The 72,089-nt window shown below is 40.1% G+C and overlaps 2 pseudogenes; both read left to right on the forward strand.

Annotated features, from left to right (window-relative positions):
• Positions 1 to 15,140: 15,140 nt before the first annotated feature.
• LOC109072625 lies at positions 15,141 to 16,043 on the forward strand (annotated as a pseudogene).
• Positions 16,044 to 21,421: 5,378 nt separating this feature from the next.
• LOC122139739 lies at positions 21,422 to 22,222 on the forward strand (annotated as a pseudogene).
• Positions 22,223 to 72,089: the final 49,867 nt, after the last annotated feature.

The following is a 72,089-nucleotide window of genomic DNA, read 5'->3' on the forward strand; positions in this document are numbered from 1 at the left end:
CCTTTCTTTTCTGATTTTTTAATTGGTCTATCACGCAAAATTCCTATTCTTCTTATTAATCAATCTCAAAAGTCTCTGGCATTCCTCTATGTGCATAAAATGCGTACTATGGGTGTCATGGCGGTGTTTATACTTGATAATGCCCTGGTTTGCTTGTCTCAACATGCTTCTTGGCCTCTTATTCAATTTGGAGTTGGAATATTCCCTAACAGGCTGTTTGATACAAATGTTTGACGGCAGCCTATTGATGATTCCAATCTACTTTGGCTTTCTGGATGGCACTTGGATCTTACTTTGCAATTGCAGACCCCTTTATTATCATAATGCAATGGAAATCCCAAATTTTCAAGTTTTTTGTTGTGCCAGTAATCCATGAAATGGGGACTTCTGATGTCACCATATGTTTCGCGGCTGGAAAGATTGTCATTTTGTGAAACAAACGTTATTGATCACGTCTTTTTTGTGAGCACATGGCATTAGTTTCAGATTAGGCATGTGGTGACATATCAATTATAAACCATTTGTAAGGAGACTTTTGGCTGGCTGGTTCGACTTCTACTCATACAAAAACAATGATTTCATTCTCATTTAGCCGAGATTCTTTATGTTGTGATTTTTTTCTTATGTGTTATCAGATTTATGGTAAGTGACCTCCATTAATTTAATAGCCATTCAATACCTGCATTACTCACATAATTATTATGACACTTTCTTTGATTTCTGCTTTGATGGCATTTTTGTCGTACATTTCAGTACAGGAATAACATTTCTTCTAGTGATTAAACCGATATATTATATATGGCATCTGTATACTTACTTTTTCCAAAGGTTTTGGTCTACAAACCCACTACCATCTATGGACTGGAGAACAAAAAGAAATACGACATACATTTCTGAAATTTAAAACAATTTATAACCACATGCGCAAAGGTCTTTCCTATTAAAAAACTGACATGGTTTTTACAAAAAATGAAGGAAAATACAACGTGGATAACACTTCAAACAAATAAGCTGTGTGGTCCTTGTCTGTCTTGATGAAAGCCTCTATGATAACTGTGTAGATAAATGCATAATAATATGAATTTTACTAATGTCTAAACATCAGTTAAAATCATCTAAGAGAAAACAGGTTAACAACTATCCACAAATGTAAAAGTGTAAATCTGGACATTGACATCAGGCTAGTACCTATGTCATCAAACAACACAGAATCAAAAACAGAAGGTATGCTTTGTATCTGTGATGCATATAAGTGTGATGGTCACATATTTGTGGTACAGTAAGCATTTTAATTGCAATTTAATAGCATGTAGAAAAACATCCTGTTGCGTGAATTGTGTCTTGAATCTGTCTGCTTTTGTAAACAATGCAGAGCAATCAAACTGCATTTGATACATGTGTTTATGAGAGAAGGGGTGGTAATTTTGTAGACACTGAAAGCTTCGTCAGCATCGAAACAGCATTGTAAGACTTTCTGACTTTTTCTGACTTTCTGACTGAATTGGGGGAACAATTCAGTAGTCCCCGTGGAATTAGATAAGTTTTATAAGTTAGAATAAATTTGTCAATGGGGTCCAATATTATGTAGAATCCCTGGGAGACCACAGAAAATGTTCTTAATTTGCTTGATGCCATTTGCATAGGTAGTATTGGTAAAGGCAGGGGGACGTAAAACTGGGTGTTTGGTCACACTGGTCCTTAGGGCTTAGTTAAAACTGGACAGTCAACCACCATGAGAGGTGGTAATCACAATGCCATAAGCAACTTTTGAGTTTACTGTTTTCTCCCTGTTGTGCCCTTATTTTATTATATTTTATATATATTTTGCCATATGTAAAAAGCAACATGCCCACCTAACAAGCAATGTTGCTCTTAACCATGTTTTCACAGAAACATTTCATTTAACAAATAGTGTTAATTAATTATGTGATTTTCCCTATACATACAGTATATCACTTGTAATAATTTGTTAGTCACAAAAAGTCAAAATAACTTATTGGGCCCAACATTTTCTCAGTCCACTCCATTCTTATTTCTACACTGCTCGAAGTACTATCTGGCACATTAGAAAAAAAGTCTGACCCTTGTTGTAATAGATAAAGAAATAGACAGTTATGAGCACTTGGGAGGGGTTTGTTTTATAAATAAAACCCAGTTCCAAGTTACAGTAAAGCCTGGTAAACTGTAGTTGCAACAAACAATTTGTTGTGTGATGACACAAAACGCTTTTTTTATTCCAACCTTCAGTCAAACAAGCAAACAAACAATAAATAACAAATAAATAAAAATAAACAATAGTAACAATACTACTACATATAATTACATGTATAATTGTATAATTAATAAACTATTTTTACTGAAAACTTGATTCAATTAGGACATGGATTTCAATGATGGAAAATCCTGTAAGTAAATGACATGTCTAAACTTTAGACATATTGAAAATAATTTGAATAGTGTGGTAAATTAATTGACTCAAACAATTTATAGAAAATGTCTTATAGCTATATTTCTCCCTGTAGCCAGTGGCACCCCAGTGGCAACAGGTGCTTTTTTTTCCTTTAATTAAATAGTGTTTTTGTCAAAAGGTCATCGAATAAGCCACGCATTTCCACTTCTTCATCCTAAATAATAAATTAATGACTTATTTACATGCCAGCATAATGGAGCATTAAATATTAACAAATCTCCACATTGTCTCATCTTGCCTAAAATGCAAAGCATTTGGGAAAATGGAAATATTTTAGTGATTGTGCGCGTGCAATTTAAAACAAATAAATAATCATTATTGTTTTCTCAACATAAATGTAATTACTTAAGCAGATTGATATTTTAAATTTGTTGGATTATTTTTAAAGTAAATTTATTCAACTGCAAAATTCATTTTTAATATCGTCTTTGGTCAAGCTCATTCGAAATAGGTGACTGCCTACTGCACAACTGCAAAAAATGTACCTATGCAGATGCATATTGTCCTAAATTTGCTTCTGTGATAGATTAAATTAGTTTAACTCCAGAGTTTTGTTTCTTAAATTATTTTACAACAGTAAAAATCTAGCCCTTGGCAAGGCAAAGGCAAAGTGTTGCTGTGAACCGCCCTTTGGCATTACATTTGTCTCAAAGGAGGTAGAAACAACTTTTTTTTTTTTTTTTTTTTTTTTTTTCACCAAACATTATAATTATAGGGGTAGATTATTTATTTGATAAAGACTTATTTTTTGTGCAGTGTTCCGCTTGCACAATACTGTTGTAACATCAAAACAGTTTCATAAATAGTACATTGTTACGTTTGCATCACATAACCAGCTCAATATGTAGTGTCTTTTTTGTCTACAGTAAGATGCTTCAAGTAGCTGACTGTCACTCCCCTGGACTGTTTTTTGTTGGTTTTCATCCCTTATGTTCTCCGTGACCTAGTTTTCCCTCTTGTTTGATTGTGTCATTTGGTTTCAGGTGTGTCCTTGGGGGGTAATTGTTCTCGTCATCCCATGTATTTAAGCCCTAGTCTGTGCAGTCTATGTTTGTCCAGTCTACTACGTCTCTATGTGTATCTCCTATCTGTTTCTCTCATGGATTTACCCTTGTTGTAGATTAATTAAAAACTGCATTAAAAAACTTTGTATTAATCTTCATCTTCTTTGTGCGTTTATCTCACCTAAGCGTGACAGAAGACCACAAAAATAGGAAAAAAGAAAGCTGCGCCTTTTCCCCTGTGTTTTGTTTGTTGTTTTTTGAAAGTGTTTCTTCTTTTTCTCTCTCCCACCATGGATACTGCCGCCAAAATCATCACCCCAGCCAGTAAAAACCTTCCCTTATTGGAGTATGCTGTGAAGTTTTTAGCTAGCTCACCATTCTGACAACATTGGATGATGCGATGCTGTTTTCCATCCTCAAATTCCCATCGCCCCCATCGACCTCCCAAGACACCACTGGACTTTATTGGAGGGATCGTAATCATTCGGTGTCTGGAAAGTGCTATCCTCAATCCAGAACACAGTCAGACCCAGAGCCCAGCCCACCATCCTGCACCCCCGCTGCATGGAGCCAAAGCAGCCCGAGCCCAGCGCTGACGGAGACCCAAAACCTGCCTCCACCGAAACAAGCCATCGCATAATGGAGCAACAGAGCTGAGGATCGCCGCCCCGGTAGCCAGAGCCCCTTGAGATCAGACCATGTGCGAGAGCCAGCTACAGTGCTCACCATGGGGGAGAGTGCCATGGCACATCGAGAGCGAAGAGGAAGCTCCTCCCACTGCACTATGGCTGAGGGTGAGCCGAGCTCAGTGGAATCTAATTTTATTATATAGGCAGAAATACCCTCCTCTTCTCTTGCCTTTGGCTGAACTCTCTGCCTGCCCTGAAATGTCTGTCTGCTCTGAACACACTGTCAGTCCTGTTTTGGTCATGGAGGCTGTTTGTGAATCATCTGCATGCCCTGAACTATCTGCCCAATCCTGAAACGACCATGGAGGTCATTCCCTACTGCTGTGAACTCCCAGTGCTGGGAGTGGCCTTGTGGTGTGTGTCGGCACACACACACCTTTCCTAAACTTCCTTATCATTCTGAACTCCCGCCTAGCCTCCCTCTCCCACCTTCTCTGTATCAGTCTTCACCATCGCCACCGCTTCGTCTCATGATAGCCCCTCAGCTCACCATCTGTGTGGTGGGATCACCACGGGTCTGCCAATCTCCATCAGCGTCGTAGCTGGAGGATCCCTTGTCTCTGCCTCCAGCCTCTGAGTCCAGGACTCCGCCTTGGCCCCTCGACCAAGCGGCTCTACCATGGCTCCTAGCTCCTCCTCTCCTCAATCATCCACTGTGGCCCGTCAGTCCCACCAGCTCTGCCCGGACCCCCACCCCTTGTCCCTCGGGTCTGCCTTGGTCTGTCATCGACCATCCACCGCCTCGGGACTCCACTCCTCCGGCTAGACCATCATGGCTGTGGCCTGGGTCCTCTGACTGCTCCTGCCTGTCTCCTCTCTCTGGCTCCTTTTTCCAATTGATCTGCCCTGGTCCCTTTCTGCCTCCAAGATGGCGTTCTCCGTCTGTCTGACCCACCGTGGATCCTCCCTCCATCATCAACCATCCTGGACTCCGTTCATCATCCTCCACCTGGGGGTCGGTCCTCCCATCCAAACCTCCTCCAGTATTCGTCTGCCTGCCTTCCTGCCAGCCCTCTGCCCCCCCCTGTAAACATCCCACATCCAATCCTTTGTCCTCCTCCCTAAGTCCCCCCCTCCGTCCCTTCCTCTAATCCTTTGTTTGTCTTCGGTCTGCGGTGTGAGGTCGCGGCCTTCTGGGGCAGGAGGGCGAATCTGTCACACGTCTGTAATGTTTTGTTTTGTTTTCATCCCTCATGTGCTTCATGACCTAGTTTTTCTCCTCTCTTGTTTGATTGTGTCATTTGGTTCAGGTGTGTAATGTTAATTGTCCTCGGTTATTCCATGTATTTCAGCCCTAGTCCTGTGCAGTCTGTTGTTGTGTCCAGTCTACTATGATCCTATGAGTGTCTTCTGCCTGTTCTGGTCCTGGATTTACCCTTGTGTGGATTATTAGGACAGTTTGCATTAATCTTCATCTTCTTTGTGCGTTTATCTCACCATAGCGTGACACTCACCTGGTACAACACAAACAAGAGTCATTCTATGAAAGAGGTCTAAACCATGTAGACCCATATGATATTCGTTTCCCTCTGAGATTATGAAAGCTACTTTTGCCACAATTGTCTGTAGTCTCCAAAACGTTTAGAAATTTGTCCCAAGAGGCCTTTAAACCGGCTGTTCTATCCAATTGCTTGCTCCCATTTTTTTTAACTTTTTAATCAGATTTTACAGCCTACAGCACTGGATCTGCTCCACTAAATGAGACCAATGATCGATTATACCGGCAGTCGACCCAGGAAATAATGCTGTATTGATTATGTTAGACCTTTGCTTTTCTGTTTGACGGAGTATATCCACAGTATCCTTCTGTCATGCATAGAACACTAGGTACAGCTTTACAGTGTTTTAATCCCTATATCTCAAAGACAGGACTTCTTCTCTGTAGCTAATGCTAAGTTCATGTGTAATGTAAGTTCTCATGTAGATGAGAGAGAGAGAGAGAGAGAGAGGGAGAGAGAGATGTTAAACACACACTTTATTTTACAATCATATCATGCGAACATTTTGTAATTGATAATTCTCAACAAATTCAAATAAATTAAATGTTTGACTCTACTTAAAGTGTTAAAGTGAGTGTTTCACCCCAAAATGAAAATTATGTCATTAATGACTCACCCTCATCGTGGTTCGTTCCAACCCGTAAGACCTCCGTTCATCTTCGGAATACAGTTTAAAATATTTTTAGATTTAGTCAGTGAGCTTTCTGATCCTCCATTGAAAATGTATGTTCGGTAGACTGTCCATGTCCAGAAAGGTAATAAAAACATCATCAAAGTATCCCCATGTGACATCAGAGGGTCAGTTTTAGAATTTGTTGAAGCATCGAATATATACATTTTGCTCCAAAAATTACGACTTTATTCAGCATTTTCTTCTCTCTCTCTTCCGGGTCTGTTGTGAATGCGTTCATGATGCTGCAGTGACGCCGCTGACGTACAACGCTGCTGATGTGTTTTCTGGGTGTGCCCAATAACAAAGATAACAAAATGTATATTCGATGCTTGAGCAAATTCTAACGAACCCTCTGATGTCACATGGACTACTTTGATGATGTTTTTATTACCTTTCTCGGACATGGACAGTATACTGTACATACATTTTTCAATGGAGGGTCAGAAAGCTCTCGGACTAAATTTAAAATATCTTAAAACTGTGGTTCTGAAGATGAACGGACGGTCTTACGGGGGTTTGGAACAACATGAGGGTCATTAATGACATAATTTCATTTTTTGCCTGAACTAACCCTTTAAAACTCAAAAAATACCAATTTATCAATTACAATTCATCATCATTGTCATTCACAAAATAAAATTTGTATTTAGTACACCACTTTCTTTTAAATATTTAATATATCGTTATTCCTTTTATAAAATTCATACTCGCTATTTTTAACTATTAAAACTATTTTCCACTAAGGTTTTAAACCATTTTACTATATTAATTATTTTTCCCTTCATTTTCAACTTTATATGCTTTCCAAATCGTTAACTTTGCTTGACCAATAAAAAAATTTGGAAAAAGTACAAATGCTCATTTTGAGAGAGATATTTCACACTGTCTTCCAAAAAAAAAAACCCACCCACCTTATTACGACCTATATTTACGTTTAAAAGTTAGTGCCCTCTAGTGAGTGTAAAAATAATGACAGTGATGTGTTGCATGGCTATGATAAGGGGCATGACATTTCTCGACCAGGCGCCAAGTGCTATCAGTCACAACACACACTGGCCCAGCTAACCAATCACAACACAGACTGGCACAGCTTGTCAATCACAGCGCATTTCGTATTTCAGAAGACAGGCTTCATTTGATGCAGGAACTATTCCAGCCGTTCTTGCCAGACTGGGGAGAGAGGTGTTGTAATAATGTAAAATATGCGAAAAATATATGTTTTTCGAACAACCTAGCATGAGAGCCTGTTCTAGTACAACCCCAAAACAAACTCAAGACATTGTAAAAGAGCATAATAGGACCACTTTAAGGTTCCATTTATCTTCAGGGTACTACAAACATCTGTATAAAGTATCTGAATCCATGAAAAGAATGTTTCTCCAAATCCAAAGGCTCGACAAAGTATTAAAAGATATCCGTAATTGACTCTGTCACATTCCTTTTCCTGGTCAAGAGACCAAATGCCCTATATAAAGTTTATATATCTCATTAAGATGTAATAGGTCACACACCAGAAAAAGGTTATCAAAGATGTTCATCAATTATAACCTTCTTCAAAAGATTTGTTAAAGTTTTTAAAAAGGATCTAGTTATCTATTACCAATAAGGAGATAGGGCACCAGTTTTTTCAAGAATCCTAAATCTTCCTTTCTCTTCAAGCAATAACGTTTATACAGCTCTTCTACAACTGAGAGGAAGAATTTTAGATTTTTCACATTCAGAAAAAACAGTATGCAAATCTGGTCCAATCAATGACCAAAAAAGTTTTATAAAACTCAGAGGTCAGTCCATCTAACCCAGAGATCTTCCAGAAGATTGCTGTTTAGCAGCTGTAAAATAAACACAAAATAGCACAACAGTTCCTCGCGGATGACTGTCGAACACAAAACAGAACCCAAAACACAAAATGAAGTCCAGGGGCCTCATGTATCCACCTTGCGTACGCACAAAAAAACTTTGCGTACGCCAGCTTTCACGCTCACGGTCTGATGTACAAACAGTGAAATTAACGTGAGAATGTGCGTTCATCCATGACAATTTCATGTCTGGTGTACGTACATTTCTCATTGTTTTTGTCCGTTGGCGACTCTTACAGGGAATGAAGTGAAGTTGCAAACATTACACAATGAATTGTTCTACAAGTCTATTGCACCACCACCTGTGGGAAGCATTGTTATTAATTTGCAATTTATAAAATAATTGACATATATTGTCACACACGAGCCTTATGGGAATATTCTATCAATTATGCAATTAAGTAAGAACATATAAAAGCATATGCAAATTGATACAACCCTTAGTCTATGGCAATGGCAGCTTTGGCCTTATTAGAGGACATTGCTAATGGCAGAATCCGAAGAGAACGAGTTTTTAGGGACCACAATGATTTTCTGGCCCAGGATGATGACTGGCTTATCAGCCGTTTCAGATTTCCAAGGGCTATCCTCTTGGAGCTCTGTGCTGAGTTGGGTCCGAATCTAGAGAGAAGCCACGCAATACCCGTTCCCTTGCAGGTGCTGACAAATCTTGGTTTCCTGGCAACTGGTTCTTTCCAAAGGGAACTGACAGACCGCTCAGGAATAAGCCAGTCGTCTTTGAGCCGCGCAATGCCAGTGGTATGGGACGGGATCATCCGCATGTCCAGCAGGTATATATAAGGTTCCCATATGATTGCAGTTGACCAGCCAAACATTAAAACGCAATTTGCAGCGATAGCCGGTTTTCCTAATGTAATCGGAGCGATCGACTGCACACACATTGCTATAAAGGCGCCATCTGAAGAAGAATTTGCATATGTGAATTGGAAACATTTCCAATCAATAAATGTGCAGATAATATGTGATGCACAAATGCGCCTAACAAATATTGTGGCAAGGTGGCCTGGGTCAACCCATGATTCATACATCCTTACAAACAGCATGGTTGGGATGAGGCTCCAAGCTGGCAGGGTGCGTGATGGGTGGCTTCTTGGTAAGTGATGCATTTAAAGTTATGATTCTGTTGGCCTGTGGTGTGCTGCACAATGTCGCGCACAGGCATGGAAAACCACTTGGTGAGGTGGCAGCACCGCCAGATGACCCTGACCCAGGACCAATGTATGTGCAGCCCAACCAACAAGCCATTCAGGCCCGTCAACATGTGATTGCAACAATATAAATGGTAATCGGAGACAAAGTAAATTTTTTGACCAATTCCTTTAATGAGTGGCTTATGTCTGTGAGTGCGTCAGTGATATTTTTCAGGTGACTGTTAATTTCTCCGATGGCCATAACGATTGATGTTGTGACTCCAAAACAGCATGCGTTAAGACACGGCCAGACGGACGGGCCTCAGCACTGGGGGGAGCACTGGAAACGCTGGGCACAGTGGGTGCTGGCTGCTCAGGAGGGGCGGATTCTGAGTGCGTGCCAGTGGATGTTTCGGCTGTTGCACCATATGAGTCTAAATAAACACAGGCACATGTTAACTGTGATTTGAGTCTGTTCCTTATTAATGGGTTCACGCATTTGCCACAAATGCAATGGATACGTAAAATCTCTGGTGTACTTTTGGTCAGCTACATTGCATGCATTTGACAATTAAATAGGTACGCTATGTGTACCAACGTAAAAACAAATGAGAAATTGGTTACCTTCATGGCATTGGTATTTACTCCACCGGCCTCGCTCCGTTCCCACGGCTCTCGGCCCCGCCTCTCTCATCACATACCCCCTTCACCCCTCACAGGCCGGGGCGTACCCACAATACTGCGCTCTACTCCTCCCTCCCCCCTCCGGGGGAACTGATCACAGTGGCCGCGGTGTACCTGGGGGTAATGACAGACAAACAGGCGAGAGAAAATGAGATGAAAGGATGTGGAGAGTCAGAGAGGGCAGCCAGCAGCGAGTCCCCTGTTCCCTGCTCCTCCCCAATCATGGCAGATGGCAGCAGGATCCGGCCTCCTGGCGAACCGCACAGACTCCTCCGCTCCCTCTTGGACAGCAGCCACCGCGCCTCAACCCAGGAGCACGGCAGCGAGCCCTCTGTACCACCTTGTCTTCCATCGTTCCAGCACCACCGCCTCGGGCAGCCACCGGCAGTCTCTCCGCTTCTTCTCCTGCTGCCCGATCTCCTCAGCACCACGACACCCCTCAGCAGTGAGGGCTCTCTGGCAGCATCCCCCTCTTTCCTCCCGGGTTTCCGGCACCAATGTAACGTAATAATGTTTGTTGCTCGGGAAGAAGGAGACGGGAAACGGCAAACATTCAAATAAAACTTTAATAATAAAATAAAAATAGCAAACAGAACCAAAACACAAAATAAAGTCCAGGCCTGGTCCTCTCTCGTTCAACACGATCATCACTCCTCCCTTTATCCTTCCAGAGCTCCTCTGTGGGACTCGAGACCTGTGAGTGACGCAGGTGTTTGTGCATTTTGGCCCCGCCCCTCTCGCCACACTTTTGTTCCTTGATCTCTTTCTTCATGCAAAAAAAAAGGTTATATTGTTCAAAGCAAATCTCCACTTGTCCCATCTCTCTCCCTTATGGAGCTATTCAATCTCATCACTCTTTCCAGCTGTTTCAGTTTTTCTTCTGGATTTATTTTGCATTGTTTTTTTTTACATACTGTTGACAAAACAACTGCATCTGAATTTTTCCAATGTCCCACCATTGACTTATGGACTTAAACTCTGTCTTTCTCTCTCTCTCTCCATGCTCTCCAACAGAAAATAAATGTACAAATGTACGATCTTGCAGCAAGTTTTTATTAAAGTGCCAAGAGTTGTAAATAGTATTTTATGTTGTAACCATAACAGAAACATAATAATGACCAGAAATTGATGTAGGATTAATTCTACTATCAAAAAATCTTCCTCTTTTACCCTTCTGAACATATATTCTGTCTAATCTAGCCCCTGATATTATATTGGAATTCACTTTTAGCCATGTATATTAAAGGATTCTCTCCACACATCTACAAGCAAATGAAAAGATGAGGTTCATTATGAATCCTGTCGACTGTATGATCAAGAATGCAATTAAAATCCCCAGCCACAATAATAAAATTATTATAAAACAATATAAAACAATAATATCTGTGTGTGTTTCTTGCAAGAATATCACACTAACATTTTTAAAAAGCAAAAAAATTGATGAGAACACTTCTTTCTTTATTACAACATTAATTTAAATTTAATGATCCAGTTTGTAAGGATGTCATAAAAAGTAGTTGCTCTAATGCATCAATCAAAACAAAACTGTCCCTCTACCAAATCAATAATAATTTAGTCTTTTCCTTGATGAATCATCTTCTTTACTTTGGTGATTATTTTTTTTTTAGATGGTATTGTTTTTGTTTGCTAAGCTCCTCAGCTGTGGTATTTATCATTACATCTCTACAGAAAGCTAAAAATTTCCTCAAATATGAGAAAAAAAAGATCAATTTAGGCATTCCGCACACCTTTCATTTCATCAAGAAAGGTGCTAATCTGTCTCGCAGAGTAGAATTTCACTTCACATCTACTCAGTTCTGATGTCCCTGTTTGAGAATCATTGTCGCGGACTTCAAAGAAACTCTCTATACTTTCACATTCATTGTCTGAATCACTGTCAGACCTCGCAACACCAGAGCTAACTGTGAACTGACTACAATTTTCATTCACCTCGTCATCTAATTTGTTCTCACTTTTATCATTTGTCTCTACACACTCCATCAATGGAAATTCATCCTCTCTACTTTTAGACTGTAAATGTGTTTCTTGTACTTCTGTTCTTACATTTTGCATTTGTGCATTGGCACGCTGACATTTAATGGCATCTGCTGGCTGATCAACATCAACATTTGAGTTGTTTGTTTCACTACTACACTGTAAAAACCTGACAAGTCACAGTAACTCAAACCGTTTGAGTATACAGAGTATACAGATTGCCTTTACTTAAACCATGTAATGTTTTAAAACTTTGCAATTATGGAATCAAGTGATTAATTAAGTGCTGATTGAGCATTAGTGATGAACAGCTGCTGTTAACAAAAGCAGCATCACCAGCTCCACTTATTAGTAACCAGACTGACTTTATTTCTGTCAGACGTCTACAGAAGATCTTATTGAGAATTAACTAAGGTTTAGATGTTGATTTATTGCTTCATTTGAAGTAACCATGTTAGAGATCAGTGTTTGCTTTAGTTGGGCTCTTGACCCTTGACTTTTGTCTTAGATTATTTTTTTTTTTTGGACGTTGTAACCATGTGTTTTTGAAACATGTTTGTTATAACTCAAAAAGCCCAGAGAAAATATTATCAGGTATTGGTTGTTATACAGCATATTGGTGATGATAATCATCAATTACAGAGCTGTTCAGAGTTCAAAATCTGACTAAATAGGTGTTCTATAGTTAGTTCAGTTGATTACAATGAAAGCCATTCAAAAAGTCAGTGGTTATTTTTTTAATCAGTTAATATAAAGAACTTTCCAAACAGTTTGGTCTTCTATGGTATCAACTAGTCACACACAGACATCAACAATCAGAATATGAACCTCAACAATAATGGAGAAAAAAAAAAAAAAAAACATGCTGCAATGCATGCTGGGTACTATTGTAGTACAAAAACTCATCCATGGCTCCCAGCATGCTCTGCTGGAATGTTTTTTTTTTTTTATGGTCACCATTGTTGAGGTTCATATACTGATTATTGATGTCTGTGTGTGACTAAATGACACCACAGAAAACCAAACTGTTTGGAAAGTTCTTTATATTAACTGATTATCACAGAACCACTGGCTCCTAGAATCACTTTAACTGTAATCAATCCAACTAATTACACAACACCAATTTCATCATAGATTAGACTCCAAACAGTTCAATAATCAATGATTGTCATCACCAATATACAGTATAACAACCAACATCTAGGTACAGGCTAGATGAAAAAAATGCTAACCTGAATGCACTGTAAGTTGCTTTGGATAAAAGCAGCTTCTAAGAGTGTGAGTGTGTGTATAACACCTGATGATATTTTCTCTGGGCTTTTGAGTTACAACAAATGGTTACAACAGCCAAAGAAAAAACTAAGACAGAAATCAAGGGTCAAGAGCCCAACTAAAGCAAACACTGATCTCTAACATGGTTGCTTTAAATGAAAACATAAATCAACATCTAAACCTGAGTTAATTCTCAATCAGATCTTCTGTAGGACGTCTGACAGAAATAAAGTCAGTCTGGTTATTAATAAGTGGAGCTGGTGATGCTGTTTGTGGGGTTGATTTAATGTATTTTATTTCAGTTTATTTCATCTAAGGCTGTGTCTGAAGTCAGTTGTAGTTATTGTGTTTGTCTTTTCTTCAGTAATTCTGTTTGTTAACAGCAGGTGTTCATCACTAATGCTCAATCATCACTCAATTAATCACTTAATTATTTAATTGCAATGTATATCTTCTTTCAGTGAACTCAACTGAATTAAGTTCAGAGTACTCATAACTGTTAGTTTAAAAACTTAAATGGTTTAAGGCAATCGTGTTTCCTCAAAACGGTTTGAGTAAACCCAACTTGTCATGTTTTTAAGGATATTTGTGTTACACAAAAGGTTTTGAGTTACGTTACTTGTCGGGTTTTTGACAGTGTGTTTAGTTTTAAAACTTAAAACTGGTTTAAGGCAATCGGTTTCCTCAAACGGTTAGAGTAAACCCAACTTGTCAGGTTTTTAAGGATATCTGTTTACTCAAACGGTTTGAGTTACTGTGACTTGTCAGGTTTTACAGTGTACTCTCATTTTCCCCTATATTATTTTCAGTCTCTTCAGCAATTACTTCATGAATGACCGTATTGTTCTCTTGAACAGTGTTTTTTTTTAATAGTTTGTGAACCTGTCAAATCAGCTACATCATTTTGTTTACCAGGACATATTTGTCTAACATGTCCATGTTCACCACACAAAAAGCACCAGATTTGACCTGAACTGACAAAGGTCATATAATCTTTACCCTCCACTGCTACTTTTAACACCAGATTAAGCGGGTCGTGTTGTAAATTCGGTATCATGTAGGTAAATAACCTAAACCTTCTTAGAAGTATTCGACAAAGGCAATATCAAAAAGATGATATTTACAACTAGACCTTTCTCTAACAGTTCATCAACCACTGAAACTCCAAAGCTTGCTCCAAACCAAGCACTCTCACTACAACTACCCACAATCCTCAGAGAAAGAGAGAGGGAGAGAGAGAGAGATTATTTTAACTAAGTGGAGATATGCATTGCAATAAGTGATATTAAGTGATGTGATGAATTTTGAATGTTATGCATAAAATTCTACAACATTTTGAAGAAAACAAGTACGCTAACACAGAAACTGCAGTCCTAGCATACAGGAAATAGAAGATGAGGTCCATTTCTCTATGGGAGCTGCATACAGACTCATGGGAAAGCAACAAAGAACAGAGATTTGTATTTATAGACCATGATATGTGTCAAGCTTTCATTTCCTCTGGAAAGAAAATATGAAAGATCTCCATTCATCAATGTAATGAGGAGAGCACTGATTAATGAATGATGTTTGTAGATAGGAAAGGAAGATACATGGATAATAATTGAATTTTCCTAATTTCCAATTTCTGCCTCATAAATGTATTTTTTTTTATTTTAATGGCATTAGCAGTATAATTTTTGCCTCACACTGCAGAGATATATTTGTTTGCGATGGTATAAAACATATGTGATATAGTGTGGTTAAAAGGAAAATTGATCAAGTCTGTTATTTTTCTTCTTAGTTTTATCAACTTCAGTAGTTTTTAAACAGCACACACTGTGTGTGCAAAGGGGGTTTTCGGCATGATGGATTTTCATGCACAAAATGTCTCATTTACTGAGTTCAGATTAAATGGTTTCTACAGCCTAGGGCAATGGAGGCCTTTTTTATTTATCCCTTTCTTTCTGATGTTTTTATTAGCTATCACAGCAAATTGTATTGTCATATATTTAATCATATATCAAAAGTCTCTGCATTCCCCTATGTATGTACTAATAGGTGTTATGGCTGTGTTAGACTTGATCATGCCTGTATTTTTTGTACCTAGCATGCTTATTAGTTTTTTATATTCAGTTGGAGTGGGATATCTCTAACAGGTTTGTTTTGATACAAATGTTTGGCATTCATTTTGTTGGAACATTTCAAATTACACTGCTTTTTTGGATGGCACTGGATCGTTACTTTGCAATATGCAAACCTCTTTACTATCATAAATACATGGAAATCCCTAACTTTCTAAAGTTTGTTTTTGGCACCAGCAATAAGAAATGGACTCTTGATGGTCACCATGGTTTCTCTAGCTGGAAGACTATCATTTTTGTGCAACAAATGTTATTGATCACTGTTTTTGTGAGCACATGGCATTGGTTCAGTTAGCATGTGGAGATATATCTATTAATAATATTGTAGGACTTTTGTCTGCTTTCCTTATACCAGCAGCAGATTTTATTCTTATCACTGTTTCTTACACTGTGATTTTTACCACTGTGTTGAAATCTGGAAAAGCTCACATGAAGGCCTTAAACACCTGCATTACTCACTTAATTATCCTGTCAATGAGTTTGTTTTCTGCTTTGAATTTGTCATACAGAATAAGAAATAACATTTCTTCCAACAACCGTATATTCATAAGTATCATTTACTTATTTTTTCCAAGTTGTTTTAACCCAATAATCTATGGTTGGAGAACAAAAGAAATAAGAACGTAAGACAATCATTTCTAAAGTTTATAAACAATCCAAAGGTCTTTGCTTTAAAAAAAATGAATGTTTTTTATTAAAGAATTGATACTACATCTAACCCTGACATGATAATACAGTACATTGAAAACAAGTCCTTAATAAACGAAACTATTGCTTTGAGGGAAGAAAACTATGTGATATATTGCAGATAAATGCATACTAAATGTAAAGATTAAAAATAGTACAAACAGAACAAAAAAGTATAAAACATCAAAATACAAATATGCAGATGCATAAATATTGAGATTAATAAAGCACAGTATATAATCACTTAATTCAGTGATAGAAATTAGGTAATTCTGAGTACTTTTCTATTAAAATAAATAACTTTAAAGATTAAACGTATGTGCACTTATGTGTATCATAGATGCAAAGCATGCCTACTATTATATTGCTGTTATTATGTTCTTAATGTCCTTTTTTCATGGAATGGTGCATGAAATATCGTACCTGCCCTAGGCTCTGTAAACAAAGCAAAAACAAAATAGCTACTGCATTTAATACATGTGTTATGAGCACAATATGTTGTCAAAACTGTATGTTCTTAATGTCCTAAAGACTTTCTGACTGTTGTAACAAGCTTTATCAAAGCTAATAAACCATTCAGAAGCCATCTCAAATAATTCATTCGTCCAAGTGAATGATTCTTCAGTACATGTAATAATACCTATATATACCATTCTGAGGGCTTTTTGCTTTGTTCATCCTTAAGGCTTTTCCGCACTGAGCGCGATGCGAAAAAGAGGGGCGAGGCACAGATGAACAGTGCTTTCACACTGAGTGCGAAACAATTGTTCGCCTTCTGCTAATTCACACCTGCAAACTAGGTGGCGCTGACCAACAATGTATTTCTCCTTAGATATGTATCTCATATATGGGTTACTGCCAGTTATATACAGCACAATATACAGCATTAAATTAAGTAAATAAAGTTTGGTTCTACACCAGAAACACAAATATCTTTAATGCTTATACGAATATCCCATAATATAATCAGAAGTACAATTAGCATCAAGCTACACTTGAAAATGTATGTAATTATTAATGTATTTGTTTAAAAGTCACTTTAAACCATCATCGAGTGCTTGTAATAATTTCCAATTGTTATCTATATTTGATACTTTGTATGTTGGTTGAAGTCCTCTACTTCTGTATTTTTACACTCTTGTTCAATACAGAGTACTTCTGAACTTTTAGCGCCACCGCGTCAACCTTTTGGGTAACAGCAGTTGCTCTGGCCACGTGATGTAATGCTCATATCTTATCGGGCAGCCCATGTTTTCGATTTGTGAAAGATTTGTCGGACTGGTTTGGAAAAAAACATTTGCATTTTTGGTGGGTGAATGTTCGCGGCCTATGTGGAAGCATTAATAGGAATCTCTCATTTTATTCCGATGTGTCATTGTGTCCGATATTCGTTTCGCTTTTTTGCACTCTATATTACCCCGTATTATTACATATTTTTGTTTGTTTGTTTGTTTGTTTGTTTTTTTTTTTTTTTTTCCTAAGGGGACTTATAAGAATAAAACACTTATAAGTGGATTATAAGAAATAAAACAGTAAGAATATTAAGTCTTTTCTTCATTCGCAGTTCACGTTTCCTGTCATTGTTACACATTAAAATAAATAAACTGTTTATGGATCTAGCTGTAACAATCTAACACTGCACTGTTCCACACTGTATGAGTATGGCACATCAATGAAGGGTTAACCTTGCTAATCTTGCTGCAGTGCAGGATTTCATAACCTTGGGTAAAATTGGTGCGAACCCTATTTCTAAATTCCAGGTGTAAAATGTTCCTTTAATTGGGGTTTAAATGAGGGGGTTAGAACAATGAGGGTTTAGTACAAGCCCTTTGGTGTTAGAAGTGACATAGGAGTCCATGATTTAGACAGAATTCTTCTTCCCTTCAGAGCTACAGCAAGATCTCCAATGCCAAAATCAAAAAGCAGCTGTTTGCTAGTCTCTGCAAGACAACAACACCCCATGAAAGTGAAGTGCACACTCCAATGAAGAAAGGCCACATTTCTGGGCCATTTGATGAGGGATGGGGTGGCCTCTGACTCAACTAAAGTGGCCACAGGGAAGAACTTGTCCACACCACAGAATGTTGCTATGACAATGCTTCTTGGGACTGGCCTCCTAATACTGAAGGTTCATCAACAATAAAAACTTGGGTGTCTGAAGTACATGGTTTAACAGATTGGTTTACCATACACAGTAGTGAGCACTATGGGGAATGCCTTTGGTATGACCGGTGTATGAAGAATGTATCCAAATGCTACAGTGACAATGACATTTGCTGGCAACAGCTAGTGACATAATACTGGTGCAAACTGAAGGTTGTAAAAGGGCACATGTACAATGTCATCCTCCTTTTTTTTTTGTCATCAGGAAGCCATTTGTTTTGGAAATTATACTGTGCCACTCTTGTGCTGGAACAAGTTTGATGTAAACAGATTTCATGTTTAGTGTTTAATTTGATAAGAGATTTAAAATCTTTATATAACTTGGCTTTCTATTCATGCAAAACAATGAATCACAGAAGTTTACAGTCTCCTATAGTGGCTTATGATTGGTAGTTTAGTGTTGAGTGATTCACACCAAAACAAAAGATAACATCTACTGTATGCTTTAATGCCCGAAAACATTATTTTTGTCTTACATTTCATAATAAATTCAAACAAGCTCAGTAATGATTAATTTTTTTGTCATGTATTGGAATGTGGATGATTGAAGATCGCAAAGGATACATCCCATGTATCCTTTAAATTCAGCTAAATGAAGGATGAGACACGGCTGTATTCCAAGGATCCTTCTGATTGAGACAGCCTTCAGCAACATTTGATGACGTAGCAGCCTTTCCGTTTGAAAAGCACGCATAGTCATTGTAGCGTTTGGATACCTGATTTAGATACTGGTCATGCCGATGGCATTCCCCATACAGTCCACTAAGAGGACACAGTGTCTTGTTCCCCTTCTTAAGCCTTCTACAGACTGTACAATTTCAACAATCTTATAAGATCCTTACAAATCACACCGTGTGACATGGATCTAATAAAACTAGTATGACATGTATGCAGACTTGTACGATGATGACACCTAGTGTCAATGCTCACAATGAATAAAAGAATAAAAGATCATCAGCATGTGCTAGTGGTAAACAAAAGTGCAAGACAAATCAGTTTGGCAAAAAAAGAGGAAAGCTGTGAAAGAGGAAAGGAAACTAGTTTGAGTTAGCAGTTTAAATTTTAGCGTCATGTTTCGTTGATCAACATGCTTTTTCATGTTGCATTTTTTATTGGCAGGTCAGTAGACATACAGTTAGGGTTCTATATATATTTGGACACTGACACAATTTTCATAATTTTCAACTCTGTATGGCGCCAGAAACAGAATAAAAATAAAACAAGTCAAGATGACATTGAGGTGCAAAATTTAAGCTTTAATTCAAATGGATTGAACAAAAATATAAAATGCATAGGAATTACAACCATTTTATACACAGTCCCCCCATTTTTCAGGGGCTCAAATGTAATTGGACAAATAAATACACTCATAAATAAAATGTTCATTTTTAAGTTTTGTTTAGAATCCTTTGAATGCAATGACTGCCTTAAGTCTTGAACTCATGGACATCACCAGAGACTGGGTTTCCTCCTTTGTGATGATCTTTTCCTTTGGAATAATTTTTTCCTACATGTTTCACAGAGGATGTTGTTTGCTTTGGCTCATGAGCTATTCCAAGCCTTTCTCCATACTTTTTTTCTAGGACAACCGAAAACCATGCAGTGTGCCCCCAGGCTTTAGGGAACCTTGGTTACATGCATAACCTGATATGTTCTCTCATATTTTTACCTGTTCTCACAGATCAAATTATTTTTCACATAAGTCTCTCTCACAGAGTAAATGCCTTAAGTTACACACTTGAAAAACAATTACCACTGGTACAAAAACTGTAGTCCTATGTTACAGCACAAAGGACCATGAGTTCTAAATCATCTATGGGAGTAGCACACAGACTCATGGGAACAACGGACCACTGTGTATTTAGAGGCTAGGATTTTTGTGTGAAGCTTTCATTACACTTTCACAAGTAATACGACATCTTAGCTTGAAAATTACACAAGGTTTCAGCAATGTAATGGGGGAGCACCGATTAATGAGTAAATGTAGGTAGATTTATTATCATAAGTTACCTGCAGCTATATATGAATGATATATTTGACTTGAAGTGTGCACTGACTCTAGGACTGTTGTATAAAAAGGAAAAAAAACTAAAAAAAACTACGACCCAAACTCACCCCCAGTAAACTATAAAAAAAAAAAAAAATCAAAACAGTTTAAAAACTTCAGAAATACAGTAAAATCCGCTAGTCGACTGAGCAACTCCTCGTGGTGCCATCAGAAAGAGGCACAAAATCACTTGCCAGAACATTTTTGTTTACAGTTCCTGGCTGGTGGAATGATTTTCCAACCCATATGCTGATATTCCCTGACATTTTTCAAGCGACTGCTAAATACTCTAACCTCTTTCGTCACTATCTGACTTCATTCTAATATATATATATATATTTTTTTTTTTCTCTTTTTTTTTCATCTTTCTCTGTCTAGCTTGCACCTTATTAGAACAATGCTTGAAACTTGGCATGGCGAGCACTTCCTGTGTCTATTTGCCTCTTTAAGATGAATCGCTTAAGGGACAGGTATTCCTTAATTTGTTAGTCGCTTGGATAAAAGTGTTCTGCTAAAATGAATAAATGTAAAATGTAAAAACACTGTATGCTGCAAGTAAGCCAGATGTTGTTGTTGTTTTTTTTCTTCTAATATTCTGCTTGTTGTCTGAATTAGTTGCTTTTATTTTTTTATTTTATTATTATTGTTGTTATTATTATTATTATTATTATTTACTTTTTATTTATTTGCATTAGCAATAGAAACAAAGATCTATATATTTGTTGGCATAATACAGCATTTATGACTATAGTGTATTGTAGTGTTGATAAAAGGAAAACATGATCAGATATTACTTCGCTCTTCTCAATTCATCAACTTCAATTGAACTTAAACGGAATAATGTATGCATAAAAGGCTGTTTCAACATGAATGATCTTCCTGCACAAAATAACTCATTCATCCACTTCAAGTGAAACGGTTTTCTACAACCTAGGAGAACTGAGGCCTTTTTTTATTTATACCTTTCTCTCTGATGTTTTTAATTGTCTATCACAGCAAATTCACCGACCCTAATATATTTAAATTAAATCTCAAATTCTCTGCATTCCCGATGTATGTACTAATAGGTGTTATGGCAGTTTAGTAGACTTGATCTTGCACATAATTTTTTGTACCTAACATGCTTCTTAGTTTTTTATTCAACTGAGAGTGGAATATCTCTAACAGGTTTGTTTGATACAAATGTTTGGGCATTCATTTTGTTGGAACATTTCAAAATACCTTGCTTTTGTGGATGGCACTGGATCGTTACTTTGCCATATGCAAACCTCTTTACTATCAGAAATACATGGAAATCCCTAACCTTTCTAAAATTTGTTTGTTGTGCCAGTAATCAGAAATGGACTCCTGATTGTCACCATGGTCCTCTCTGGCTGGAAAACTTGACATTTTTGTGCAACAAATGTTATTGATCACTGTTTTTGTGTGAGCACATTGGCACTGGTTCAGTTAGCATGTGGAGATATAACTATTAATAATATTGTAGGACTTGTGTACTGCTTCCCTTATCAACAACTACTGATTTTATTCCTCATTTCTCTTTCCCTATGTTGTGATTTTACATCTGTGTTGAAGTCTGGAAAACTCACATGAAGGCCTTAAACACCTGCATTACTCACTTAATTGTTTTGTCATTTAGTTTGACGTCTGCACTGACTGCTTTTTTTGTCATACAGAATTAAGAATAACATTTCTTCGAGTATCCGTGTATTTATAACGCATTGTATACTTATTTTTTACGTGTTGTTTTCACCCAATAATTTATGGATGGAGAACAAAAGAAATAAGACAAACATTTCTGAAATTTGTAAACAATGCTAAAGTCTTTCCTTTAAAAATATGAATGAGTTCTGTAAACAAATGGGCAAAACAGTTTGACAAAACACTGAAAATTGACTATTGTTTTGAGGAGGGAAAAAACAAGACTGCCCTTAAACACTTAAGGAGTCCTAAAATATGACATCTGACCTTGGTTCTGACAAAGCAAAAACAAAATGGCTACTCCTTTAAATAAATATGTTACAAACAAAATATTGTCAATTTGTCATTATTAATTACTTTAGACTGAAAAAATTAATAAATAAATAAATAAATAAATAAAAGGCACCTCAGGTACATCCTGATATTTGTATATTTTGTCTGTCTCTAAAGATATATTAAATTCTACTTTAAAATTTCTGTTGATTGGACATGATTATAAAGGCACACACCTGTCTATATAAGGACTGACAGTTGAAAAATGAAATGAAATGAAAATGCATATTAAACCATGAAGTCAAGGAAATGCCTCCAGAACAATTAGGCAAAGGTCTGATGAAGCTACAAAAAATCTGCATCACTGAAGGTTCCCAAAAACAAAGTGACCTTAATAAATCTTAAAATCTCAACCAGGGACTCCTCCTAGGCTGCCCGCCAGGCCAAGCAGTTGGTGGATATTAATATTATTTCATATATTTGGATTATTCTTCACATACTTTTTGCAAGTGTGGATTGCCTGTTTAGGGACAATTTTTGTCCAGTTTTTGCTCTTCGATTATAGGAATAAGTGACATTTTATTTGAACTTTTAAAGGATTTAAAATTATCTATAAATTGGTAAAAAGGTGCAACTATATAAATATTTTTATGATATATTTGGCATTTCTTCAGCTGTAAATATGTGGTGTACGTTTATGGTTTAGATGTACACTTTTTAAAGTTGCATTCATATTGTCACAGGGACGAACTCCGTGATTCCCTCCCTCTGACCAGCAGAGGGCGGCGCCATCCCCTGAGTATTGACTGTCTGCACAACGTATTCTGACTCTCATTTGCTTGCTGCCTGCCCTGATCCTTTATCTGACTTAGGACAACGAGACTGTTCATTCTGTGATTATTGTGTTTGCTGGTTCCTATTTCTGCAATATAAATATAAATATAAAACTATAAGACCATCTGACCTATCAGTGCATGATGGGGTTTTCTCTGGTCTGTGAGCATACATAGATTTGTGCACTTATTACTGCATTGTGTTTTTGGGACTGACTGAGTGCACTAGAAAATCTTCACTATTGCTCTGAAAAATAAGACTACAAACTGTGCGCTGATATTCAAAGATTTACATAAGAGGCAGAGCAATTTTGAACATGGAAACTGATATGTTCTGTTAACTTAAACCTTCCACTGACAATCACATCATTTATACAGCAGATGTCTCACTCATTAAATACGTCTAAGGTTACATGCTTGCCATGCTACTATATCCACATCAGGCTACAAATCAATTAAATTATTTATCTTATTCACATTTGTTATGACTTAATGCTGTCCGGTAATAAACAATCCAGAGCTTACAAAACAGCCAACACTGCCAACAGAAACTGCAGTCCCTATGATATAGCAAAAAGGAGATGATCTCGATTTTTATTATTATTATTATTTATTATTATTATTATTATTATTATTATTATTTTTTAGTTTGAGTAGCACACACAGACTCATGGGAACATGACAATGTATTGAGATACCATGATATTGGTCAAGTGTTCATTACACATGAGACCGCCTATCTAGAAGAAAAAAAAAAGAAAAGAAAAAAAACCTTTCAAGGTCTCTATTCAACAGTGTAATTCAACAGTGTAACAGTGTAATAATATCTGGTATCCAATTATGTATGCGTTCCATGCTCGTCATATGAGTCAATATGTTGTACTTCTAAAATTGAAGTGTCAAAGGAAAGTCTTTATTTTGTTGTTCAGATTTAGATGACAGTTACATACTGTAATAAAGCAAGAAACTTCAGAATTAGGTGATTATTTCTATATCTAATATAATAACTATAGGTACACTAAGTGAGACAGATTTTTTTAAATATATTTAGAGATTCTGAAAAGTCTGAAATTGGAAATGATCTTAAATACTGAACAGTTTTATTTTTATTTATAATATTTATTTTTATTCACAATGCCATGGGCTGACAGTGAAGCATATTTTGGTGTTGTTGTAGATGAAAACTAACTATTAATTTATTCTCTCCTTTTCCTATGATGTAATTTCTTTGAACAGACACTGTGTTTGGAAAGGAGTTTTTGAAGGATTGAAGCATGAAGAATTTTTCTGCACAAAATATCTCATGCATAGACTACATTTAATGGTTTTTTACAGTTCTAGGAGAAGGAGGCCTTTTTATTTATTCCTTTCTTTATGATGTTTTGTATAGGCTATCACAGCAAACTCCAATTCCTTATATAGGATTAATCATAAGATAAAGGGCATTTTTCTATATGTGGTACTCGAATGGCTTTAATTGGGGCGTTTGTAGACTTGCTCTTGCATATATTTTTTGGTACCTAACATGCTTCTTGGGCTTTTTGTTTACAGTTTTTTTTTTTTCAGTCGCTCACAAGCGTTTGTCCAACCAGTTGTCACATTTTCAAAACTCTAAACACAATTAGCACAGCATCGTCTTTTGTGGCCATACCCATTCACACATTTCATGTCGTTTTTCACACAATATGCAGTCAGTGAACACATTTCCCACAATGCTTACATTTTCTTAACAGACAAGCTATACCATCCCAACAAAATTATGGACTGTTTTTGTAGTATTTATGAATGTTAACACACAAATCCCACAAATAGCAAAAACAATGTTTCCAAACCTTAGATACAATATAAAAACCTCTGCTTCTGCAATGATATCATTTCAAAAACAAATATCTCAGCTGATAATAAACAAACAATTGACTGATTGACACACAGCTGATTTATGTTGGGTAAATTGGGCCAACCACAGCTGATTCCAGTTCTGGCTTAGACTCAGTGGTTTTTCTCCAGGGGTTATTGTCTATTACATTGACCTCTTACACGGTAAAAAAGGAGGACTTTGAGGAGTGATGTTTTGGAAACAGAAAATCAGAAAAAGACAACACACTGTAATGTCTGGATGAGGAAGAGTAAGAGCAAGGGGGCCCCTGGGAGAAGAGCAGGCAGGCCCAGTGAGAGAGTGCAGTGAGAGGTGCAGAGCAGTGAGTAGATGAGATGCGTGAGAGGTGCAGGAGCAGTAAGAGATGCAGTGAGAGGTGCAGGAAGCAGGCATGAGTGGTGCAGTAAGAGGTGCAGGTGCAGTGAGAGGAGCAGGGCCAGGGAGAAGAGCAGGCCCAAGGAGAGAGCAAGGTAGAGGTGTAAGAATGCATGGTGGTGGCATTCCAAGGGCTGCAAGAACAGTAGTCATGTGATGAAATTCGTGCCACTATCATTGACCATGTAATCAACCACGGTCTTTCATTAAGAGAGGCTGGTGAAAGAGTGCAACCCAATTTGAGGCGGTCAACGGTTGCCTCCATTATACGCATCTTTCAACAAACCAACAGGGAAGTATTGCCATTTTACACGGATTGTTTTCTATTCTCACTTGACATGTCAATAAGGTCATACAGTAATGCATATGTAGAATTTTTTTTGTCCCTCTAAAGAATTGAATGTCTTTCACTTCACCCTCTGGGGAAGAGGAAATCTCCTCAATAATGATCAAGAGCTTGCCATTGTAGAAATGGTTGTTGCTTGCAAATAATTCAATTCAATTCAAGTTTATTTGTATAGCGCTTTTTTATGATACAAATCATTACAAAAGCAACTTTACAGAAACTATTAAGTTTCTACAATATTTAGTAGTAGCTTATCAGTGATGACTGTCAGTTCATGTGCATAATGGCAGAAATGTTCAGAAAAATCAATAAAAGACGTAAACAAACAGACGATTAACACTATTAAACAGCAATTTGCAATCAAACTTATAGCAAAATGTGGTAGTCTGTATGTTTGTCTCTGGTTATGCATCATCTGAGGTCCTCTGAGGGGTTGGCATCATCTCTTCTCAGGTGTTCTGGATCCAGCACTGGAGCTTGTGTAAATCCTAGTTACCACGGGATTTACATCAGAGAAGACAACAGAGAAAGCAATGCAGAGAAAAACAAAATAGAGACATAATTAGCGTAGCTGCTGTTCCAGCCAGTAAATGGTTATTAGATTAAACCCAAGCTAAAGAAAAATAATGCACACATTTGATCAGATATAACTGCAGTCCAAAAATATGAGATGCATTATTTGAATGCTTGGCCAAAGAGGTGTGTTTTTAATCTAGATTTAAACAGAAGAAGTGTGTCTGAACCCCCGAACATTATCAGGAAGGCTATTCCAGAGTTTTGGGAGCCAAATGCGAAAAAAGCTCTACCTCCCTTTAGTGGACTTTGCTACACTCTAAAAAAATGCTGGGTTAAATATAACCCCAACGCTGGTTAAAAAGGGACCAACCCAACAGTTTGGGTTGTTTTGACCCAGCAGTTGGCAGAGGTATAAAGTCCAGGGTCAGAAAGTAAAAGTCCCCTGCCATATGTTTATTCCCACCCCATGAACTCAGCAAGCTGTGTTTTTAACCAGAGGAGAACCAAGTCATTCCTTTCACATCACAAACGAGTCTCGATTCAGTCAGATCTCCCAAGTCCTCAAAGAGTTAAAGTTAATGAGATAATTAAGTTGACTAATTAAAATGAAGATTGTGCAATAGTGATGAACACCTGCTGCGTGTTAACAAATCAACTTAACAGACGAAAAGAGAAACCACAAGAAACTACAACTGCACTCCAGGCACAGCCCTTGGATGAAATATACTGATTTATTTCTTTTTTTTTTAAAAGCACACACAAGATGCCACCATAACTGTGGTCAAGGTTTTGCTTTAATTAGTCTCTTGACCCTTTTAATAACTCAAAGTGGTGGTTTCTAAGCAATTACAATATGTTGTTTTCACAAGCAATGCAAACATTTGTGCATTGCTGAATCAAAAAGCTTGTAAGTAGCAGAGTAACTTGTGATTTCTGCTGCTCATAACTCATGGCCTAAATAACACAGTCGTAAAGCGGTCTCTCTCTTGGCTTTAGGGGTTTTAGTTTGTTCTCAGTGGGTACTGTATAACTACAAAAAAAAAAACTAAAACAGAATACCACCTTTTAATGTGTGTCAATATTGAATAAAAAAAAAAGCTTACATATCACTCAGGAATTTAGCCATGAACATTTATTCAGTCATACTATCCTCAACAGTGGTGACAATAATTTTTTCATACTGCAGTGCATGATGGGTTCAGTTTTGCTAAGGGTGTTTACCCAGCATTCATTGCATCATGAAGCATTTTTGTTGATTGTCACCATTGTTGAGATTGGTATACTGGTTCTTGATGTCTCTCTGTGTCTAAATAGTATAGTAGTTTTTTTGGTGTATTATATGTATATATACACACACACACGCACGCACGCGCACACACACACACACACACACACACACACACACATACATATATATACACACATATACTTTTTTTTTTTATTAATTCACTATATATTTTAGAACAACAGTGTTCTGTAGTTTCACATAGTTACTTAATGCAAAACCTGACACATGTAAATGGGAAGCAAGTTATTTTAAAATGAAATCAGGCCATTTCATGGAGCTTGTTTCATCACACATATAAACAGCAAATATCTCATCATTGTAAAACACCACATGCATTTCTACAGAGACGAGAGATCTAGCGCAAGTCAAGTTCAGGGGGTCAAGAGCACAACTAAATCAAACACTGATCTCCATGAGGGTGGCATCATTTAAACCAATAAAACATCAACATCGTGATCCTCTGTAATTTCCAATAACAGCATGTGTTTCATCATTAAGGCACAATCATCATTTAATTAATCACTTATTTATCTCATTAACATTTAACTCTTTGAGGACTTGGGATTTGACTTGAGACTTGTTTGTGACTTGAAAGGAAATGACTTGGTCTCCTCCCTGGTGAAGTGCAGCTGCTGAGTTCATTGCTGGCTAGGGTTCATGATGGAGCGTCCCAGCAAAATATAGTGCAGGACTTTTACTTTGCTGAACCCTGGACTACCCGCACCTCTGTTCCAAAATAACCCAACCGCTGGTTCAAGCACAACCCAACCGCTGGGTTGTTCCGTTTTATACCCAGCACTGGTTATATTTAACCCAGCATTTTTTTTAGAGTGGTATCCTAGGTACTATCAAAAGTCCAGCGTTTTGTGACCTTAGGAGAGGTGAGTGGGTTGTAGCGTGGTAGAAGACTAGTTAGGTACGCAGCAGCTAAGCCATTAAGGGCCTTACTAAGTGAAGTAATTAATATTTTGTAACTGCGACGGAACTTAATAGGTACCAGTGCAGAGACCTGTAGTTATTGGGGTAATATGATCATTATTTTGTACTTGACCTGGTAAGGACTCTAGCCGCATTTCATTTTGGACTACCTGTAGCTTGTTTATTTGAGGTTGCAGGACAACCACCTAGCAGTGCATCTACAATAGTCCCAGTCTAGAGGTCATGAATGCATGAACCTAGCTTTCTGCATCAGGAACAGGTAAAATGTTTTTCGTAGCTTGGCAATGTTTCTAAGATGGGAAGAATCCTGTTTTGTGTAACATGGGAAATTATGATTTTCAAAAGACAAGTTACTGTCTAATAAGCACCCCCAGATTTTTGACAGTAGAGGAAATAACAGTACATCCATCTAATTGCATAACTTGTAATCTACGGCTTTCTGTGTAATGTTTTCTGGTCCCATAAGTAATATCTCTGTCTTATCTGCAATTTAATAGGATAAAATTATTTTGGTCATCCAATCTTTTACATTTTTAAAACACGCCTGTTCGATTAATAAGTTTTGAATTTTCACCTGGTCCGTGTTGAGATATACTAGTTTGGAGTATCAATCAAGCATAACAGTCGAAACTAATCCCGTATTTTTCTAATGATATTAGCCAGGGGCCAAACATGGTAGATTGAAAATAGCAGAGGACCTAACGATCCTTGTGGCCCTGCCATATTTTCCCGGTGATATAGGAGATTGACTTCCCCATTTAAATAAACAAGTGGATAGCGATCGACAGGTAGGTCTCAAACCATGCTTAAAGCCTGCCCTTGGATCCTGTAATAGTTTTGCAATTCTATCTTGAGTATGTCGTTATCGATGGTGTCGAACGCACAGCACTAGATCAGTAAAACTAGCAATGAGAGATGCAGCCTTTGATATTAGCACGAAGCAAGTCATTGTAATTTTAAAATGCAGTTTCTGTGCTATGTAGCGGGCCTGAAAACCCGACGGAAATTCCGTCATAGAGAATAATTTTTTGCAGGGAGGAGCAACAATTGAGCAGACCACAACTTTTCTATAATTTTAGACATGCTGCAAACTGTACGCCTGCTGACTTGTGAGTAGTCAGGCCCGGGAGGTTCCGCGCGGCTCTCCGTTTCCTCTCCCTGGGCCTGCCGGCTGCTCCCGGTAGACAAAACATCCGCCATTAAAGAAGTAACAGTGAGTAAAGCATGTAAATGTGTGTGAATAGAGTAATTAGCGTGCACGACGGTTTAGCGGACACCCCGCTGGTGATGCTAATGCGCTTATAGCGAGCTGTAATAGCGGACTAGGGGAAACAACTAATAAAAGCTAGTGATAACACAGGCGCTCTGATTGTTTTTGTTGTAGAATACGATAGAGGATATAATTCACACGTTATGAACTACGAAAAGATGGTGTATAAATAGCATTTCAACAATAAATAAATATAGAGATAAGAGAATAGATATACGTGACCGGAAGCTCAGGACTAGACTGCCATACGACAAATAATTGCAATAGAACTGCATGAATTAAAAATAGAATTCTGTGGAGGAGGACCATGAGAGTATTTGACAATATCGATAGCATCAGCCTCACAAACCATTACGCGGACATTGTCCAAACACAGAGTGGGAGAGAGCTTGAAGATCAGCTCTACACTGTTCCCCATTGAGGAGGGAACAGTAGATGCAGAGGTCAGAGGAGGTACGACGACAATATGTCCTAGGTATTAGTGTGATATCGTCAATGCAAAGTCCAGTTCTATAAGCTTTGCACTTTGCAAGTAGATCTACACTACTACACAGTAATAGGTCAGAGTCACAGCGTAAGAGGTATCGGTACAGTGTACATGACACAGTAGGATGATTTACATAAACTTTGTTTCAGAGATGTTTAAGGAATTGGCAGGCCAACCAGGCCCCTCGTTGAATTCATATACATAGATGAGGCAGGATTGCAATCCTGGCCAAAAGGTGTCGATGTGGACGAAAACATGTGATTGGAAAAGAAAAAGGCGCCACAGGTTGATGTGCCAAGACAGAGAGGGGCAAACATTACCATGTGCTGCAGCAATGTACCAATGCCAGGATTACTCCTTCAAAGATATCACGGTTGGGGACCCTATAATACCATGAGCGCCTCCTTGCCCATTGGTTGTTGAAGTTAGCCGCTGGTGGAGTTGGATACATCTATTTAATAACATTGTAGGACTTTTGACGTTTCCCTCCTTGTGCTTTCCTTTTATTCTCATTTTACTGCTTCCGATGTTATGATTTTTAACCTCTGTTTTCAATCCCCTTTGCGCAAAGCTCACCATGAAGGCCTTAAAACCGCGTCACAAACCCACTTCAGCGCTGACAACATGGAGCGCAAGCTGGAGGAAAAAAAACAAAACTAAAGGTATTTTGTATTGCTTGGAGCGGGAAAGTAACCCATTCCTATAGAAAAGCATTAAAAACTGCCTAGCATCTGATTACTTTTCGTCTCTTTAGAAGAACAACAACATAACCCCAGGAATTTCTTCAATACAGTGGGGCTAAATTAACGAACAAAAAATAAAGCAGCAACAAGTGTTGACATTTCCCACCCATCACAGCAGTAATGACTTTATGAAAATACCTTTCTAAAATCCGATACATTAGAGTACTACAAATTCGTAACACATGCAGCCTTCAGTCTACCCAGTATCCACCCTCAGACAGCGCACTATAGATCCCCTGAGGAATAGTTACACTCATTTCTCTACTGAGTAGGAGAGGGAAGAATTGTATAACAACTTGTTAAATCATCTAAACACAACCACATGTATAGTTAGACCCTATTCCATCTAAGCTCCTAAAAGAGTGAGATTCCAGAGTCATCATTAGATCCTCTTCTGAACAATTTCTTTTTTTATATTCCCTCATTGTTATAGAGCGACTATGTTCCCCAAAACCTTCACATTGGCTGTTTTTAAGCCTCTCATCAAAAAAAACCACAACTTGACACCAAAGAACTAGGGTAATTAAAGGTATAGACCGATTCTCGAATCTCCCTTTTTTTTTCTGTCCAAGAGATACAAGAAAACTGGTTAGTAATCCTCACATTATATTCCGTCTACTCCAGAAACATGGCATCTGTGAGGATTCCCATGTCCGGAATTTATGACCGGATCCCACATAGTACTGAGGACTGGCTCTCCTTAGAGTTACCAACTGAACCTGCTCTTGATCATCTGGATCGTGATTGTATCTCGCTATTAGTACTATTGGATCTTAGTGCTGGCGTTCGACACTATTGACCACACCAGACCATTCCTTTTGCATAGACCTAGGACCACTTTGTGGGCATTAATGGAAGTGCATTAGCATGGTGTTTAAATCATACTGGATATGACCCGCCATCATTTCGTAGCAGTGAATGCAAAGGTATCATATCGATCACAAGTGCAGTATGGAGTAACCTCAATGCTCAGTACTAGGGCCGTTACTCTTCACGCTTTACATGTTACCCTTGGGAAATATCATCAGAAAACACAGTGTTAGCTTTCACTGTTATGCTGATGATACTCAGCGCTATAGTTTTTCATGGCCCGGTGAAAACATAGCAATTTGAAGCAACTAACGGATGCGAATAGCCATGCGATATAAAAAACTGGATGACGAGTAATTTCTTACTGCTAAATTCTGAAAAAACAGAGCGGTGTTACATTATAGGACCTAAAAGCTCTGACATGTACTAACCTAGAAACTGCTGTCTAAGACTTGATGGCTGCTCTGTCAGTTCTTCGTCATCAGTTAGAACCCTAGGTGTGCTATTTCATACAACCACTTCACATTCGCCCGGTTCGCTGTCAACACGTGCACTGGGCTCTCCTATCAAAACTTTTATAGATTTTTAAAAACTCTTGCTTATTATTTATAAGAAGTCTTCCCACCACCTTTTAGATCTTCATGGTGTTAGGGTGTGTCGATGGGGGGCCTGGCTTTAGCACGCGTCAGTATTGGAGACAAGCTCTTTGTTAAGATTGATGTAGTCCTCCATGTACCGCTCGTTCTCAAAAACTCTGGCAATTCTGGATATATACCTAGATCAGTAGCAAAGAGACAACTGCGGGGGGGGACGGCAGATCCAAGAGACAGCGTAATTTAGGCCCTAACTCTGGATAGTAACCTACCTAACATTGTTCGGGAGCGCAGACACACTTTTTGCAGTTTAATCTCTAGAATGTAAAGACCCATCCTCTTTAACCTGGCTTACACATAGCACACTAATACGCTTCTAATATCCAAATCCGTTACAAGGATGTTTTTAGGCTGCACTTAATTAGGTAAAATGGAACCAGGAACACTTCCCATAAACACCCAATGTACTTGCTTTCCATCATTAGAAGAATGGCATCTGTAATGCTAATTAAGTATGTCGTGTGTTACTCTCCTTACTTCACGAGGTCACCTACATAGCCACACCAGATCCAGGTCTGTATCCAAGTCACAAGAGGGTCACGCAGTCAACGCTTAGGATCCAGTACGTATCCATCCCAGATGGTGGATCAGCACACTAGAAAGGACCTCTACAGCCCTGACTGAGTGAAAGACAGCGAGAGAGACCACCAAGATAACTGGCAATGGGAACTACCAAAGACAAGTATCCCCTGTAAAAGACCTGTGGCTCAGATGCACCAACTGGGCACAAGACCACATGCAAACAGATGATATACTTCTGCACAATCTGACTTTGCTGGCAGCCTGGAATTTAACTGCTGGTTGCACTGGTCAGAGTGAGAACTGGCCCACCGACTGAGCATGCGGTTCTCCCAAGGTTGTGTGTCTCCAATTCTGTCACCTGATGAAGTTTTGGTTCCTTGCCGCTGGTCACCTATGGCTTTGCTTAGTTGGGGGACACCTTCATCCTACAGCGATATCGATTGACTTGATTGCAAATTATTGCACAGATACTGATTGTAAAACCTGAACTGAGCTGCATGATGACATCACTGGAATTCAATAATGGAATTATTGACTACACTGTTATTGTCTAATTAATGTTGTTGCAGTTGCTTTGACGCAATCTTATACAGGCAACGTGACCCACGAGTCACCTAGTTTTATTGTCTTTTTTGGGGCATAGCGAAGAACAATTTTTTTTATTAAATCCTTTTAAATCTTTATCAATGCATGAGTCTGTCTCAAGTATGCTGCGGTCACATGAATTTGCTTCACAGTTTTTAGTGATCTATTAGTTAGCCTGATCTAAACATAGGCTGCCACGTGGTGGATGAACATTCAGATTTTTGAGGTAAGGTAATTATGATATTAAACTTACTTTTCTTTTGGGAAAAATTTTATTTACTGGCTAACATCAATCTGAACATTGTCCCGTTAGGGTGCTGAAGAAAAAAGAAAAAGAGTCATATAGTTGTTTATGTTGTTATTTAGCACGTTTTTTGAAATGTATGTGACTCCTGAGTTTAACCCATTACCCCTAATTTAAAACATCTTTGTATTCTGAGGTACTTTTTTTTTTTTCTTTTTAACAAATTATAACCTTACACTAAATTTACAAATCGTATTTAAGAAGAGTTTTGAGAATATACTAGACATAAGTTTGGTCTTGTTTTTTAAAAAAGAAAAAGTAACTTCAAAAAATAATTACATTTACTGTAAATCAATGTACTCTAAGTATTTTATATAAAAATACATATTTTACAAAATAATTTTTACTCTAAAAATTACTATCAAATCAAATTCATATGTCTAACCAATTTGTGTTCTAAATTTTAATTTGATATTACAAAATGGAACTTCCCATGAGATTTTTTAGACGTTGTAATCCAAAAATAGCCACTGGGTGTTTGTTTTTTTATGCATTCTCCTGTATCAAATTTATACATTTCAGTCTCAATTTCAAAAAACAGTTGGCAGATGGAATTGACCGTGAGACTCAGAAATTTCAGATGATATGTGTTTTGTCAAGATTAGAAAGTTTTTTGGGTAGTTCAAAAATAATTGTGTAATACAAAACCTGACACCACCCACTAGGTGAAGGAGCTTGCTAAAAGAATTACCCCCTTAGCTGTCCCTGGTCCCACCTGTGGGACGCTTGGCGCTCTTTTTTCTCTATAAAATCTTTTAGTAATCATCATAAATTATATATCATTTGAAAGCTTAGAAGCCCAAGATTCATCCTGAAAACCATGAAAACCATTTTGAAATCGGACATTGCGTTACCATGGAAATGGTACTTTAAAATCTTATGGCGGTCCCTCCCCCCTTAGTTGGGCAGTGTCAAGTGTCATATTACACAAAAAGCATTATGGTCTTGTTAGAATCAAAACTTTTTTTATAATCTTGGCAACAAAGCATCATCATTGGAAAGGTCTGAGTCTCAGGATTCCATATTTGGTGGTTATTTTGAGTATTGAAGTAAAATTGACAGAGAAATCTAGGGAAAAATTCATTAAACAAAATTCAAAGGAGTTTTGATGGCTCCCAGTGGCTTTTTGTGGTATGACGCCCTAAATAAAATCCCCACAGGAACCTCAATTTTTTTCATATCAACTTCAAATTTGGAACATAACTTATTTTAGACACAAGGCTTTAATTGTATACCAATTTAAAAGTAAAAAACCACTGTAATGTAAAATATTATAATAAATAAAATATAATAAAATTAATATAGCGCATTTTATTTACAGTACATTTAAACTTCTATAACTTTTTGATACTTTGATTTTTTGAAAAAAATGCACTTTTGCCAAAGTCTGCTAATTGTCTTCTTTAAAAAGAGACCAACCTTAGGTCTATATTCCAAAGTGTTCATAAAATACAACAATTTAAGTTGGATAGTGCACCTTAATGCCTATTTTAAAAAATGGGGGTGAAAGTACAATTTTTATGGTGATAAAGCAAGGGTCCGATTTCAAAATGGTTTTTGCACAGGCTGAATCTTGAGTTGTGTAAGCTTTTGAATGATATATACATTTGTCAACATTACATCAGGTAAAGTATAGGATATAATTGGTTTTAAGCATGCAGTGGCAAGTAGGCCAGTAACAGTTAACAGATTAATGACTTGGTCCTTTTTTTTATAATACCCTAATCAGGCAACGTGAACTGGGAGTCACAACTCATAAAATCCAAAATATATCAAATATTTCAAAAATCTTCTTTTGCGATATGTTTTTACTTAAGCTCAGATGATATAAAAATGACATGAAAATATTTTTTGCTTATCATTTTCCACTCTTGCCTGTTTAAGGGTTAAAGCGCTATATAAATAAAGGTGACTTGACTTGACTTGACTTAACCACTGATTTGTAGTCCTCTTTTGGAAGGCCAAACAAAGTAGTTTCGGTTTCGCAATGAAACACAGTGTCTCCGCGAGACATGGCAGTGATGTAGACATGTGGGGGCATTTTTAATGAAGGCGTTTTAGGAGGGCGTTGATGAATCTTAACTTTTATAAAGAATATCTCTTTGTGAGTTTGAGACTTTAGTCTTTGCAACTTTAAGGATCTTATCTATTCACACAACAGCTTGTAACTTACCCCAAAGAGAAAGGAAAGCTTTGAAGAGGATCGCATCATAGTATGACCCCTTTAATCTGCTCTCCTGTCCGAATGTATGGTTAAGGCTAGAAGGTATCAGATGCGGTAATTACTGGGGCATGTGACACATCAATATAGCGTAATTTTTGTCACAAACCGTAACAACGTAAATAATACTGGTTATGCATTATTGTTTTTAGGGTTTGTGGGAGGTGTTAGACACTAATAAAAACACAATCTAAGGTGTCAGTGTGGATGCGAGCTTCTGTTAGCAGCTTCCTTTTTCATTTTAGTGATATAAAGTTAGGAGTTTTTTTTTGTTTTTATTTTATTCATTCAATTCTGTATTTTCATCCATCTGTCAGGCATGCTACTACTCTGTCAGCATAAGATTTTTCGGAGCCCGAGAGAGATCAAAAAGAAGGTCATATTGAGGCGGAGGTGCTTAATTATTAAAGTATCACTGTATATAATACTACGATATCTTGTATATAATCTTGTGATATACTGTATATATGTGTCCGTGTAGGGTTTTTGTTGTTTATTGCTCTGATTCTTTTGCATATGTAGGGTCTAATTAGTTGAGCTGGTTACATTTTAAAATACTATCGTATGTGATGTCAAGAAAGTCTCTCTCTAACCAGGCAACCAAGCTCATTTCATTACATATTCCACACACAACAATGTTCTTGCTGCCAATTGTTTTTATCATGCTGATAATTTTTGTTTAGTTTTTTTATTTAGTTTAACATTATCATCTAACATTTTGAAATTGGAAATACATTTTAACAGTCATCAACTCTTTTAAAGTGTGACTATAAACCAGTTGAATGAATGTAAATAAAATTAATTAATGAATTAATTCAAATAAATGTAAATTCTTTATTGTCAAATATATGCATGTACTACAATTATCTAAGTGAAAGTCTTGGATGCAATTATGTTGTGACAGGAAACTGACGAGAATCCCCAAAACACTAACGCATAGCTAGACATGTTAATGCAGAGTAATTCTCAAAATTTACATTCCTACACAAAAGAGCTCCAAAGAAATTTAAATACTAGCATAATATCAGGTGTCTGAAGATCAAGATCCCAGTCATTAAAAGGTGATGTGTCTGAACAAAGTAAGATTCTTGTCTGATGGGGGCAATGGCTCTCTGGTATTACCAACTACATCCATCTTGGTCCAGCATCAGAATTTTTTTTAACCCCTGGAAAAGGGGAAAAGTTGCTCTGCTCCCTGGAAATTGAGAAAGAACATGTATTATAGTCTAACAATACAAACTGCTTTTGAACTCCCATTAAACATTTCCACTCAACCTTAAAATATTTCACATATAATAAATAAATACACAATATACTTATATATAATATAAGGTATTAACTTAAGTACTAAATACCTCAAAATTATGCGCCATTTATCATCTGTAATACTGTTGTGTTACCATTAGATGGCTGAATTTTATGATTTCTGAATTCCATGCCCAGGAGGATTAAGGGCAGTGCAATAACAATGGTGCTCACACAAAATATTGACACTTTGAACACAGTTTTTGAAATGTTCACTTAGGGTGTACTCACTTTTGTTGGCCAGCTATACTGACAATAATGGAGGTGTATGTTAAGTTATTTTTCTATACTGCTATACAAGCAGCACCTTGACTACTCTAAAATATAAGTTCAATTTCTATAGTATTGTCCCTTGAGAAGTTATACTAAAATGGTTGCTGCAATGTGAGGGGTGTACTCACTTTTGTGAAATATACTGTATATATCCATGACTTGTGTATACCCTAGTTGCTGGAAACTATTTTTCAGTCATAATTATTTGCATGTATCATTAGGTTTCGCATTTGGATATATATTTAGGCATTATTAAAGACTACTTTTTTGTCAAAGTTTGTTTGTTTTCCCCCCCCCCGAAATGTTCATCTGAACGTGACCATTTTTGCATTAGCTATTACACAAGTCAAATCTGGACACAGAAAAAACGCATGGTAAAAAGGCGCTTTACAATGCTATAAAAGCTGAAGAGTGCAGTGATTTGACGCGGTGCGCTTGTAAAATGGCATCGGTCATTGTCAGATACAGTACATTTAGTACTGTACATTGTGTTCTCGGTGGAAATATGAACTAATCAAAGCAAATGTGATCTAATTGAAGACTGTAACTGTATGTAGATAACCAGGTCCTGTAATGATTGGGTCTAAAATCAAGAAAACGCGCTACCTGCGCGTCCAGTATCCTGATAATGACGTGATATGATGATTAATGATGAACTGAACCATTCGTCTTTGCTATTCCTAAGAAATCATTCTCAACAATGTTGTGTAGCAGCAGATGAATGCTGATAAAAAAAAAAAAAAAAAAAATATATATATATATATATATTATAGTATCATATATATATATATGAATATATTATATATTGCTGATCATATAATTAGAATATCATCAAAAAGTTGATTTATTTCAACTAATACTATTCAAAAAGTTAAACGGTTGTATATTTATATATCATTCATTAGCACAGACTGATATATTTCAAATGTTTACTTCTTTTAATTTTGATGATTATAACCTGACAACTAAGGAAAATCCCAAATTCAGTATCTCAGAAAATTAGAATATTGTGAAAAGGTTCAATATTGAAGACTCCTGGTGCCCACATTTTAATCAGTCTAATTGAACTCAAAAACATCTGCAAAGGCCTTAAATAGTCCCTCTCAGGTCTAGTTCTGTAGGCTACACAATCATGGGGAGAAGATTTGCTGACTCACACAGTTTGTCCAAAAGACGACCATTGACAACCTTGCACAAGGAGGGCAAGAGACAAAAGGTCGTTGCAAAAGAGGGCTGGCTGTTCACAGAGCTCTGTGTCAAGCACATTAATAGAGAGGCAGAAGGAAGGAAAGAAAAAAGATGTTAATGCGTCGGATAGAAAAAAAGTGTACAAGCAATAGGGATACAGCACCCTGGAGAGGATTGTGAAACAAAACCCATTAAAAAAACTGTGTGGGGGAGAGTTCAACAAATGAGTGGACTGGCATAGCTGGAGGTCAGGTGCTTCAAGAACCACTACGCACAGACTATGCAAGACATGGGTTTTCAGCTGTCGCATTCAGATCAACCACTGTGCACCACTCTTTGAACAACAGACAGCGTCAGAAGCGTCTCGCCTGTGCTAAAGACAAAAACAACTGGACTGCTGCTGAGTGGTCCAAAGTGTTTTATGCTCTGTGAAAGTAAATGGTTTGCATTTCCCTTTGGAAATCAGTGGTCCCAGAGTCCCTGGAGGAAGAGAGGAGAGGGCACACAATCCATGGTTGCTTTGAGGTCCCCAGTGTAAAGTTTCCACAGTCAGTGATGGTTTGGTAGGGCCTGTGTCATCAGCTGGTGGTTGGTCCACTGTGCTTTCTCTACAGGGGTCCAAGGTCAACGCAGCCGCATAACCAGGAAGTTGTACGAAGCACTCCATGCTTCCTGCTGCGACCAACTTAATGCGAGATCCAGATTTCCTTTTCCAACAGGACTTGCGGCAACCTGCACACACAGTGCCAAAAGCTACCAGGTACCTGGTTTTAAGGACCATGGTATCCGCTTGTTCTTTAATTAGCCAGCAAACTCGCCTGACCTTAACCCCATAGAAAATCTATGGGGTTTGTGAAGAGGAGATGCAAAATGCCAGACCCAAGAAATGCAGAAAGAGCTGAAGGCCTCTATCAGAGCAACCTGGGCTCTCATAATACCTGAGCAAGTGCCACAGACTGATCGACTCCATGCCACGCCGCATTGCTGGCAGTTATTCAGGCAAAAGGAGCCCCAACTAAGTATTGAGTGCTGTACATGCTCATACTTTTCATGTTCATAACTTTCTTCAGTTGGCCAAGATTTCTAAAAAAATCCATTTCTTTGTATTTGGTCTTAAGTAAATATTCTATTGTTCTGAGATACTGAATTTGGGATTTTCTTATGTTGTCAGTTATAATCATCAAAATTAAAAGAAATAATCATTTTATATCATTAAACTGAAATAGGAAGCCGCTAACAGATGGTAGCCTCACATCCACACTGGCCACCTGATGCCTTCACTTCCAGTTCAAGATGTCAATCAAAACTCAGTAGCCAATGAGAACACACCGGCTGCTAGCCCCACCCCAGTGATAGATTTCAGTGCCATAATGGTGAACAAAAATGCAGAGGCGTAAACGAAAACTTCAGAAGCATAAATGAAAACTCTGGAAGTGCATTTATAAGTACAGATCAGTGAATTAAAGAAGAGAAAACAGTTGCAAACATGCAGTGTATTAAGAATGAAGTCAAAGATTTGCCTGCATTTATTTATTTTTTTTCAGCTTCAAAGACATTTTATTCAGTTTCAATTTATATTTCCATACGTTTCTTGAAATATTACATTCAGGCCCTGGATAATTAGCTAAAAATGTGGTATTCACAGACAACTTATGCATATTTAATAGTCATGTTATTTTTAATAGTTCAGTGATGTGTCTCTAAAGTAATTTTTATTCATACAAACATGAAATATGATGTATAATTTGTCATAGTCCACAGGCAGCCTATCTGAGGCACATTAAACTAAGCTGGGCAGTTTACACTAGCAAGGATAACACAGAACAGATAGTTGCATTTGTTTGTTGCGGTCGTATGCCTCTATTTTGAGCTCCGTCACGTTTATTTCTCTATCACATCTATTTTTTATTGTTAAAATCTATTTTTATACACCATCAGTTTCGTTTTCTATATAACGTGTGAATATATCCTCTATCGTAATCTACCACCCAAAAAAGACAATCAGAGCGCCTTGTTATCACTAGTTTTATTTTGATTTCCTGAGTCCGCTAGTAGCTTATAGCCCCATTAGCATCACCAGCGTGGTTGTCGCTAAACCCGCGTGCATCGCTAATACTCTATTCACACACATTACAATCGCTTTACTCACTGTAACTTGCTTAAATGGCGGATGTTTTGTCTACCTTTGAGTGCAGGTGACGACACGTTGCAGCTCGAGCTGGAGGCCGTGGAGAAGCAGATTCGGGTCCTGGAGCAGAGGCAGGCCCAGCTGAGAGAGAGCGGAGAGCCGCGCTGGAAACCTCCCGGGCTGACGCTCACAAGTCCAGGGTAAGTATACAGCGCGCTGCTAACAGTCCCACCACCTCCACCCCGTGTGTTTCTCTGCACAGGCCCGGTGCACCCAGGACGCGCGATCTTCCCAGATTGTCCTTCACTCCGGCGCCGGGACAACCACGGACCCTGGGTGCATCCGCAGCGGAGGACGCGAGCCAGGCCCCCCGGGCGACGACTTCTCCCCCTCCGGTCTTCGAGATCTCCACACGGAACCGCTTCTCTCCCCTCCGCGAGACGGAACGCGACGCTCTGTGATCGTCGGAGACTCCATCGTCCGACACGTCCGTGCTACGTTAGCCGAAGGTAAAGTGCACACTCACTGTCTCCCTGGTGCTCGTGTTCTCGATGTTTCTGCGCAGATACCCGCGATCCTGAAGGCCGACGAGAGCCCCAGAGCGGTCGTGCTCCACGCCGGGGTTAACGACACCACGCAGCGGCAGACGGAGACGCTGAAGAGGGACTTCAGGAGCCTGATCGAGACGGTTCGCAGCACGACGCCCGCGGCGACGATCATCGTGTCAGGACCACTGCCCACGTATCGACGAGGACACGAAAGGTTCAGTAGACTTTTTGCCCTAAATCAACCTAGTCTTCATGGTGTAAAGAACAGAAACTGCTCTTTGTTAATAATTGGAATCTTTTCTGGGAGCGACCTAGGCTTTTTTCGCGCTGATGGCCTGCACCCCAGCAGAGTCGGAGCGGAGCTGCTCTCGGACAACATCTCCAGGACTCTACGCGCTCCATTTGACTAGTAAGCCAATTTTCAAATAACTGCTATGATGGCTTTTGTTCTACCCACTTAAATGTTAGAAGTACTTGCGCTGTCCAATCTATTAAGACTGTGTCTGTTCCCCGAATAGTGAGGTCAAAATATAAATTTAATGTAGGATCTAGAAAAAAATCTTATCGTGATTAAACCCGAAAAACATAAAATAAATGAACAAAAACATTTTCTAAAGTTTGGGCTCATAAACATTAGATCACTCACACCCAAAGCAGTTATTGTAAATGAAATGATAACAGATAATAGTTTTGATGTACTCTGCTTGACTGAAACCTGGCTCAAACCAAATGATTATATTGGTCTAAATGAGTCTACTCCACCAAAACTACTGTTATAAACATGAGCCCCGTCAGACTGGTCGTGGGGGAGGTGTTGCAACAATATATAGTGATATTCTCAGTGTTACCCAGAAAAACAGGATACAGGTTTAAATCATTTGAAATACTTATGCTTAATGTTACACTGTCAGATATGCAAAAGAAATCTATTGTATCTCTTTCTCTGGCTACTACTGTGTATAGACCACCAGGGCCCATATACAGAATTCCTAAAAGAATTTTGAGATTTCCTCTCAGACCTGTTGGTTACCGCTGATAAAGTGCTAATTTTCGGAGATTTTTAACATTCATATTGATAAATACAAATGATGCATTAGGACTTGCGTTTACTAACTTATTAAACTGTTTTGGAGTAAAGCAAAATGTCACCGGGCCCACTCATCGTTTTAATCATACGCTAGATTTAATTATATCGCATGGAATCGATCTTACTGACATAGATATCGTCCCTCAAAGTGATGATGTTACTGACCATTTCCTTGTATCGTGCATTTTGCGTATTGATGATAAATAACTATATAGCTTCGCGTTATCGTCCGGGGAAGAACTATTGTTCCAGCCACCAAAGACAGATTCGCAAATAACCTGCCTGATTTATCTCAATGCTCTGTGTACCCATAAATACACATGAACTAGACAAAATGACTGGCAACATGGGCACTATCTTCTCTAATACATTAGAAGCTGTTGCCCCCATCAAATTGAAAAAGGTTAGAGAAAAACGTACTGTGCCATGGTACAACAGTAATACCCACGCACTCAAGAAAAAAACTCGTAGTCTTGAGCGCAAATGGAGAAAAACTAACTTGGAAGTTTTTAGAATTGCGTGGAAAAACAGTATGTCCAGCTATAGACAGGCTCTAAAAACCGCCAGGTCCGAGCATATCCACAAACTCATAGAAAACAACCAAAACAATCCAAGGTTTTATTTATTTAGCACACCTGGCTAGATTAACAAATAACCAGACGCCACCCCGATCTAAATATTCCCTCACAGTAAATAGTAATGACTTTTCTTTCCCTTCTTATATGAATTTCTTCACTGATAAAAATAGAAACATACATCAGAAATACAATAACAAATGTAGATTCTACAGCGTCTAATACTTTAGTTTTTATCCATCGCACCCAAAGATAAATTGCAGTGCTTTACAACTATAGGACAGGAAGAGCTAAATAAACTTATCACTGCATCTAAACCAACAACATGTTTATTAGATCCTGTACCCACTAAATTACTGAAAGAGTTTGTTACCTGTAGCCGAAAAACCGCTTCTCAATATTTATTAACTCGTCGTTATCTTTAGGTCACGTCCCAAAAAAAAGCCATTCAAGCTGGCGGTTATTAAGCCTCTTATTTAAGAAACCACAACTAGATCCTAGTGAACTGGCAAATTACAGACCCATTTCAAATCTTCCATTTATGTCTAAAATTTTAGAAAAAGTTGTGTCTGCTCAATTGTGCTCCTACCTGCAAAAAAATGATCTCTATGAAGAGTTTCAGTCGGGTTTCAGGCCCCATCATAGCACAGAAACTGCACGTTGTAAAATTACAAATGACTTGCTTCTTGCTTCAGACCAAGGCTGGCATCTCATTGCTAGTTTTACTTGATCTTAGTTTCTGCGTTCGACACCATATGATCACGACATACTCATAGATAGCTTACAAAACTCTACAGGTATCCAAGGGCAGGCTTTTAAGATGGTTTAGATCCTACCTGTCCGATCGCTACCACTTTGTTTATCTAAATGGGGGGTCAGTCATCTCATTTATCACCAGTAAAAAATGGAGTGCCACAGGATTCTGTCCAGGTTAACCTCCTCTGCTATTTTACAATATACATGTTGCCCGTTGTAATATCATTAGAAAATACGGGATTAGTTTCCACTGTTATGCTGATGATACCCAACTATAATATCTCAACAAGACCAGGTGAAACTTCAAAACTATCTAATCTAACAGAGTGTGTTAAAAATGGTAAAAGATTGGATGACCAATAATTTTCTCCTATTAAATTCAGATAAGACAGAGATATTACTTATTGGGACAAGAAAAACATTACACAGAATCTCGGAGACTACAATTTTGCAATTAAACGGATGTCCTGTTAACGTAGTCCTCTACACATCAAAACTCTGGGTGTTATATTAAACCAGTAACTTGTCTTTTGAAAATCATAGTTTCCCATGTTACAACAATGGTCATGCACTTTCTTCGCCATCTTAGAAACATTGCCAAGCTACGAAACTGTTAACCTGTTCCTGTAAGCAAGAAAAGCTAGTTCATGCATTCATGGACCTATAGACTGGACTATTGTAACTCACTGCTAGCTGGTTGTCCTACAATCGCTCAAGACAAGCTGAACAGGTAGTGCAACAGATGCATCGCGGCTAAGTCCTTACCAGGTCCAGAAAATATGATCATATATACCACAACCCCCAATTTTACACAGTCTCTGCACTGGCTACCTATTAAATATTCCTGTATAAGTTACAGAGATTATTACTTACTTCTAAGTGCCAAAACATGACCCAGAATCCTGCGTAGATTAACTAGATTTGCTAACTACGCACAACGGATTTACGCTGCTACGTGGTCACAAAACTCTTTACTTTATTTCTTCCCTATACTGGAGAAAATCACGAAATCTGCTATAGTGTTATAAAATTAGGCTCAGTAACTACTTGAATACTTTTTTTTTTTTCTCTGTTTGAAAATCATAAGCTTCCCATTTTAAATCCAATTAACAGCACACCTCTTTGGCCAAGATTAGATACATTGCAATCTCTAGAAACTGTTACCTGGTTCCTGCAGTTATAAAAGCGAGATCCCACAATAGCATTCATGGACTCTTCTAGACTGGACTATTGGTTAAATGCACCATGCTAGGTGGTTGTACGCATCCTCCTCAATAAACAGCTACGGTAGTCCAAAAATGCAACGCGGGCTAGCGGTCTTCTTACCAGGTCATGAAAATATGATGCGAAATTTACGCCCAATATACAGTCTCGTGCACTGGCCTACCTGTTAAGTTCCGTATCAGTTACAAAATATGATTACTTACTACTATAAGGCCCCCTTAATGGCTGTAGCTCGTGGTAACTACTATCTTCTAACTACCACGCTACCAAAAAAACTCATCACCGCCCTAAATGGCACGAACACCGCTGGACTTTTGATAGTACTACGTAGGATAGTGCAAAAGTCCACTAAAGTAGTAGAGCTTTCGCGGATTTTGGGCGCCCAAACTTGGAAAAATAGAGAGAGCCTCCTCTGAAGAAATTGTTCGGGGGCTCAACAAACAATAAATAAACCGAGGAGAACAAAATACAAATCTCATCACTCTCGCTCATTGCCCCCTCTGTTTAAAAAATAAAATCTATATTAAAAAAACAAAAACTCACCCCGCCTCTTTTGGCCAAGCATTCAAATAAGAAATAATAGCACAAATCTCATAATTTTGGCTGCAATAGTTATATCTGGATCAAATGGCATTATTATTCTTTAGTCTTGTGTTAATCGAACTTAATGTTTACTTTGCTGGAACAGCGCCTACGCTAATTATGGTCCTCTATTTGTCTTCTTCTCTGCTTTGCCACGGGGATTTACTGCCGTATACAACATAAACACCTGAGAAGAGATTATCGCCAACCCTCAGAGGACCTCAAGATTCTAACCCAGAGACAACATACAAGAAATACTCACATTTTGCTCTAAGTTAATTGCCTAATTGCTGTTAATAGTGTTATCGTCGTTTGTTTACAGCTTTTAATTGATTTTTTTTTTTCTGACTTTCTGCTGTATACACATAACTGCAGTCACCACTGTAAGCTACTACTAATATTGAGAAACAATTTTCTGTAAAGTTGCTTTGCATGATCTGTATCGAAGCGCTATACAAATTAAACTTGGATTTGAATTGATTGATTGAAAGTTAGGTCTGATCAAGGGGTCAAAGCCAGAAATCGTTACAACAAAGGTATACAGTGCTGAACAGAAAGACACTTCAGGGCTATTACAAGAAGTAGGAAACATTATGAAACTGGGCAACCACCAAGCGGGGTTGACTGAGGCAAGAAGACCAAGGAGAGCAGATAATTCTATGGATCAGGCATGGGCAGTCTTAGTAATGAATCATAACCAAACGGCAGATTGGTGGCACAAAGCAAAAGAAGGCAAAACAGAGCTCAGGAAGACAGTTATCTGTCCTGACAGTCCCCTTTCCCACAAACTAAAATTGCTAGTTCCATAAAACATGTAACTGTAGATCATCACATGCCTGCTCTGTGGCAGCCACTTCCTGTCAGACATCGAAAAAGACATGTTTATGTTCTTATGTTTTGCTCGAGAACCCCAGCGTTTGCGCGGTGTGGATCCCCACCTTAATATGAAACACGAAAGCTCACGTTCTACGTCCAAAGTGCCTGTGTTTGTTTGGCAAAAATTGGGCCATAGAAATCGTACCCGGAAAACTCCAGAGTGAGTCAAGCTTTTGTTTCACGCCCTTCTTCTCCTCGTCACCAAAAAGGGATGGCGGACCTCAGGCCCATCTCTTCGATCTCAGGCTTTTGCAACCGTGCCCGAGTTCAGTTCAATTCAAGTTTATATTTGTATAGCGCTTGTACGATCCAAATCGATTGCAACGCCAGCAACTTTACAGAAAATGTAAGTGTTCTACATATTTAGAGTAGTTATCAATGTGACTGTCAGTTATGTGTACTACGGCAAGAAATGTTCACGGACAATCAATAAAAGACGTAAACAAACAGACGATTAACTATTCACAGCAAATGATGCAATCAAATTATGAGCAAAATGTGGTAGTCTGTGTATGTTGTCTCTGGGTTAAGCAATATCTGAGGTCCATCTGAGGGGTTGGGCATCATCGCTTCTCGGGTGTTTCTGGATTCAGACTATAGACTTGTGTAAATCCATGCAAAAACGGAGAAACAAATAGAGACATAATTAGCATACCCTGCTGTTCCAGCCAAGTAAAATTAATTAGTTTAACCCAAGCTAAAGAATAATAGACGCATTGATCAGATATAACTGCCAGTCACAAATTAAGAGATTAGATTAGATTAGCTTCAACTTATTGTCACTGGTCAGCAGTAAGTACAGTGGCAACGAAATGCAGTTAGTCATCTCAACCATAAGTGCAAATAAGCAGTAAGGACAGAATATACAAGGTCTACAATCTGTGCAATACATATACAGTTAAGTATTATGGACATAATTTACAAAGATTTTAAATTTAAATCCTATCAGCATGATATACAGGAATAGGTGTACTAATGACCATACTATACAGATAGAATGGAATATGTGAAAAGTGTATGTACACTATAGGCAGAAACTATGAACCTATGAACCTAAATTACCCTATTGCAATGGAAAGTCAAGTTGCATAGAACTATTCAGTGTGCAAATTGGGTTAGTCAGTGCTTTCGGGATGAACAGACAGTAGTGAAAGCTAATAGCAAGTTTACTGTTTTGGCTTTTTGAAAGAAATAATAATAAAATAAATCATTCAGATTTTATTATGAAGTGGGGGAGGAGTCTTTTGTGTATGTTTTGGGGTGTTTTTTGTTTTTGTTCTCAGAGGGCAGAGTTCAGTAAGTGAGACAGCTGTAGGGAAAAACTGTTCCTGGGGGATCTGCTCGGTCCTTTTTGTCGGAGGCTCCATGGTTGTGTGTGGGGTTTTTTTTTTTGTTTTGGGTGGTTTTTTGCTGGTTGGGGGGGGGGGTATGTTTTGGTGGGGTTTGGGGGTGTGGGGTTTTGTTTTGAAGCGCCTCCCTTAGGGCAGGAGGTTTAAAACAGTCCCATGGTCAGGGTCCCTTCTTCTTCCTGTAAGTCCACAATGAGCATCTCCTTATGTCATGTACTGGTGTTAAAGGAGAAGGTTATTGTTCAGCGAACCTTGTGGCCAGGTGAATGTACCTCTTCCCTGTCGGCAGTCTCATCGTTGTCAACGGATGAGGCCAATCACGTGGATGTCGTCTGCAAACTTAAATGATGGAGTTGGATCCATGCACATGGCTTGCAAGTCATGGGGTACGAAGGGAGTAGAGGAAATGAACTCAGCACACAGCCCTTGTGGTACTACGTTTTTTGTTAATTGTGATGGATGGTGGAGTGGGTGTGGCCTGACCTAAACATGCTGAGGTCTGTTGGTCAGACAAGTTACCATGAGATCCAGTTGCCAGAGGGAGGTATTAATTGTCCAGGTCCTCAAGTTTTGTGGTCAGCCTTGGAGGGAAAATTTGACTGTGTTAAAATGCTGAACTGAAAGTCAACAAACAACATCGAAACATATGTGTGTTGTTAGTGTCCAAGTGGTGTGAGTGCAGAGTGCAGCGCACTGTGCATACTGCATCATCTGGTGCTCGCTATTTCTTGCGCGGTAGGCAAATTGATGTGGGTCCAGTGTGGTGGGAGAGCAGTCTTTGAGTTGTGCTAGGACCAATCGCTCGAAAGCACTTCATAATGATGGGTGTTAGTGCTACGGGGACGATAGTCATTTCATGCACATTGGGGAGGGAGTGTTTTCGGTACGGTGGCACATGGATGTGGACTTAAAACATGGTGCAACAGTCTGCTTGGGTGAGGGAGCCGGTTGAAAATGTCTGTGAAGACCCCTGCAAGCATGCTTCTGTCACATGCTCTAGAGCATCACGTCCAGGCATTGCGGCCGGGCCGGGCTTACTCTAGGGACAGGTTGCGTGATCGGTTGATCCGGCTCAATGCCGTTGTGGACATCTGTGGAGGTGAGTTTGAGGGTTTGGTGATCTGCTGAGTGTGTGGTTTTTGGTTGGCCGTCTCCTTGCCTGTCGCTGGTTGAAGGCAAGCATAAAAGTCATTAGCTCGTTAAGGCAGGAGACTCCATGGACCATTGGAGTGGAGGTTACTTGACTTGTAGTCACGGATGACCTGGATTGGATCGGCTGCCGTGCCTTATGGTGCCGGGGCCGAGAGGCCGCCCAGGACGTTTGGTGGGTCGGGCTGGCGCCTGCCACATGCGTCGGGGGTCAGAGTTGGAAAAAAGGGTTCCTCTACCTTCAGCTGTAGCATTATTGGCATTTTTGATGTGTGAGAGCCACAGGCAGTGAGCAAGCAAAATACTTCAGTGCATTATTGAATGCCTTGGCCAAGAGATGTGTTTTTAATTAGATTTAGAACAAGAAACAGTGTGGCCTGCACCACGCCGAACACCTATCAGGAAGAGCTATTCCAGAGTTTGGGAAGTCAAATTCCAAAACGCTCTAATCCTCCTGTAGTGGACTTTGCTGATACCTAGGGGACGAGCAAAAATCCAGTGTTTTGTGACCTTAGGGAGCGTTGATGGGTTGCCTGCGTGGTAGAAGACTAGTTAGGTACGGCATTTTTTTTTTTTTTTTTTTTTTTTTGGAGCTAAACCATTAAGGGCCTTATAAGTAAGTAATAATATTTTGTAACTGGATACGGAACTTAACAGGTAGCCAGTGCAGAGACTGTAAATTGGGGTAATATTGATCTATACTTTTCTTGACCTGGTAAGGACTCTAGCCGCTGCAGTTTGGACTACCTGTAGCTTGTTTATTGAGGATGCAGGACAACCACCTAGCAAGTGCATTACAATAGTCCAGTCTTTTAGAGGTCATGAAGCATGAGCCACTAGCTTTTCTGCGGTCAGAAACATGTAACATGTTTCGTAGCTTGTCAGTGTTTCTAAAGATGGACGAATGCTGTTTTTGTAACATGGCAAATTATGATTACTATGGTTACTGTCTAATATAACACCCAGATTTTTGGACAGTAGAGGAAGTAACACAGTAACATCCGTCTAATTTGCAAATTGTAATCTACAAGACTTAGTCTGTGTAATGTTTTTCTGGTCCCATAAGTAATATCTCTGTCTTATCTGAATTTAATAGGAGAAAATTATTGGTATTCAATCTTTTACATTTTAACACACCTCTGTTAGCTTAGATAATTTCGAAGTTTCACCTGGTCTTTGGTGAGATATTATATTTGAGTATCATCAGCATAACAGTGGAAACTAATTCCGTATTTTCTAATGATAATACCAAAGCGGGGCAACATGTATATTGAAAATAGCAGAGGAGGGGGGGAACTAGGACAGATCCGGTGTGGCACTCCGCTATTTTACTGGTTATAAATGAGATGACTTTCCCCATTTAAATAACAAAGTGGTAGCGATCGGACAGGAAGGATCTAAACCATCTTAATAAGCCTGCCCTTGGATACCTGTATAGTTTTTGTAATCTATCTAGAGTAGTATGTCATAATCTATGGTGTCGAACGCAGCACTAAGATCAAAGTAAAACTAGCAATGAGATGCAGCCTTGGTCTGATTGCCCAGAAGCAAGTCATTTGTAATTTTAACAAGATGCAGTTTCTGTGCTATGATGGGGCCTGAAAACCCGACTGAAGTTACTTCATAGAGTCTTTTTTTTTTTTTTTGGGAAGGAGCACAATTGAGCCGTAAGGGACACAACTTTTTCTAAAATTTAGACATAAATGGCACGTAGATTTGAAATGGGTCATGTAATGTGCCAGTCCACTAGGATCTAGTTGTGGTTTCTTAATAAGAGGCTTAATAACCGCAGCTTGAATGGTTTTGGGACGTGACCTAAGAGAACGGATGAGGTTAATAATATTGAGATTGCGGTTTTTCTGCTACAGGTAACAACTCTTTCATTAATTTAGTGGGTACAGGATCTAATAAAAACATGTTGTTGGTTTAGATGCAGTGATATGTTTATTGTAGCTCTTCCTGTCCTATAGTTGTAAAGCACTGCAGTTTATCTTGTGGGTGCGATGGATAAACCTAAAGTATTAGACGCTGTAGAATCTACATTTGTTATTGTATTTCTGATGTTATCTATTTTTTATCAGTGAACGAAATCAATAAAACTGTCATTTACTTATTTAACTGTGGAGGGAATATGTGAGATCGGGGGGCGTCTGGTATTTTTTAATTTAGCCACTGTGCCTAAATAAAAACCTTGGATTGTTTTGGTTGTTTTCTATGAGTTTTTGGGATTATGCTCTTGCCCTGGCAGTTTTTTTTTTTTAGAGCCCTGTCTATAGCTAGACCATACTGTTTTTCCATGCAATTCTAAAAACTTCCAAGTTAGTTTTTCTCCATTTGCGCTCAAAGACTACGAGTTTCTTTCTCGAGAGCGGTGGGTATTACTGTGTGTCCCATGGCCACAGTACGTTTTCTCTAACCTTTTTCAATTTGATGGGGGCAACAGCTTCTAATGTATTAGAGTTTAAGATAGTGCCCATGTGCCAGTCATTTTTGTCTAGTTGCTGTGTATTTATGGTACACAGAGGCAGTTGAGATAATCAGGCAGGACATTTGCGAAATCTGTCTTTGGTGGCTGGAACAATAGTTCTGCCCCGGACGATAACGCGAAGCCATATAGTTATGATCATCAATACGCAGAATGCACGATACAAGTGAAAATGGTCAGTAACATCATCACTTTGAGGAACCGATATCTATATCAGTAAGATCAATTCCGTGCGATATAATTAAATCTAGCGTATGATTAAAACGAGAAGTGGGCCCGGTGACATTTTGCTGACTCCCAAACAGTTTTAATAAGTCAGTTAACGCAAGTCCTAATGCATCATTGTATTATCAACGTGAATGTTAAAATCTCCCCAAAATTAGCGCTTATCAGCGGTAAACCAAACAGGTTGAGAGGAAATCTTCCAAATTCTTTTAGGAAATTCTGTCTATGGCCCTGTGGTCTATACACAGTAGCCAGAGAAAGAGATTTACAATAGATTTATTTTGCATATCTGACAGATTGTAACATTAAGCATAAGTATTCAAATGATTTAACCCTGTATCTGTTTTCTGGGTAAACATTGAGAATATCACTATATATTGTTGTAACACCTCCCCAACAAACCAGTCTGACGGGGCTCATGTTTATTAACAGTAGTTTGTGGAGTAGAATCATTTAGACAATATAGATCATTTGGTTTTAGCCAGGTTTCAGTCAAAGCAGAGTACATCAAAAAACTATTAATCTGTGATTCAATTTCATTACAATAACTGCTTTGGTGTGAGTGTATCTAATGTTGAGTGAGCCCAAAACGTTAGAAATTGTTTTGTGTTCCTTTATTTGAAGCTTTTAGACCTAGTTTAATTCACGATCAGATATTTTCTTGATCACTAGATTAACATTTATATGTTGGAACCTCATCTATTACGGGAACAGAGCCAAGTCTTAATAGATGGAACAGCGAACGTACTTCTATCAGTTTAAGCGGGTAGAACAAAAAGCCATCATAACACCGTTATTTGAAGAATTGTGTCCTATTTGTGTCCTCCAGTCGATACTGTGGGCAGTGGTCCTGACCCGAATGATTTGGTCGCGACGGGCATCATGCTGCGGACCAGTCGCGATCAGTGCTTACTGCAAGTCCCTCTTCAGAGTCTTCGTCTGCCGCTGAGTGGAACCACACGGCGTGAAGCATCGACCGCCTATGGGGCTCTCGTCGGACCTCAGGATCGCGAGGGTATATGAACAGCAAACGTCAGAGAACACACGCACCAGGGAAACACAGGAGTGTGCCACTTTACCTCTCAGCAACGTAGCACGGACTAGTGTCAGACGATGGAGTCTCCGACGATCACCGCGGTCGGCGTTCAGTCTTGCGGAGGGGAGCGAAGCGGTTCCGTGTGTGGAGATCTCGAAGGACCGGAGTGTCAGGTCCTACGGAGGTCCAGCGCACGGAGGCCTGATTGCTTGCTTCCTCCGCTGCGGATGCACCCAGGGTCCATGGATGTCCCCGGGGCCACTCAACGGTTAGGACATTTATCCGAAAGTTAATGCACGTAAACGTGTGAGGTAAAAGCAATTGTAATGTTGTGACTGATAGAGAGTCTCTCTTAGCAAAACAAAAATAAAACTAGTTGATAATACAAGGCGCTCTCGATTGTTTGTTGTTGGAGAACATACGAGAGAGGCTATACTTAACCATGTTATATAGAAACAAAAAATGATGGGTGTATAAATAGATTTCAATAATAAAAAAATAGACGATAAAGAACTAACTCCGTGACGGACGCCAAACTAGAGGCATACTGGCAGCAAACTAAACAAGGAATGATGATATTACAGCCGTCAGTTCACTAGTGTGTGTTCAAAATGACCACTTTGAAACAGATCCTCTCGCTAATTTGCCCAGGGGACTGGTTCTTCTTTCTGGATCTGAAAGACGCTTACTTTCACATTCAGATAGCCCCCTGCCACAGGCGCGTCTTGAGATTCGCCTTCGAGAGAGAGTGGCATTATCATATAACGGTCATGCCATTTCGGTCTTGTCTCTAGCCCCTCATGCACTTTCCCGAAGTGCATAGATATGGCTCTCTCCCCTCTGAGACAGATGGAAATCCGCATTCTGAATTACCTCAACGACTGGCTTATTTTAGCCCAGTCAAAGCTAATATCCCACAGATCCTTCCTCCTCATCCACTTAGAGTGCTTGGGGCTCAGGCTCAATTCCCAGCCAACGAATCTCATTTCTGGGGGCTGTCTTCGACTCATCCCAAATGAGAGCTGTAGCCCTGCCAGAACGTGTACTGGCTATACAACAGCTGATGACCGCCTTCACAATTTGCGCGTCTCTCCTCTCAGAGTGTTTCAGAGGATGCTGGGCCTTATGGCCTCTGCATCAACCAGTACTGCAGTTAGGCCTCCTTCAAATGCGGCCCCTTCAGCACTGGCTGAAACCTCTAGTTCCATCCTGAGCTTCTTGGGGGGTCACGGACGCCTTTGTATCAAGGTGGATCGAGCCTGCGTCGTAGTCCTTGCCCCTTGGAAGGACCCTTCATGGGTCAAAACCAATGCGTACCCCCTGGGGGGATGATACACAAAAGGAAGCTCATCTTCACAAGCATGCGGTCAAAGACTCTGGCAGACCCAGCCTTTGGCACGTGGTGGAGCGAAGAGATAAAGCTGCACATCAACTGCCTGGAAATGCTGGCAATATGGCAGCCTTACAGTCCTTCCTACCACATTAGAAGGATGCCACATCTTAGTCCGATCGTACAACATGACGGTAGTATCCTATATAAATCGCCAAGGCAGCCTTTCCTCCCCACACCTTTTCAGAATGGCAAAGAGCCTTCTGGAGTGGGCACATTGCAACCTGCACTCTCTGAAAGCAGCACACGTGCCAGGCAAACTGAATTGGGGAGCAGACATGCTGTCTCGGAGCAACATTCCCTCTGGCGAGTGGATGCTCCATCCCCAGACAGTTCGGAGAATTTGGGAGATCTTCAGCAGAGGTTGACCTCTTTGCCTCAGAAGACAACTTTCACTCTGCCCAATCTATTTTTTAAAGGAAAGGGATGCACTGGCCCCACAATTGGCCCAGCCTTCTCCTTTATGCTTTCCCCCCAGATAGCCCTGATCCTCAGGTTATCAGGGCGAATCAGGGAACAGAAAGACAAGGTTCTTCTAGTGGCCCCGCTCTGGAGAAACCAACTCTTGTTTCTCAGAGATGTCTCAAGGTCAGCTGCTTACGGTAGCTCCGTGTCCCATTCCCCTGAGACAGGACCTTCTCTCTCAGTGCAACATGACGATATGGCACCCAGAGCCCGAGCTGTGTGCCCTACACTTATGGCCTCTTGATGGGAGCCTATGAACCTCCCAGAGAGTGTCTTAAATACCATTCACAGGCTAGAGCCCCATCTACAAGGCACCTCTACACTCTTAAATGTCAGTCTTCACCGCTTGTTGCACAAACTGCAGTGAAGATCCACCCACATGCGACATATCTTCGATATTGTCCTTCCTTCAAGAGCTGTTGGATAAGGGTCGCACCCCCTCCACTCTTAAGGTCTATGTGGTGGCTATAGCAGCTTTTCACACTCCTATAGACGGGAATATCAGTCCGCATGAACAAACCTTGTTGTTTGATTTTTTTTTAAGGATCTAGGAGGTTGACCACCCCTCGCCCTTTTTACTGTCCCTACGTGGGATCTGTCTATGGTCCTGAGGGCGCTTAAAAGCTTCCTCCTTTGAACCACTGCAATCTGGCGATATTCCACCCCCTGTCACTCAAAACCGCTCAACTGCTAGCTTTGGCATCAGTTAAGTGAGTTGGAGATTTACAGGCGCTCTCTGTGAGCCCCTCCTGCCTTGAATTCGGGCCTAACGACTTTAAGGTCATCCTGAAATTTAGGCATGGTTTACGTACCTAAGGTGCTCTCTACTCTGTTCAGAGCACAAGTAATAATGCTATCTGCGCTCCCTCCCTTCACAGGAGGACTAGGAGCTAAATCTGCTCTGTCCTGTCAGGGCATTAAAAATCTAGATTGACTGATTCACCTCCTTTAGGCAGTCTGAGCAGCTCTTTGTATTGTCACAGGGTGAAGAATCACACGACAAGGATTGCTCAATAAGTGCCCCGGAGGGTGGATTTATTTTCAAGTGTTAGTGTAAAAGAGAAAGGTCCAGTTAGGTGCTCCAGTGCCGTGAGTGCTCTCTTCTTCCCAGTGAAGTGTGTCCGTGCTGTGCTCCTGATGGTGCTGGTCGGTCACACGCTGCTGTCTGTAGGAGAAATGAGAGGACGAGTTAATGCTCATGGAGAAGTGTCTCAAAGGTGGCAGTGCTTGTGTAACTTATGTAGCCACCGCCTGATGAGCTGCAGCTGTGACCTATCAGCCTGTGATACAGGACGGGCAGGTGTTCCTTGCTTGTTTCCAGAGCGATGCTGATGAAGCTTCAGGACGCTCGTCAAACTCCTGGTCCTGTTGATGATATGAGACAGTAGGGTAAAATAGGGGTGGGTGGGGAGTGTTCCTGGCAGGGAGGTAATAACCCAGCTCCAGGACTGCCCACTTGACGGCCAGGGCTTCCTTTTCCACTGCCACATAGTTTTCTCTCTTCTGGCCCAGGGTCAGCTTCCTGCCAATATAAATGACAGGATGCTCCTCACCTTCCTGGATCTGTGACAGGACGGCTCCCAGTCCCGTGTTGGAGGCATCCGTCTGCAGCAGGACTCATACCTCTTGGTTTCGGGTCTCGGGGTGGAGCGTACCACCTCCATCTTCTTCTTCTGTGGTCGAATGAGACCCCATCCAACTTTGGAAACCCAGGTACTTCGCCTCGGAGAGTGCAAGGTGGTATTTGCGCGGGTTGGCTGTGAGTCCAGCCCTCTGGAGCTCCGAGAGCACCCTCCGTAAACCGTCCCCATGTGGTCCTCCCTCATCCCTTGGAGTGGATTTACGACGTCTTCCAGATAGGCTGCGGCGTAGGAACTGATGGGGCTGGAACAGGATGTCCATCAACCGCTGGAAAATGGCGGGTTCCCCGTGGAGGCCCCCTTGGGAAGGGTCCAGTACTGCCAGTGGCCACTAGGGGTAGAAAAGCAGTCTTAAGTTTAGCATTCTCAGAGAGGGGTACCTGCCAGTAGCCTTTGGTGAGGTCCAACGTCGAGATATACCAGGCCCTTCCCAGTCGGTCCAACAGCTCATCCACCCGAGGCATGGGGTATCCGTCGAACTCGGATACCTCGTTGAGGTGGCAGAAGTCATTGCAGAATCGGAGGGTGCCGTCCGGTTTTGGGACCATCACGATTTGGGCTGGACCACGGGCTGCATGATAGTTTTATCACCCCCAACTTCAGCATTTGTTGTATTTCTTCCTTAATAGCTTGCCGACGAGCCGCTCAGAGACATGGTAGGGCCGTTGCCTGAGACGACCCCTGGCGGTGTCCGGATGTCCTGCTGCAGGGACACTGGTCTGCCCGGGGAGAGAGGAATCAGAGAACACATCAGAGAACTGACCTACCAGGTGCTGCAGCTCCCTCTTCTGGGCAGCCGAGAGGTGGGGGTTGACGTCCAAAACCATGGGATCAGAGATTGCGAGGGCTGCGAGCTGGTCTCTAGTCCCAACCCACTTCTTCAGCAGGTTGATGTGGTAGAACTGCTCTTTTTCCAGCACATTATAGGGACCCTGCCATGTGGCAAGGAACTTGCAAGCAGTGTTGGGGACTAGGACCATGACTCGGTCTCCGGGCTGGAACTCCCGTGGTTGGGCTGCCTGGTTGTAGTGGTGCCGTTGAGCCGCCGCCGTTTGCGCTTTACTTAAGTGTTCCCCGGACTAATGGAATGACTCGGTTGATCCATTTCCCTCATCTGCTTTTCAGGCCTGAGCTTCCTTGCCTTCGATGACCCGGACCTGTGTCCAGCAATGCTTCAGCCTGTCATCCTCATGTTGTTCCTTTCCGAATGAGCCCCCTCCCGTCACCTGTTGGAACACATCATAGAAGAGGTTACGGATTTTGAGAGAGGGACTCACCTTCTCTCCCGCTGTCCAAGGCCAGAAAGAACAGGGTGCTGACGAGGTTCCTTTCGTAGTCCTCCATCTTTGGGCAGCCCCCTCTTGGGCTGGCCAGGCTGCGTAGCCGTGGCCAGCAGGCGGTCAAACCCAGGCCAGTCTCTCCCGATCAGCACGGGGATGGGAAGATCCTTCATCACCCCAACTTCCAGGCGCCAGGAGCGGCAGAAAGGGTCACTCTGCGAGCTGGAAATGTCGTGTATCTCCGTGGACACAGGTTATGGGGAGGAAGGTTTTATACTCCATTCATGGGGTGAGAATATTAGACTGTACCAGAGTGACCGCACCGCAGGAGTTCAGGATGGCCCAGTACGGCTTTCCAATTACTTTCATGTTCACTTATGGAGCTCCATCCAGCAGGTCGCAGTGCACAATGCAGCCTGCCATCAGGTCCGTGTGTGGAAGTGCGGGGGCCTCCGTTGGCATGGGCTCATCCCGCGGAGAGGGAGCCTCCGGCCTGCTCACTGATCGTTGTGTGCCCTCCGGCACGCGTCACTCCTGGACCACCCTCCGGGCAAATGGCAGTGCTCACTCCCCAGCATCCTGATATTGGGCTGCATCCGCCAGTCGATAGCCTCCATCACCTCAAAGATGGTGGTTGGGTTCCTCATTCCAACTGCCTGCCGGTGAGATTGGGGAAGGGCTCGGAGAAGTCGGTCTATCACTACGCATTCCCCCCACCTGACTAGCCGATAGAGCCCCCTCCAGCATCCAGTGCTGTGCAAGTCATGTAAGTACGGCGGCCTGGGCAAGGGCCAGGAGACGGGGCTTATATTCACATTCATGGAAGTACTTAGCAGCACAGATAGAGGATAACCCCAGGCGGGCTAGAATTTCCTTCTTGACCTCCTTACACTGATCGGCGGAGGCGGCAGGAAGAGCGAAGTATGCACGCTGGGCTTCGCCCATCAGCAGGGAAGCCAGCACCCGTACCCAGTCGTCCGGATGCCATCCTTCAGAGGTTGCCGTTGTTTCAAACATCAGCAAAAATGCTTCCACATCATCGTGGGGGGTGAGCTTGGGTAGCAGTTTAGGGGCTTGTACTCGGGGGTCCAGCAGCGGAACGCGATGCTAACCTCAGTGAGCCACTTGAGCACAAGCTCCTGCTCTGTCTCTCCTTTACCAGTGGCAAGGTGCTCAACGATCTGTTGCTGGCAGATGCTAACCTCAGTGAGCCACTTGAGGATTTCATACATGTTGGGGAAGGAGTACTCGCCTGTGACAGGAAACCGGAGAAAAAAAAAGATCCAGTGGTGTGTGTGCATTGGAGAAATTTGTGTGTGTGGCTGGCTAGTCCTCGTCGTCCACCTTTGTCAGGTTTTACAGCCTGGACGCCCCCTGCTTTGCAATCTCAGGTCTTTGTCTGCTTAACTGTCTCTCTGAGCTCAATGCTCCAGGAACCATATTCCCACCCTAAGGCTGGATTTAATCCTTGCTGGGACTGACTATGTCTCAAACCCGCTGAAATCCCCACGTCTGGGCTTAGCTTCCTGCACACTCTCGGTCCTGTCTAGTTCCAAGGCTGTGCGAAGCTCTAAGATTATTATATGAGGCCGGGCTCGACTTCTGTGAGTTAGCCCATTTTTTTTTTGCCTTCTCTTGACCCCCAAAAAATCTGGGTCTCTGGCTATGAACTGCTTCATTGTAGTTGATCTACAGGCCTCCAATTACTTATGGGTCGTTCATCTACCATCGCACGGTGTGATTGAATAGGTTCCCCACCATGTCTTAGCGACACAGTACGAGTAAAGTATTGAAAGGGAAACATATTCAGTTACTAATGTAACCTCAGTTCCCTGATTAGATAAGGGAATGAGTACTGCGTAGCTAACTGTGCTATGACGCTCCATGGCACTGTCGTCGCTTCAGTTCGATATGAACCAGTGATCTTATGCCGAGCGCCTGCTTATATAGCAGATGCCCCACCAATTTGACGTACTCTGGCATGCTGCTTCATTTCTGTAATTTTTTTAACCAATGGCTGTGCAATGCACTGCTGTGATTGAAAAAGGCTTCAGTAATCTGAGAAAAAGAGTTTTCCCCACCGCATCTTAGCGATGCAGTACTCGTTCCCGTATCTCAGGGGACCGAGGTTATGTTAGTAAAAATGTGTTTCCAAATGGTCCTGACAAAGCAACAATATGTGATGAGTTGGGAGTGAGAATGTGTTGTTTAGAAAATCTAAAAATGCACAAAGTTTTCTAAAAGCGGTAGGGTGAGTGTAGGGTGATAGAAAATACAGTTTGTACAGTACAAAAAACCATTAAGCCTATGGAGAGTCCCCACAAACCACCAACGTGTGTGCGTGTGTGTGAAATAATACAGTACATGTCATTGAGCAGCATTAAACAGTCTTTGTAAAATAGATATAAATGCTATGTCAGATGCGGTTTTTTGTGTTTCACCTTTGCAATGAAAAGATAGCTTTTGTTGATGTTGAAAGAAAATTGAATGGTAACAGTCTATTGTGTCTGTTTGAAGTCATGTATCTGAGATATAGGCATAGACCGCAGGGCTGCTGGTTGCTGCTACTATTGATGACTCTCAGTTACAGAGGTCATTTGTCAGTCTAGAAATAGCTTAGATGTCCTGAGAGCTTGGTGACCTGACAAACCAGGGTGGACCCTGCATGGATCCTTGAAGTTTGTATATTTGGACAACTGTTTATTTATTTCTCTGGGTCCATGGTTAGCCAGAGTGTGATGTCGCAGCACATATGAAGACTAGGAATTTATGAAATGGGGAAACACAGACAAGCAGAAAACAAAGAATTCCCAATGCTGTAAGATTAAATATCAGAACTCTTGAAATCTTTTTAAATATTTAAAAAAACAAACAAAAAAACAGTGTGTAGTACCAACATATTTTGGTAAATTAGACAAATGTCCAAAAAACTGGGTAATAAAGCAAGATTAGTCATAATGTCATAAACAAGGTCCTATTGTGCCCCTTAGATTTCCATATGTAAAAAAAAAATTTGTTGCTCATTAATTATTTCAACCATGAACATTAAGACTGTAACAAAGACTAAATCTTTTAAAGTAACAAACTGTCATGAAAAAGGTTTGTGGTGAGTTTGCAATTGGCATGACAGCACTTGTAATAATTTGTGATGAAACAAAGACCCAATTAACTTGTGTAAGATAATTGGCCCCTTGGTGATGTCAAATGTCTCTCTTGGTCAACTCAGATCTTAAGCCTGGCATCCCTTGAGTGCTATTTGGTGTGTTTTTAACCAAATGAAAGTAAGTTTGACCCTGACTATAGTTACAGCAACAGTAAAGACACAAAGGGCCCTTGAGATGAATTTAGCGCAAGTAAAACAGGCATCCAGTAATGAGTAATGAGTTAGAGTTACTGAATGTTTTTTTTCTCAGATATGGAAACTGATTTCTGCTGTTCTCCAAAGAGTTCACAGGCCTGTGTATCTGGCCTTCAAATACTCTGATTACCATAAGACAAGTGAGATGAAAACATGATATGTATTATTAGGGGTAGCTGATGGATAAATATTTTTCATATAGCCAAATAACACAATTAAAATACAGTAATACAGTCTCAATTTTCTTTGAAATACACTGCATTTGTACTGATTGTCAGTCATAAAAATCACAGAAAACCAATGACCACTACAACAGAAGTAAATACCACAAAAAGGAAATAAGCTCTATTGCTGTGTGGGAGTATTTCTTAGACACAGGGCCGTGCACAGACCATTTCGAGGGGCAGTAGCCCAAACCAAAACAAGGAGGGACTGTCAAGGGAACAAGGAGGGTGGGTGCTTGTTAATACAAATTATCTAGTTGTTTACAAATATTCGGTTAAAAGAGAAGACATACACAATCTGTAATAATTTGACTTTATTGTAGCATGTTTTGATTAGAGTGGCGCTCTCCCTCACTCCTGATGCCTGCTTCTGCCTCATCTTCAATGGAAGTAGGGGAGAGAGGGGTACGTTTAGCCACTGGGAAAGTTGACCCACCCCCTTCATCTTGGCCAGCTATAAACTTTTCTGTATGTGACCATGTATTTTGGAACAACATATGCATCATTTCTGCCAGACTGTGAAAAGGAGAAAACACTAGGGGGAATGGAAGGCCACCATGGGTTGTAGCCAGGGTTGTGAAAATTAGTGTGGTCTGGATGGGAATTGGTGCTATAATAACCCCACTCATTATATTACACTAAACCCTTTTAAAAGAGACAGATATGTAGATGTTTGTGAAAGATGTTTTCTCTGTTTTGGAGGAATGAGCATTGTTAAATGATATCACATTGCACCATTACTTTAGGTTAGGAGTATATAATTTTATCAGTTGTTTATTATTCATTCAGAAATACATAGGAATATTACTGTTATAGTTTTCATTAATAACTATTGCTATATAGATGATAACTTTGTCTAGTGCCCTTATAAATGTTGTCGGCACGACGTGAAATTTTTACGTACAATATGAAATAGCATAGACTTTAACATACTTGTTCTACAGACCTCTGCATCAGTGTTACATGCTACTGTTTTTATAGTGTTGATACCGTTACTGACAGATAATATCATGATGTATTTTTGGGTGGGTTTTTTTTTTTTTTGTATGTATTGCATTTGCATTTGCCTTACCTTATGTGGGTGATCATGTCTGTGGGCTATTTTCATTACTATCCGTTTAAGTTCTGGCAGTGTTGCGCGATATTGCTATGAAAACAAATAAAAACATAAATAAATAAAAATATCTTTCCACCTGTAGAAAACTAATGGCCAACAAACTCAAACCAGGCTACACCTTGATGTTCAACATATTGTTTGCCAGAGCAGAGATGCAAACAATTAAATATTAAAAAATTTAAACTTCATTTGGTGGTTTTATGTTTGAATCAGATTCCTAGTCATCATGGTTATTTTACACCAGATGGTGCATCTTACCCACTGACTCAACTCAGGCCAACTTACTCCAAACCCGGGCCAAACTGAGCCATAGGAACACTTTTATAAGAAGCCATATTTTAGAACCCTTTGTCCATAGCTACATTCTGATCCTTTAAAATGATAGGAATACTTTAATTTGGATAGGATCGAGATATTTCATTGTACAATCTGTGTCATTTTTCCCTTATCTTGAGGACCACATAAGGCGGTAAAAAGTGGCTAAGTCTTACCCCACTCTCCCCTGTACGTATTAGCAATTTAATTTAATATTTTACAGCATAAATCTATATTATATATAATATATACTAATAAACAAGGATATTTTAACATTTATACAATTTGTTTTGTACAAGACAAGTGATTTATAATGGTAAATATACTTAATTACAAGAAATGAAAGTGTGGACAAACTGCTAAATATTCTATATGAGATTTACCTAGCTCCCTTTGCTCTTTCTCTCTGTCTTTTTTGAGAAGAATGCTTTTTTGTGTTCTTTTTCCTACAAAGTTTAGCCTTTAGAAGGCAGAGTCATTACCGACCAGAAACAAACAAAAACAAAACAAACTAACAACTACTTACTATTTCAGCGGATCAACGCACTGACTAAAGTGGGATCGTAATGCATGCTACCTGGTAATATGCATGACCTTTGAGAATGGGGTGATGGGGGGGGGAGGTGAGAGGGGACACCTCAGCCGATGGGGGGCATAGGGGGCCGTGGCTCTAGCACCGGGCCACCCCACTGTGGTGGCTCTGCACAGACACATGGGAAACAAAACAGCATATTTAGAGCTTGTCATAAATTTGAATGAGTATAATTAAGGCTTCTAAGACAACACACCCCTCATCTGACTGATAGTAATTTGTTTTTTGTATTGTCATTTTATTGCAACGGAAAGAAAAAAATTAGTTTCACAAACAGGGTTATATTTTTTCACCATTGGTGTAAATATGTTTTTGATTTTAGTGTATCACGTATGTTGCTAGAGGGTACTTGATCGGACTATAATTTCTCTGGTTTATTAACACAACTTGTTGAAACAGAACAGGGCTTTTATTCAGCATGACGGATCTTTCTGCACCAAAATATTTCATTCCCAGACTTAAGCTGATGGCGTTTTTCTACAGCTTAGGTGAATGGAGGCCACTTTATTTATTCCTTTCTTTCTGATGTTTTTATTGGCTGTCACCGCAAAATTCTATTTCTCATGTATTTAATCAAATCTCAAAAGATCCCTTCATTTCTCTATGTATGTATTAATAGGTGTTATGGCAGTTTGAGACTTGATCTTGCCAATATTTTTGTACCCTAACATGCTTCTTAGCTGTGTTTATCAATTGGAGTGGCATATCTCTGACTGGTTGTTTGATACAAATGTTTGGCATTCATTTTGTTGGAGCATTTCAATCAACTTTGCTTTGTGGATGGCACGGAATGAGGTTACTCTTTGCAATATTGCAAACCACTCCTTAATCATAACTACATGGAAAATGTGGCGAACTGTTTCAAATTGGTTTTGTGCCATGAATCATAGAAATGGAATTTTTTTGATGGTCACGATATTGTCTCTTTAGCAGGAAAAACGGTCATTGTAAGAAAACTAGAGTGCTCAATGTTAGTGTGAGAACATGAGGTTGCGTTTCAGGTAGCCTGTGGAGAATATAGCGGGTCAATCAAACATTGTAGGAATTCTGTCTGTTCTCATAATCCCCAACTACTGATTTTCTTCTCATTACAATTTCCTATATTGTGATTTTTAACTTCTGTGTGTTAGATCTGGTACGGCTTCATTTAAAGGCCATTAAATACCTCTGCATTACCCACATCATTGTTTATGACACTTAAGTTGACTTCTGCCTTGCTGCCATTTTTGTCCTACAGAATTAAGGGAGTAATGTTTATTCTAGAAACCGCACTATTTATGAGCATACGATACATTCTGTTTCCAAGTTGTTTTAACCCACTAATCTATGGGGTGGAGAACAAAAGAAAATAAGACAATCCTTTTCACAAATGTATAAAGCAAAGAAAGTTTTTACCTTTTTAACGTATTTGAATTTTTGTTCAGCCTGTCTTGTGAGAACTCTCTGGATTGTATTTAGTTGAATTGGGTTTTCGCAGTTGTCCTGTTGATTCATTTACGGCTTATTCCAAAGTAAAAGCAGAGGACTTGTTGCTCTCACTGCGTTTGTGTACAAAGGTCCCATGTTGAAAACAGGCAGGCTTCTGGGGTAACACTAAACCAGTCTAATACTGCTTTGGTTTCCAAAACCTTGTTGCTGGAACGCCCTGGAACACTGCCACCAATTTGCATGTCTCCTTTGTCTGACACACCTAATTAGGGACTTGGAGTCTTCCTATTGAGCTGACTAAATGAGGAAGCTTTTGGTGACTAACTATAACAAATATGGAATTACTACAAGGCATTTCACTAGAATTGAAATTTTTAAGTTGAAAAAAAATGGTCAAAGTCAGTATGAATTATAACTACTTGAAAACTGAACTGGCTCGCCTTGCAACTTTCAGACATCCTTATATTCTTCAGCTCTACGTTACAGAACTCGCACACCACAGACTAGTGGGAATAATCAACGGATAAATGTATGCTAATTCAAAAACTCGATTAGGATGAAGTGCATAGGACCTGTTGTGATATGCTTATTGGATTGGAATATGCCTTGTCGAACCTATGAACACTGCGCTCGTGAATGCAATATATTTCAGGCTTTTAGACAGGCTCGGTTTATATAAATTTCTATATAACTTTTATATAAATGCTAATTGTGCTGAAATGTTTTCAGTAGTTTTTCATTTATCTGTCTACTAGTTTCTGGTCAAGTTACAAGTTGCTGCTAACTCCAAAGTGTTCATTTTCACCTGCTCTCCACCCTGACCTTGAATGATTACTCCGTATTATTAAATTCTATGATCATGTTCTTTTTTGTTTTTTTTTCAACCGATGTGGACAGATGGTTTACAATTAATAAAAGCTTTATTAATAAATCATTACCAAAACATTATATAATGCTTAACAGATCATCAGTTAATGTTTACAAAGATCATTAAACTTTCAACTGGTTTTAAAAATCTACAAGTCACCTTTATTTATATACAGGTCCTTCTCAAAAAATTAGCATATTGTGATAAAAGTTCATTATTTTCCATAATGTAATGATAAAATTAAACTTTCATATATTTTAGATTCATTGCACACCAACTGAAATATTTCAGGTCTTTTATTGTTTTAATACTGATGATTTTGGCATACAGCTCATGAAAACCCAAAATTCCTATCTCAAAAAATTAGCATATCATGAAAAGGTTCTCTAAACGAGCTATTAACCTAATCATCTGAATCAACTAATAACTCCAAACACCTGGAAAAGATTCCTGAGGCTTTTAAAAACTCCCAGCCTGGTTCATTACTCTCAAACCGCAATCATGGGTAAGACTGCCGACCAGACTGCTGTCCAGAAGGCCATCATGACACTCAAGCGAGAGGGTAGACACAGAAAGAAATTTCTGAACGAATCAGGCTGTTCCAGATGCGTATTCAGCACCTCAGTGAGAAGTCTGTGGAAGGAAAAAGTGTGGCATAAAAACGATGCACAACGAGAAGAGGGACCGGACCCTGAGGCAAGCTTTGTGGAGAAGGACCGATTCCAGACCTTGGGGACCCGCGGAAGCAGTGGAATGAGTCTGGAGTAGAAACATCCAGAGCCACCGTGGGGGCGCGGCACAGGCGAGTGATTTTTGAACCAGAAACAGCGGCAGACGGCAGGACCTGGGCTACAGAGAATAGCTAGCACTGGACTGTTGCTCAGTTGGTCCAACGTACTTTTTTTTCGGATGAAAGCACAATTTGCATTTCATTCGGGGAAAATCAAGGTGCCAGAGGGTCTGAGGAAAGACTGGGGAGAAGGAAATGCCAAAATGCCTGAAAGTCCAGTGTTAAAAAGTATCTCCCCAGTCAGTGATGGTCTGGGGTGGCCATGGTCAGAAACAAACTGCGGTGTTGTGATCCACGGGGTTTTAAAGGGACAAGGGCCGAGGGTCCAAGTGCAGCTAGGCTATAGAAGATTTTGGAGCACTTCAAAGCTTCCAAACGTGGGCTGAAAAGCTTTTTGGAGATGAAGATTTTTGTTTTTTCAGCACGGACCTGCGCACCTGCTCACAGGTGCCAAAACCACTGGTAAATGGTTTACTGACCTATGGTAATTACTGTGCTCAATTGGCCTGCCAACTCTCCTGACCTGAACCCCATATAGAATCTGGGGATATTGTGAACGAGAAAGTTGAGAGAAGCAAAGACCCAACACTCTGGATGAGCTTAAGGCCGCTATCGAAGCATCCTGGGCCTCAATAACACCTCAGCAGTGCAACAAGGGCTTGATTGCCTCCATGCCATGCCGCATTGAAACAGTCATTTCTGCAAAAAGGATTCCCGACCAAGTATTGAGTGCATAACTGAACATAATTTATTTGAAGGTTAGACTTTTTTTGTATTAAAAAAACACTTTTCTTTTATTGGTCGGATGAAATATGCTAATTTTTTGAGATAGGAATTTTGGGTTTTTTCATGAGCTGTATGCCAAAATCATCAGTATTAAAACAATAAAAGACCTGAAATATTTCAGTTGGTGTGCAATGAATTTAAAATATATGAAAGTTTAATTTTTATCATTACATTATGGAAAATAATGAACTTTTATCACAATATGCTAATTTTTTGAGAAGGACCTGTAGTGCTTTAAACAAAACAGATTGTGTCAAAGCAACTGAACAACATTAATTAGGAAAACTGTGTCAATAATGCAAAATGACAGTTAAAGGCAGTTCATCACTGAATTCAGTGATGTCATCATCCAGCTCAGTTCAGTTTAAATAGTATCTTTGCAATCATTTGCAATCAAGTCATTGAAATCACTGTAAATTTAGTGTCCCCAACTAAGAAAAGCCAGAGGCGACAACGGCAAGGAACCAAAACTCCAATCGGTGACAGAATGGAGAAAAAACCTTGGGGGGGAAACCAGGCTCAGTCGGGGGTCAGTTCTCCTCTGGCCAGACGAAACCAGCAGCTCAGTTAGATGCCATTTTTCTAACAATGTAGCAAGTACATCAGGTGTTATAGGAAGTGTTCCCGGTTCCGGTTTACCTAATTAATGCAGCCTAAAAATCCTTTAACGGATTTGGATATTAGAAGCGTATTAGTGTGTAAAATGTGTAAGCCAGGTTAAAGACTTGGGTCTTTAATCTAGATTTAAACAGCAAGAGTGGTCTGCCTTCTGAACAATGTTAGGTAGGTTATTCCAGAGTTTAGGTGCTAAATAGGAAAAGGATCTGCCGCCTGCAGTTGATTTTAATATTCTAGATATTATCAAATTGCCAGAGTTTTGAGAACGCAGCAGACATGAGGACTATAATGTAACAAGAGCTCGTTCAAATACTGAGGTGCTAAACCATTCTGGGCTTTATAAGTAATAAGGAAGATTTAAAAAAAAAAAAATACTATGTTTAATAGGTAGCCAGTGCAGTGTTGACAGAACTGGGCTAAATATGGTCATACTTCCTGGTTCTAGTAAGAACTCTAGCTGCTGCATTTTGGACCAGCTGGAGTTTTTTTATTAAGGGTGCAGAACACACCACCCAATAAAGCATTACTATAATCTAACCTTGAGATCAACATTTAACATTGATAATCATTTCTACATTCTGACATTGAGAGCATAGGTCATAATTTAGATATATTTTTGAGATGGAAAAATGCAGTTTTTCACAAATACTAGAAATGTGGCTTTTCTAAGGAAAGATTGCTATCAAATAACACACCTAGGTTCCTAACTGACAATGAAGAATTGTCATAGCAGCCATAAAGTCTTAGACAGTGTTTTAGGTTATGACATGCAGAGTTTTTAGGTTCTGTAATTAATCCCTCTGGGTTTTTTTGAAGAATTTTAGCAGTAAGAAACTACTCGTCATCCAGTTTTTTATATCGATTATGCAATTCTGCTAGTTTTTCAAAATTGGTATGTTGCGTCGCCGGGCCGTGAAGAAATATAGAGCTGAGTATCATCAGCATAACAGTGAAAGCTAAACACCACGCCCGTTTTCCTGATGATATCTCACAAAGGGTAACATGTAAAGCGTTAAGAAGTAATGGCCCTAGTACTGAGCCTTGAGGGTACTTCATACTGCACTTGAGATCGATTGGATACCTCTTCAATAACTGCTACGAATTGATGGTGGTCATATAAAGTACGATTTAAAACATGCTAATTGCACTTCCATTAATGCCAACAAAGTTTTCTAGTCAAATGTAAAAGAATGTTGTGGTCAATAGTGTCGAACACAGTGGTAAGATCCAATAATGCTAATAGAGAGATATACAACCACGATAAGATGATAAGAGCAGGTCATTTCTCACTACTACGATATGGTCTAAATCCTGACTGGAAATCCTCACAGATACCATTTTTCTTAAGGAATATAATTGTGAGGATACTACCTTTTCTATTTTCTTGGACAGAAAAGGGAGATTTGAGATTGGTCTGTAATTAACTAGTTCTTTGGGGTCAAGTTTTTTTTTTTTTTTTTTTTTTTTGATGATAGGCTTAATAACAGCCAGTTTGAAGGTTTTGGGGACATATCTTAATGGACAATGATGAATTAATAATAGTCAGAAGAGGATCTAGGACTCTGGAAAGCACCTCTTTTAGTCACCTAAATGGGCATAAATTATACAATGATTACAAGTTTATTTGTTAATGTACCTTTGAATTCTTACAAATGTCATTCCACTTCAGTTCACATATTTGCCAATACTCATTTTTTTATGTTATGTTGTGAAAATAAAGCTTAATTAGTAATTTTGACCCCATACCCAACCCTTAAATCTACCCATACCACCAAACCTGAGACTAACCCTACCCGTATCACACCTCAATAACAGCAAAAATGTTGTGCATTAACAAAAGCTTTTAATCATTGTATAATATCTGTTAAAAATAATTTGTAGATTTTTAAGATGTGCATGATCATATGAATTAGAAGTTTAATTGACATTTGTAAGCATTTTAATTAACGTAAATTATTAAATTATATTTAATAAATGTATATTAATAAACATTAACAAGCAGATTATATCACGTTAACAAGCACATTATATCACGTTTCTAGATAAGGAATTGTGTTACTAGAAAAGTAAGCAAAGGTGTTATTAAAAAGTGTTAATTATTTGTGTTTGTCACAGTGTCTGTTCTGTGTCTCCCTGGGTGGCCACTAGAGGTCTCACTTCCCCTTATTGTCACCCCCCCGGCCGCTCCTCAGAACTAACATTTCCCACTAGCCTTATCTGTTCATCACTGTTCATTGTATTCAGCTGTCACCACTTACATTGTTTGCACCTGTGTATAAATACCCTGGTGGTTCTGTCATTGTTACGGAGTCCTTGTTGAATGTCACCTTCTGTTTCGAGTTTCCTTGCCTGAGTTTGTGTTTCTTGTTTTGGACTGATTACCTGGATTTGACCTTTGCCTGGATGTTGTCTGCTTTTGGATCACCCCAAATAAACATACTGCTTTTGGATCTACCACCTGTCTGTGTGCGTGTCGTGACAGAAGGACTCCGTCACGCCTAGATCCAGCGATATGTTTTTTGAGGATTCTCCCCCAGCCATCGAGCGGGAGACAGAGAGGGGGTTTGAGGGAACCCGCCTGGTTGTTTTCCGCGGGACCCGGGGAGGTCGCAGAGGAGTGAGTGGTTGAGAGGAGGTCCGGCATCTCTCTCCACCCATGGCTCCCCGTCGAACCTGGACTCGTGAGGGATGGATCGGAGACGCCGTCTCTCCATCAGGAACAGAGAAGGGGGAGGAAGCACTCGTCTGCCGAGACTGTGTTTGCGGAGGAGAGGGCGACGGAGACGGTTCTGGGGTATTTTGCTATGCTGTCCAAGATCCTAGACGTTCCCAAGGGTATTAACGTCACCTCTGCTGAGCCAGCGCCACAGCACAAGATGGCCGCCAGCCCAGCGCCACAGCACAAGATGGCCGCCAGCCAAGCGCCACAGCACAAGATGGCCGCCAGCCAAGTGCCACAGCACAAGATGGCCGCCAGCCCAGCGCCACAGCCCAAGATGGCCGCGGAGACATTAAGTTACTTTTCCAGGATGTGCCAGATCCCAGAGATTCCCAGGAGTATTCACATCACGGCCGCTGAGCCAGCGCCAATGCCCAAGATGGCCACCAGTTCAGCACCACAGCACAAGATGGCCGCCAGCCCAGCGCCATTGCACAGGATGGCCGCCAGCTCAGCGTGCCCAGCGCCACAGCACAAGATGGCCGCCAGCCCAGCACCACAGCACAAGATGGTTGACTCAATGCCTGAGTCTTCCGTCTAGGAGCCACCGGCACGCCATCATAGAGGCCGCAGGAGGAGGAGACAGGCGTCAGCCGTTCCTCAAAGCCCGGAGGACGTTCCCGAGCAGGCCGCTGCCGTCCAGGAGGACGTTCCCGAGCAAGCCGCTGCCGTCCAGGAGGACGTTCCCGAGCAGGCCGCTGCCGTCCAGGAGGACGTTCCCGAGCAGGCCGCTGCCGTCCAGGAGGACGTTCCCGAGCAGGCCGCTACCGTCCAGGAGGGAACCCCCGAGCAGGCCGCTGTCGTCCAGGTGGACGTGCCCAAGGTTCCCGAGGCGGTGCCCGATGCCGAGGCGGTGAACGATGCTGTTCCGGAGGTCGAGGCGGTGCCCGATGCTGTTCCGGAGGTCGAGGCGGTGCCCGATGCTGTTCTGGAGGTCGAGGCGGTGCCCGATGCTGTTCCAGAGGCCGAGGCGGTGCCCGAGGCTGTTCCGGTGCCCGAGATGGTTCCCGAGGTCGAGGCACTTCATGTCTCCACAGGCTGTCCAGAGCACCTTCACGTCTCCACAGGCCATCCAGAGCAACCTTCACGTCTCCACAGGGACCCCCGGAAGGGCAGGTACCGCTCTGGTCGCTCGGGTGGCGAGTTCCTCCCTGGCCGTCTGCACAGCTAGGATGGACTGATCCTCCTTGGCCACCTGAACTGTCTGGTCCCTCGTGGTCCCCTGAACTTTCGGGTCCACCCTGGCCACCTGAACTGCCTGCTCCCTCGTGGTCCCCTGAACTTTTGGGTCAACCCTGGCCCCCTGAACTGTCTGGTCCACCTTGGCGGCCGGTGGAGCCATTACTGCCTGTCCCTGTTCTCCTACACGGGCCTGGCCCTCCATCCCTCCCCCTGTTCTACCTCCACCAGTCCACCTCCCTCCTGGTCTTTTTGGTTTGTTTTTTTTGTTTTTTTTTGTCTGAGGAGCATCTGGAAGCTGCTCCTTAGAGGGGGGGTAGTGTCACAGTGTCTGTTCTGTGTCTCCCTGGGTGGCCACTAGAGGTCTCACTTCCCCTTATTGTCACCCCCTTCAGAACTACATTTCCCACTAGCCTTATCTGTTCATCACTGTTCATTGTATTCAGCTGTCACCACTTACATTGTTTGCACCTGTGTAT

This window comes from Cyprinus carpio, chromosome B15 (genome assembly GCF_018340385.1).
Source record: "Cyprinus carpio isolate SPL01 chromosome B15, ASM1834038v1, whole genome shotgun sequence".
NCBI lineage: Eukaryota > Metazoa > Chordata > Actinopteri > Cypriniformes > Cyprinidae > Cyprinus > Cyprinus carpio.